The 68,613-nt window shown below is 43.0% G+C and overlaps 3 protein-coding genes across 3 annotated transcripts; 2 read left to right on the top strand and 1 right to left on the bottom strand.

Annotated features, from left to right (window-relative positions):
- The first annotated feature begins 7,881 nt into the window (after nt 1-7,881).
- On the top strand, nt 7,882-30,755 carry LOC148144515 (scavenger receptor cysteine-rich domain-containing protein DMBT1-like). Its single transcript, XM_087975371.1, has 14 exons — nt 7,882-8,007; nt 15,969-16,001; nt 17,338-17,652; nt 18,223-18,537; nt 21,510-21,542; nt 22,985-23,299; nt 23,848-24,156; nt 25,213-25,536; nt 26,428-26,745; nt 26,936-27,253; nt 29,724-30,041; nt 30,123-30,179; nt 30,263-30,580; nt 30,700-30,755. Exons 1-14 carry the CDS (start codon nt 7,926-7,928, stop codon nt 30,753-30,755), a joined length of 3,111 nt encoding a protein of 1,036 aa, XP_087831497.1. The 5' UTR covers nt 7,882-7,925.
- Nucleotides 30,756-30,956: 201 nt separating this feature from the next.
- LOC122547472 (uncharacterized) lies at nt 30,957-42,021 on the top strand. Its single transcript, XM_087974803.1, has 5 exons — nt 30,957-31,040; nt 32,595-32,696; nt 34,307-34,420; nt 35,520-35,642; nt 41,485-42,021. The coding sequence occupies exons 1-5, from the start codon at nt 31,016-31,018 to the stop codon at nt 41,493-41,495; spliced, it is 375 nt and encodes a 124-aa protein (XP_087830929.1). The 5' UTR covers nt 30,957-31,015; the 3' UTR covers nt 41,496-42,021.
- Nucleotides 42,022-54,304: 12,283 nt separating this feature from the next.
- On the bottom strand, nt 54,305-62,711 carry LOC148144514 (putative G protein-coupled receptor 139). The gene is made up of 2 exons (XM_087975370.1): nt 62,552-62,711; nt 54,305-55,293 (listed from the first exon to the last, which is right to left on the bottom strand). Exons 1-2 carry the CDS (start codon nt 62,709-62,711, stop codon nt 54,305-54,307), a joined length of 1,149 nt encoding a protein of 382 aa, XP_087831496.1.
- Nucleotides 62,712-68,613: the final 5,902 nt, after the last annotated feature.

The following is a 68,613-nucleotide window of genomic DNA, read 5'->3' as shown; positions in this document are numbered from 1 at the left end:
TTAGAACAATATTAATCACAGATTTTGATAGCACACTTCCAAACTTGCTTCTGTCTTCTGCGACCAAGCTAATTTTGTATCACAAACTATGGGACCCACATTTCAACAGGAAGTGGTCACTTGGGGAAGGGTAATTGGACACACTGGCCTTTGTTTCAGATTGTCTGATTTTTTTTCTGTCTACTGTCCATGTTGAAAATTGACCATGCGTGGTCTCACATAAACAGCAGGACAAATCTAACCAGGCCAATTGTTTTCAAATCAGTATACACTCCTTCAGCAAAAGATGTATTTGAACGGGTAATCAGCAGTGCTATCAAGCAATATTTACTTAGTAGTAAAGTGCAAACTGATGCCTAGTTTGAGTTCTCAAAAACAATCCCTCAATTAATCTTAGACAATGCTGGACAAAGCTCTCTTCCCATTCAAGAAGAGAGAGACTGGTGCATGTAATATTCTCCAAATTCCGTGGTTGCCGTGCAGCTCCAACAAAAACAAGAAGCTTGACACGATGGAGGACAAAGCAGCCCGCTAGATTGGCACCATATCCACAGGCATTCACTGAAAACACTCAGGTATAGCAGCGTGCGCTAATTTCAAAATACAGTACAGAAATTCACCAAAGCTTCTCAGAGTACTCCTTCCAAACTCATGACCATTTCCATCCAGAAGGACATATGGAAACACTGCCTATCACCACCACCCATCATCCTGAGTTGGACATATGTTGCTATTCATTCACTATTTCTGTGTCAAACACCTAATTTCCTCCCCTCGCGGTATTGTGGGTGCACGTATACCATACAAATTGCGGAGATTCAAGAAGGCGCAGCTCACCACCGCGCTTTCAAGTGGCAAATACTTGATGGGAAATAAATGCTGGCCGAATGAGTGATACCCATATCCCATGAATAACATTGAAGTAGTTATGTGAAGTCAGCTGCAGAGACATTCTTTGGAGTACACAACATAATCTGTATTTCCTTTCTCGATTGAATGCACCACAAACTCTGATCTGTCCCTCTTCCTGCTTCACATGCTCTAAAGTGCAAAGAAAGAATTGCTCAAACTTTGAATTGGTCTAAATTTATTGATCATCACCTCCTGCATTTCTCTCCTAATTTTTTGGAAACTGTTGCCAGACTAAAGTGAACTTAGATATGGCATGATTCTGATGGGCCAACAGGTTTCCTAAGTTGAAATTCAATATTTTGTATTCACGAGGTCGTGCATCGAATGGATGAGGTGAGACAGTGAAGGAGATGAAATTATACTCGACCAGTCATCTTGAGGCCCTGGAACTTGATCACAAAGCACGACATGGCAGCTGGTGGAATTTCAAACCAATATTTAAAAATACAAGAGCTGGTGTCTGGATATGAATCAATTGTGGTAACAATTCACCTGATCTACTTATGTAACTGAGGGAAGGAAATGTGCTATCCTTAATATGTCTTTCCTATTTTTAACACTAGAACAGGAATAAGGTGTTATCTGGTCTCTGAATGTGCTTAGCAAGCCTCTGAGTGCAAGTCTAGTTAGGAGTGGGAAAAAATGCTGCAAGGTAAAGAATTCTAAATCTCATCAAACAGAATATAAACGTATGAATAAGCCTCTGTGGTTGCCTGCCCAACTGTTTAGCATTGGACAGTTTGCAAGGAAAAAGCATCCACTGGCTAGTTGACTGAGCATGTAAAATTGTTAATGTACGTTGGATTCACGTAGACAAACACAACATAGGCGGCAGGGTTAGGCTATTCGGACGGAAAATACTGCTTCATCTTTGTATAAGTGAGATCAATGGAATAATGCATGCAAGGTATTTCAGCTTCGCTTATATTACCTGGCATCACGTCAGTTTGAAACGATTAGCTTCCCTACAGTGTGGAAGCAGGCCCTTCAAGGAACCCAGCCAGACACATTTGCCCTCTGACTAACGCACCTAACACAAGGGCAATTTAGCATGGCCAATTCACCTAACCTGCACATCTTTAGACTGTGGGGGTGGGGGAACCGGAGGAAACGCACACAGCCAAGGAGAGAATATGCAGACTCCACACAGACAGTTGCCCGAGGCTGGAATCAAACCTGGGACCCTGGTGCTGTGAGGCAGCAGTGCGAACCACTGAGCCACCGTGGACAGGATTGAAACTTTATAGTGTCTCTAGGACATCATTTTGAGCATCATTATGCTGCGTCTCTAGGACATCATTATGAAGATTGTTCTTTTAGAGATAGGGCAGTGTGAGACCTAATAAGAAAGAAATGAATCTTCTCAAATTATCGCAGCATCTTTCAGCGAACATTTTTGGGAATAATGATCGTCAATCTACAGGTTTCAAAGTCATTCTGGAAAGAGATAGGGAGAGTGGAGAAATATAGATGTCTGAATTGAGGTAGGAATAATTTGAACATGATTAGAAAGGAGCTGGCAAACGTGGAATTGGAACCGTTAATTGTAGCTAAGTCTACTTTTGGAAAGAGGGAGTGTTTAAACGTAACATGGCCGGTATACTTCGGTAAGAGTGGAAAGCAAGCACATGAAAGTCCAGGAAGCACTACAAATCAAGAGATCTCGAGATTTTGATAATGAAAAAGGTGGAACGATATGTCAGGGACAGCGCATGAAAAACAAAGCTGGAAAAGACATCAATGATATTAAAGTGTGTGTGTGTTTGTGTATCTGAGTGCCTGCATGTGTGTGCATGAGTATCTGAGTGCGTGTGTGATTTATGTGTGTGTCTAAACGTGTTTGAGTATGAGCGTGCGGGTATGAATGTGTGCGTGCTTTTGTCCGTGCGTGGACCTAAGTGTGTATGTGTGTTTACGTGTCTGAGTGTTTATGTCTGTGTGTCTGAGTGCGTGTGTATGTGTGTCTGAGTGTGTATGTATGTGTGTCTGACTGTGTGTGTATGTGTGTTTGTTTTTGTGTATGTGCGTGTGTTTCTCTGTGTGTGTGTGGATGTCGGTTGTTTTTAAAAAATCAGTTAGGAGTAACAGAGGAACCACTGCATATCTTTCTCAATAGGTTTAAGGAGACACACACACCCATCATCCCCAGGCACTTTGTAAGCATATTACAGGAAGAGGTAAAGACTGCAGTCTTTGAGGTCAAAGTAGCAACCTGAGCGTGGATCCTGACGACTTAGGTGCGGAGTTAACAGAATATTTCTCAACTATATTCAGAAAAGGGAAATAAGTTGCAGCTGGGGAACAGTGAAGCTGTAGAATATGTAATAATTAATAAGGAAGAGGGATTTGATCCTGTTGTGTTGTAAAGTTGCATAAACTCCTAAGGCCTATTAGTTTCTACCAAGCTTCTATGTGATGGATGATAGGAGATTACTGGGATCCTAGCGGACATAATGAACACTTCGCTTGGCAGCGGTATAATGCCAGATGACGAGAGACAGATATTATTGTTCATTGAGAAAGGCAGCAGGAATAAGCGAGGTAATCACAGGCAAGGTTGAGGAAGCAAGGATCTGGCTCAGCTTAGGACAATTACAGGGTAGCTAGGAATAAACTCAAAAATGGACTGAGGAGAGCTCGGAGGGGCACAAACAAAGCCAAGGCGGGAAGGATTAGGGAAAACCCAAAGGCTTTATACACTTAGACTAGAAATAAGAGAATGATCAGACAGTGCGGAGAACCAATCAGAGATAGTGGGGGTACCTGCAGTCCGAAGGGGTAAGGAGAGGCCGTAAATGAGTTTTTTGCTTCAGGATTCACTGGGGAGAGGGACCTTTTTGATAGTGAGAACACCGTGGGCCAGTTTAATAGGCTTGAACACGTTGATATTAAGAAATTCGATGTGCTGGAAATTCTGGGAAGCATCAAGATAGGAAATTCCCAGGGCCGGACCAGATGTATCCAAGTGTACTCCGGGAAGCGAGGAATGAGTTTGCTGCGCCTGTAGTGATGAACCTTGCATCCTCACTTTCCACGGGAGCATTACTGGATGATTGGAGGGAGGCGAATGCTGTTCCTCTGTTTAACAAAATGAATAGGGAAATCCCTGGGTCAGTCTTACGTCTGTGGTAAGCAAAGTACTGGAAACGATTCTGAGAGATAGGGTTTACGAATATTTGAAGAAAAAAAAATAGTTTGGTCCAAGAGAGTCAGGAAGGGTTTGTGAGGGGCAGGTCATGCCTCACAAGCCGTCTTGAGTTTTTTTGAAGATATGACAAGCCAAATTGACAAAGGTCGAACAGTGGATGTGGTACATATGGATTTCAGTAAGGCATTGGGAAGGTTCCCCACCGTAGACTTAATCCGAATGTTATCGGGTATAGAATATCGGGAAATTTCGCTCTCTTAATGGAGAATTCTCTGGTCGAAAGAAGGCAGCAAGTGCTAGTGAATGGAAAGCATTCTACATGGAGGTTTGTGGCCAGTCCTGTCCGCCAGGGATCTGTTCTTGGGCCTTTGCTCTTTGTAGTTTTTCAAAATGACGTGAATGAAGAAGTGGAAAAATATGTCAGTAAGTTTGCTGATGACGCAAATGTTGGTGGTGATATAGATAGTGTGGAGGACTGTTGCAGGCTGCAACAAGACATTGACAAGATGCAGAGCTGGGCAGAGAAGTGGCCGATGGAGTTCAACCTGGACAAGTGCAAAGTGATTAATTTCGGAAGGTCGAATTTGAATGTTGAATACAGGGTTAATGACAGGATTCTTGGCTGCATGGAGGAACAGTGAGATCTTGGGGTCCACGTACATCAATCCGTCAAAGTTGCCACCCAAGTGATAAGGTTGTTCAGAAGGCATATGGTGCTTTGGCTTTCATTAACAGGGGGATTGAGTTTAAGAGCCGCGAGGTTATACTGCAGCTATATAACATCTTGGTTAAACCACACGAGGAATATTGTGTCCAGTTCTGTTCACTGCATTGTCAAAATAATGTAGATATTTTAGACAGGGTGCAGAGCAGATTTACCAGCATGCTGCCGGGATTAAGGACTTGTTTTATGAAGAGAGGTTGAGTGCGCGAGTGCTTTCCACACTGGAGAGAAGAAGGAAGAGAGCTGACTTGCTGTTGGTGTACAAGGTAACGAGAGGCATTGATAGAGGTGATAGCCAGAGACGTTTCCCCAGGGCAGAAATGGCAACCACGAGGGGTTATAATTTTAAGGTGATTGGAGGAAGGTTTAGCGGAGATATGAGAGGTAGATTCTTTAAGTAGAGAGTGGTGGGTGCGGGGAATGCACTCTCAATGGTTGTAGTACAGTCAGAGACATTAGGGACATTAACGCGACTGCTGGACAAGCACATGGACGGCAGTAAACTGAGGGCTGTGTAGGTTACGTTGATCTTAGATTAAGAGAAATTTTCGGCGCAGCATCGTGGGCCTAAGGGACTATACTGTACTGTAGTGTTCTACGTTCTTTGTTCTACTTCAATAACCGAATACATGAGAAGTCCGATTGGTACCCCTTTCTGTCCCACGTGTTCTAAAGTGCAAAGAAATAATTGTCTAAACTCCAAACTGGCCTGAATGTATCGCTAAATTTCTCATTCACTACTCCATCCATTTCTCTGAAACTGTTGTCAAATTGAGATGACCTTAGCTAACCTTTCACATGCATCAGTGGTTTTCGGGTGTCTATTTCGATATTTTACTTCCATGAGGTCGTAGACCTATTGGGAACGTAGGTTCCGAGGCAAGACAGCGACAGGAATGAATTGACACTGCATCTGTAATCCTGAGGTCGAAGGGCCTTGATTACAAATCATGCCTTGCAGGTGATGAAATTTCAAATCAATTACTGAGAACAATTACTGTAGTAATCCACCTGATCTGCTCATAATACAGAGGGAAGGAAATCCTCATACTGTTGCCAATTTCTATATTTGGAGCCACAATAACTTTCAGCGTTGTATCTGAACTGAATTCTGAGTTCGCTTCGCAAGCCATTCATTTCCAAGTCACTTAGGTGTGAGTAAAAACGCCGACCAAGCTGGAGAATTCTAAATCGCATCGAAAGATCTATAAATATATGAAAACAAAATAATGGTAATTGCCTGTCCAATTGTTGGTTATGGGAAAGTTGAGTTACCGTGTCAATTTGTATCAAGAGTTCACGTAGATAAACACACAATAGGAGTAGTCTTAGGGTATTCGACCCAAAAATTCTGTTCCATCACATATAACGTGACAGGATACTTGTCAAGTGTTTCACCTTTGCTTATTTAAATGAGCTTATGTCAGTGTGGAAGGATGAGACAGCGTGGAATTTTGAAAGAGTATCGAGAAGAACATTCTGCAAGGCCGTACAAGAGATGGAGCAGTGGCAGAGTTTTTAGATTGAAGTGAGGATAAATTCAGTATCATTAGACAGGAAGTGGCAAGCATCGACTTGGAGTCGCTACTTTGTGTAAGTCTACAATTGGGAAGTGGGAGACTTTCAACTCTGGCGCAATGAGAATTCGTGTGAAGTTATGAAGGGCCAGGGACTAAGCTTCCAGGCAACTTTGGATGTAAAAGGACTGTTGAGTTTTTGATAAAGCAAAAGATAGAGCAATATGTCAGATAGAATTGTATGCAAAAGGAAGGAGAGGCCTTTCAAAGGGATAAAAATGCAGAGAGGTTCTTAAAGTAGAAGTTAACAGGCACACGAGGAGCAACGAGGTTTCTTTGGCAGATAGGATTAAGGAAACTATGTTCACCTACCACCCCAGTCACTTTATAAGTATACAATGAGGAACAGGGAAGAGTGCAGCCTAACGGAAAGCAAAGGAGTGACCTGTGCGTGGAGCCAGAAGACGTGAGTGGGGTTTCAAATGAATATTTCTCATCTCGATTCAGAATGGGGAATTCGGTTAGAATGGTGAAGTTCCAGTAAAAGTTAAGATCAATAAGGAAGACGTGTTTCATGCTGTGGCGGGCAGCAAGTTGCTTTCATCACAGAGTATGGTGACATCTATCCCAAGCCGTTATGTGAAGCAAAAGAGGAGAGTATTGGAGCCCTGGAGGACAAATTGAACACTTTGCTGGCCCGAGGGAAGTGCCAGGTGATTGGGCGATAGCTGACGGTGTTGTTTGGTAACGGCAGGAGGGACTGGTGAGCTAGTATATCTCACATGTTAGCCTGATGTCAGCGCAGGGAAGTTATTGGAAAATAAGTCCTTATGATCTCATAGGATTAATTTAAAACTTGGAAAGGCATGGGTTTGACCAGGAATAGACAGCATTGATTTGTTAGAGAGAGAGGGAGAGAGAGAGAGATCCTGTCTGCTTAATTTAGCTGAGTTTTTTGGAAAGGTGATTAAATATCTGTCTGAGATTATTGCAGTTAATGTAGTTTACACAGACATCAGCAAGGCCTTTGTCTGGGTCAAACATGGATGCCAGTGATTGGAGTGATAATGTGAAAATGGGTTTGGCCTGCTAAGAGCAAAGCCGAAAAGAGACAAATATGTAAAAGAGAAAGAGGGTGAATAGTATTCGAAGGGAAGGAGAGAGATTCTGTTCTGAAACTGTTAGATTCATTTTGCGTCATGAAGAGTGTGGAGTGCAGAAGCAGAAACTGAGTTGTTGCTCCACCTGCCCGAGGAGATGTTGAGTTGTAAAATGTTTTCAAACAAGCCAGAACAATAACCTCCTGGGGTTGTGTGATTCTATGACATGAATTCCGGAGTCTGGACGCGCTTCCAAGTCGAAATCTTAAACGTCGTTGATTCTCTCAAAATGAGCTGATGTTTGGAACCCGGTTTCATTGTACCCATTAATGGTCACATCACCTCTGATTGGTGGAGAAGACCCGAGTTAATTTCACAGTGCGCGCACATCAAAAGCTATTGGTTGTTGGAAAGAAGCACGTGCCTCTCCACAAACAGTGGCTGACGAACTAACTCTTACAGGAATCGATGAGTCAATAGATGCGTTAAATGAAGCTCTGTATGTCTAAAGTATCATTTCGCTAATGTTCAGATTTCACCTGTTACCAGCAGCTGGGACGATGCTTGCAAGCCTCCTGAACCTGCTTCTTCTGCAGCTATTGAACTGTGAGTTATGGTCTATTTTACCATATTTCCTTAACCATCGACACGCCAATCATTAGCTAGATGCAGGTAGGAATAATTTAATGACCAGTTTTTGCGAGAGAAAATATTGATACAACGTGTCATGGCAATTATGTTCTCTTCATTATTTTTCTGATTGTTTATGCAACTGTTCCTGAGGGATCACCACCCCCAGGAGAAAGTGAGGTCTGCAGATGTAGGAGATCAGAGCTGAAAATGTGTTGCTGGAAAAGCGCAGCAGGTTAGGCAGCATCCAGGGAACAGGAGAATCGACGTTTCGGGCATAAGCCCTTCTTCTTGGGGGATCACCACCCCCAACCCTACTCCCCAATCCTGGCATTTTATTCACGGTTTCTATACAGGTATTGGAGTTGAAAACCTCCTAAGCCAATTTGGGTCTGTTATTAATCGTGTCTCTCGTTTGTTTAACATTGTGTGTAACAGAGAACCCTGTTGACAAACAGAAAATTTCCTTCATTTATTTGTCAATACCTGGGACAATGCAAAATATAAACTGACTTTTTTGAATTTTTAGAAGCATGTGCTGGCAGTAATTTTGCACAGTATTTCGGCTGTTTAATTCCACCACCATTTTGGAGAAAGCATTGCGTTTATTTTGCGCCCTCCATGGAATGAAGGAGTTGCGCCCTCCATGGAATGAAGGAGTTGCCCGCCAGTTTGATACACTTTCTTGTTGATACAGTTGTGTAATTTTGGAAAGGTGACAGGCAATGTGTTCAGAGGCAAGTGTTACAACATTACTGTGATAAGGGGCGCAGTTAGCTGATTATCTTGGAAAGACAGAAGGGGCTCTGAAACCGGTAACGCTCACTCTGCTTTTCTACCACAGATGCTGACAGACCTGCTGATTATTTCCAGCAAGTTTCTGATTTTGTTGCCGATTCCCAGCACGTGCAGTTCTTCTTTATCCTGAAGTGTCTTTCTCATTTTTTTGAATTTGTTCGAAAGTTTGTGACTGACCACTTCAACGTGTATAAGGTCCACTGCTTGTTTCGGCACAGTTGCCTTTAAGAGTTCAGGCAGATTATCCCGTTTAGCGTCTTTTCCAAAAAAAAAAGTTATTTTCTTTTCTTATACAACAAAAAAGGTTGCTGTCTTGATAAAATATCTTTATACGTAAAAGTAGTTATTCAAACACTTCGGTTCTGTGCTGTCGCATGTTGAAGTTAAAAACAACCCCACTAGAGTTTGATTCTATTCAGCAGAGAAACCAAAGGCATCTCTTTCTTGGACAATATCATATTTACATATATTTGAGGCATCATAAGAGTCCGATACCTGAACGGATCCCCATTTGACTGAAGCAGGAAGACCTCAGGCAGTGGTCTTTCCTCACTGCACCGCATGCTTGGTGCATCCCTAAGTGCTTAATCCTGGACTTGGAATCACCAGTCGGCAACACTCAGTTGAAGTGGTCTCTTTGCTTTGGAAGATGAAGACGTTTCAGACAGAGCAAATAATGCCTTTCAACAGTTAATGGCCCTCCAGACGCAGTTGTTATTTGTCTCGGTGTGTGTCCCAGCAACAGATTGATGACTACACCGTCCTGCGTCACGGAGCTGCTCAGGATTACCTCGACAAACGTCCCAAATCGTCCTCCAGACTGAATTTGCAAAGGCGCATTTCAGAAGGAGATGTCTGATAGTCTCATGTCCTCCAGTCAACCCAGGCACCGTGTGGTGGCACAGACCTATTGACTGTGCATGAGAAATTGCCCTTCTCACCACTAGCCAAGTGATGTCTTGTTACATATTGGAATGTTCTCGTGATGAGACGTTCTGCAAAATGACTTGTAAATGCTGCTCAGGGAATAACCCAACACTATCCAACCTCTTCTTTTCCAGCGGAATCTCCAGGACATTAAAACGTATGCAAAACACACCCACTACTGCGCTGTTAATTCAGCGTTGTAAATTTACCTCACGCTGCTGGAAATGTGTTTGAACAAATGCCTTTCCGAACCAACAGCGAGACTGCTGCAAATTGAAGCAAGGCTGATAATCGTACCAGGTTTTGGCGGTGTTAGCGCTTCGAAAATTTAAATAAATTTTAAAGATATTTCCTTTTCTCTAGTTCGAGTTGTGCAAAACTTAGTTTTAGAGATGATCTAAACTAAAATATCAAGGCAGTTTTCGTGTCCTGTCTTGTTTGTTTTGTTTTTGCCAGGAATCTTGTTAAGATAACCTAATCATGTTGCAGTTGTATAAGACTCTGGTGCGGCGGCATCTGGAGTATTGTGTGCAGTTTTGTTCGCCATACTATAGGAAGGGTGTGGAGGCAGTGGAACCGGTGCAGAGGAGGCTTACCAGGATGTTGCCTGGCATGGTAGAAAGATCGTATGAGGAAAGGCTGAGGCACTTGGGGTTGTTTTCATTGGAGAAAAGAAGGTTTAGGGGTGACTTGATAGAGGTGTACAAGCGGGTTCAGCAGATTCTGGGCTAACAGTGAACTTGGTGTCTGTAAAACACTAGCCAATACTGTGTTTAATATGGTTTGAACTGACACAGGCATAGACTTTCTCTCAGTCGTGCTTATAGCAAGGGCTGCTTGACCAGGTTGTGACATAAGTAATGGAACTGTCATTTTAAGTCACCGATTCTGCATTCATGATTTATATAAGCATATTGTTGCAGCACAGATATTTTACTATAGATAATCGTTAATACCGTAACTGATCCAAAAGCCATATCACTGAAACATCCTGACTGAAACATTTGCTTTGATTATTTTTAATGATGAATGGATTAAATGACAATAAATATTAGTCATGAATCGGAGTTTCCGGTGTTGGACTGGGGTGTACAAAGTTAAAAATCACACAACACCAGGTTATAGTCCAACAGGTTTAATTGGAAGCACACTAGCTTTCGGAGCGAGGGATTCCGATCACCTGATGAAGGAGCGTCGCTCCGAAAGCTAGTGTGCTTCCAATTAAACCTGTTGGATTATAACCTGGTGTTGTGTGATTTTTAAATAAATATTAAGATAGCAATCCTGCGATTTTTTTTAAATGTTTGTTCAAAAATATGACAATATCTGATTTGGTCAGCAATACTGAAATTCCAAATTAGTGTTGGCGATCTTAATTCAGGAAACACTGCATTCTATTGAATCTGAACATATCCACAACACCCGAGGAAGAGGATTACAAAGCCTTGTTCACGCATCAGTCAATTGATACCACTGTCATTCCAGTCAGGATTGGCACTTCCATTTGGCAGAGTTCCATTTTCTGTGCCCCTTTGTGGGTGGCGTGCCTGCTGTTTGGTTAGGTTGTCTGAAGGCGCTGAGTTGGGTTGTGTTAGTCAACTTTTAAGGTGCTAATTCCAGAGCTGAGCATTGATCATGGATTCATGATGTTTTCGAGGCCACGGGATAATTTTCATGAAGCAACTGTTTAATACATAGAGAATGAAGTTTTATGCCTTTCTGCTAACAACAATTTTTGTAGTGTTTGGATAACAGGTTCGTACCTTGAAGACATGTAGATAATTCTGGAAAAACTCAGAAAGTCGAGCAGCATCTATAAAGACAGAAGCACGGTTAACATTTCAAGTCTGGTATGAATATTCTGCAGACGTGAAGCACAGAGAATAAAACTGTCCTACCAGACTCGTAAAGTTAACATTGTCTCTCTTTGAACAGATCCTGCTAAACCTACGGGGTTTCTCCAGCGTTTTCTGTATCTGTTTGAGACTTCCAGACGCTAAAGTTCTTTTCCATTCACCCAGCAGATTTGTTAGACTAGTGAAATTACTCTGGGTCTGGGTCTCTTGTATATTTTTATTTTCCATTCGAGTTCAATCTTTCAAAGTTGTGAACGGTTAGACACGTTGGTTTGTTTCATGTGTATGTTGGAGAAAATTCAGAGGCATGAGATTGAGGGTGATTAAGCAGTTTGGATTGCAAACTGGCTTTCTGAAAGAAGACAACGAGTGGTGGTTGATGGAAAATATTCAGCTTGGATTTCGGTTACTTGTGGTGTGCCACAAGGATCTGTTTTGGGACTACTGCGGTTTGCCATTTTTATAAATGACTTAGACGCAGGCGTACGTGGATGGGTTAGTGCAGGGGGACTTGGATAAACTGCAGAGTTGGGCTAAGAGATGACGGAGTTCAGGGCAGCTAAATGTGAGATGATTCACTTTGGGAAGAATAACAGGATGGCAGAGTACTGGGTCAATGGAGAGATTCTTGGTAGTGTGGATGTGCAGAAGGACCTTGGAGTCCATGTATGTAGAGCCATGAAAGTTGCCACCCAGGTTGATAGTGCTGTTAAGAAGGCGCACGGTGATTAGATTTCGTTGGTAGATGGATTGAGTTCCGGAGCCGCAATGTCATGTTGCAACTGTACAAAATGCAAGTGCGGCCGCACTTGGAATATTGCGTACAGTTCTGTTTGCCCCATTACAGGAAGGATGTGGAAGCATTGGAAAAAGCACAGAGGCGATTTACTAGGATTTTGCCTGGTCTGGAGGGAAGCTCTTATGAGGAAAGACTGAGAGACTTGGGTCTGTTCTCTTTGGAAAAGAAGGGCGAAGAGTGGATTTGATAGAGATATACAAAATGATCAGAGGATTGCATAGGGTAGACAGTGAAAGTTAACTCGTACGAAAGGGCATAACTATAAATTGAAAGTTGACAGATTTAAGACAGATGTCAGAGGCAGATTCTTTACTCAGAGAGTACGTAGTTAGCTCAGCCATATTAGGAGACTTAAACAATCTTTGGATAAGTACATGGGGGATGAGCTTAGATTAGTTCACAGGTCGGTGCAACATCGAGGGCTGAAGGTCTGCTCTACACGGTATTGTTCTATGTTCTAGCTCTTTTTCTTTCTTTTATTTGAATTGAATTCCTTATTTCCAAAATTACTCACTATGCGGGGATAATTTAAAATCCAGTCAGGACGTTATTTTCTTTTTAATCGATGACGAAAATCAGACAAAAGGAGCCGTGAATAAATTGATGCCGACATTTTGAGTGTAATTTATGTTCAACGTTAATCCACGGTGACTCAGTGGTTCGCGCTGCTGCCTCAGAGCACCAGGGACCCGGGTTCTATTCCTGCCTTCCGTGACTGTTGTGTGGAGTTTGCACATTCTCCCCTTATCTGCGTGGGTTTCCTCCCACACTCCAAAGATGAGCAGGTCATGTGAATTGGCTATGCTAAATTGTCCATAGCGTTAGCTACATTAGACAAGCGTACATATAGGGTCGTGAAATCGGGCTGGGGGGTGGGTCGCTCTTCGGAGGGTCGGTATGGACTTGTAAGGCCGTAGGGTCTGTTTCCATACTGTAAGGAATCTAATATTATCCACATGCAAAAGTGACGACGGACCTGTGTTTCTGGCAGTAGTTTCTTTTGATATATTGCCCATTACGACTGACTATTAATTGAATTACAGAGATTTCAGACAAATGGCAATTACACTTGAAATTTAACTATACTGTCCAAGTTTCTTGATAAAAATATCTGTCCTGGTTGAAACTTTATTGCTGGAACAGCACAGCAGGTCAGGCAGCATCCAAGGAACAGGAGATTCGACGTTTCGGGCACAGGCCCTTCTTCAGAAAAAATATCTGTCCCCCGTGTCTCGCTCAAGTAGTCACGGAAAGAATGTGTCATCATGCTAGTTACGCGGATTCAGCTGGAAAAAGACAGCAATAGTCGTAAGGATAGAGTATGTTGGAGTGAAATGAGTAGAACTCAGTGATTGCACCCATTCTCAGCGTATTCCACATTGTAAATTGTGTCCTCCACAATATTGCCAAAGAAGTATCATGTCAAGTAGTAAATTTTGAAAGGTGTTCAAACGCACATGCATGTTCTGGAATAATCGGAAGTATTCTGTAATAGCATCCAGTCTCGTGTTGCAAGCAAAATTGCTTCTGTGGCCTTAGTTTGTAACAGTGCTCCAATTAGTTAGTGTGTTCGAAATGATGCCACTGATCTGATGTGGATTTATTGTTTACAAAATGGCCCAGTTAGTGAGGCATGGTAAAAGTCTCATATATCACATTGGGGTCAGCAACCAATCTGCTGCAATATTGTGCAGAGAGTTTCGAAAGATATTTAATATTGCAAGCTGTTTGGAATATATGGAACAGTGTATGAAACAATTGTTACAAATTCTCACAACCAAAGGTATTAATCAGTTGTATTTGGGAGAACCGGTGACCCAGTTTGTGGTTTAATGAAGTGAATAAGTTCAGTCTGAGAAAGCAGAAGAAGTGAAATTTTACAGGATGAAAAAACGGAATAACTTGGTGTATGCGTCAGGCATTAAAATACTGGATTAGAATTTTGTTGTTCGTTTACCATGGCTAACTGCATTCTAAAAAAAACCAATATATATTTAACACATCATTGTAAGTACATTGTCAAATCACAATAAACGGGCAAGAAGATGGTTCAGGTCGATGAATGATTTTAAAAGTGAATCTACACATTCGGGTCTGAATGAATCACAGCCAGTGCTGAGTGACCATTTGTGAACACATCTGACAAACATACTGTGTTGGCTTAACGCTTAAAAGCTTAAATAAAACGATTTCGAGATGGAAATCAATGAATTAGAGTCTTAGAGATTATTTAGAAGTTGCATGGGAGAGACTTCGCAAGAAACGGAAAATCCTCAACGTTTATGACACATGCGGGAAAATTGGGAAAGGAGTACAAAATATTATCAATGGTCATAAATAACAAGGCAAGCTCAGTAAACATTTGAACTTTTATAAAATGCAAATGGCTTCGTAACCATCCTGTCCCCAGTGCAAATGAACGTGAATAGTATATACTCAGAGCAACGATTTAAGTGTGATGAGGAAAGTCACTGCAACTAACTAGGCAGTCTGTTGAAAGAGGGAGTACAGGCTTCTTTCACAAAACGACCATCTTTTTTTGCTTTGAACACTAAAACTCTTGTTTTAGACAAAAACTTATCAAACTCTCTCCATTTATCAATAGTAGAATTGCATGTCTTGGAGTTTGAATGATAGAATCATAGAATCTCAATAGTGAAGAGGAATGCCCTTCGGCCCCACAAGTCCAAGCCGACCCTCCAAAGAGTATCCCACCTGGACCCATTCCCCGACATTTCCTCTGACTAATGCACCTAAACAATACATCCCAGAACACTATGGGCAATTTAGCACGGCCAATTCATCTAACTTGCATTTCTTTGGATTGTGGGAGGGAACCGAAGCACCCGGAGGAAACCCACACAGACACAGGACTAATGTACAAACTCCACATAGGCTTTCACCTGAGGCTGGAGTTGAGCACGGATTCCTGAAGCAGTGAGCCAGCAATACTTACCGCCTGTTAGGCATTATTCATGACTGACCCTTGCTGCTGCTGTGCAGTCGGGGAACACGATAAAACCTAATGTCCAAGATGCCACATGCAACATTTAGAAAGAATCACTCATTCGGAATTTATTTGCTGACTAGTTATTGTGTATCATTGTCTCTTCCAGTATTGTTCGAGTGAAAACCTTACACTGCAGCAAATGTTTGATGGGAGCGCCTTGCTTTGGCCACGAGGAAATATTAATGCTCTGCATGGCGTTCCTAATTATGTTAACTATGTAGTCAGTGCAGTATCGAGCAGAACAATAAGTAATTTTGTGAAAACTCCAAGCTGCCAACTCATGGATCATAAAGAGGCTCACCAGCGTCTGCCTGTGTGAAAACCACTCGGTTAAATTCTTGCAAAGAAATGAGCATCGATGTTTGCTGCATATGTCACAATTCTTGTTTTCTATGTATTGCTTGACATCATGATTTCACACTTCAATTTTTCATTTATTTCGAAAATTAATGACTATTATTACCTACAGTTCAGTTGCATATATCGAATATATTTCCAAGTGTTGCACTGATTCCTGATACTTTATTTTCTGATTCCTCTATTTCAGGCAGACTTGTCGACACTCAAGCCGCTAGCACAGGTAAATACAAATCATTATCACATGGAGTAGAACCGCTATATTCTGGTGTAACCGTCCAAATACCATGCTGTGGTGTTCATCCTCATGCATTAAACTTCATGTGTTAAAATATCATGTCTATATAACTGAAGGGGATGCATTACACCTGAAGATCTGTATTTCTAAGGTTCCTGGTGATTCAGTGTGAGCTGTGAACTCCCACTCACACTGCTGTTCTCAGGTACAAAGCGAATGAATGAGGGCTCCTGGAGAAGAGAGTGTGAAGGATCAGCTTCCACTTATATTGCTGTTCTCAGATCGAGAGAGCATGAATGGGGAGAGTGTGAAAAATCACCTACAAACACACAGTGCTGCTGTTGGAAACTCATTTTTATTATTTCAGTCACTGCTGAGCGGTGAGATTGGTCTCACATAACAACACAACCCAGAATATTTCTTGCTGCAATAGGCGAAAATGCCGATGCATTTTCTGATGTTCCCAGGGCGCGTCCATGGTATTTACTCGGCAGTGAGTGCTGATCACGATGGAAAACAGACCATTCCTGGCCCGCCCCTTTCGGCTTCACTGAAGTTGAAATATTTTCTGAACACTTGCCTGGATGGGTGCAGCTTCAACATTACACAAGAGGTTCGACACCATTTAGGACAATGCAGCCCTCGCTTGATTGGCACAATATCAATTAACATCGACGCCCTCCATCATTGACGCTCAGTTGCAGCAGTGTGACCCATCGACACGAGGCACTGCAGAAATGCACTAAAGCTCCTAGGTGAGCATTTGTCAAGCACTCGACCACTTCCATCGACAGGGACAAGAGGCAGCAGATACATGGGATAATCACTGCTCGTGTACTCCCCATTCTGAACAACTCACTGTCCTGTCTTGGAGATATATTGCTGATTGAGAATCCTAGAATTCCCTCCCTAAGGACATTATGACTCTACCGACAGCACATGGACTGCAGTGGTTCACGTAGACAGCTCACAATGACCTACTGAAGGAGGCGGGGAGGGATATTTGATAAATGTTGACTCAGGAAGCAACGTCTATGTCCCATGAATGAATAATACAAATATTTTCAAGTTGGCCCGTTTAGAATAGCTGATTCTTTGGAAACATTTCTCTGACCCTCGCTCTCTGTGAGTGAGCCCCATTCAATTAAACGTCCCTTCCACATTCAACATATGTGGTTCATTTTCTGAGTTACATTATTGCTCAGTGTAGGGTGTGCCATCCCCTCACAGCTATTGCACGGTGAAGTGGGGATTTGGGCTGTGATAAGAGTTTTCATGTTTATAATTTGTTAACCTCCGTTGCTATTCCTGTGTTTTACAGAGACGGTGAGGCTGAGACTTGAGAATGGGGGCAGTCCTTGCGCTGGTCGAGTGGGGATTCACTACTTTTCGCTGTGGGGGACTGTGGATGATGATGAATGGGACCTTCTGGATGCTTCTGTTGTTTGTCGGGAGCTGGACTGTGGGAGTGCAGTCTCTGCCCCAAGGCAGGCTTACTTTGGAGAAGGATCCGGACCCATTATGACCTGGAACGTTGAGTGCAATGGGACCGAGCGCGCTCTGCGGTACTGTCAATCAGTGACATGGGCTCATTACACCGGGTCATACACCAATAATGCTGGTGTCATCTGCTCAGGTAAAAATCGGCCACCGTTTCCCTGCAGTTGTATCACAACCCGGCACTGTGTGAATCCAGAAAGTAATACTGTGACTGAACAGCAGTTGTTCAACAACGAGCAACATCATTACAACAGTACCACTGATTTATTCGTTACCATTACATAAAGTGTTGAACATTTGAAGATAATGTGAGAAATGAGTACCTGCTGTTTACTCTCCGGTGAAGCAGCAGGAACAGGTGTCCATTGTGATGTCATTTGAAGCCACATTGAGAGTGCTGCACCGCTGCAACTATCATATATACATCCCAATGGAAAATGCGATTCGATATTGTGCCTGCCCGCAGAATCACTTTGTGTCATTTATCTGCAGGCTGAAAGTGTTTTCATCCCTCTCTATCAGACTAGCTAAGGCTCCGGTATCTGATGGTGACTATAAACGAGGTCGACAGGACACCAGACCCACACAGAATGATGGAATATTTCATAAACAAATGCACCAATCAATCATTAAATGTTCATCAGTCAATTATGTCAATTATTGTTCCAGTTACTTTTTTTTTCTGATTCAGTGGGTGTTTTTTCAGACCACGTCCTTCCAAGATTGGTGCCTGGAAGTGCCGAATGCTTTGGCAGACTGGAGATACAGTTCGTTGACACCTGGAAAACAGTGTGTGGTCTTGACTGGGATTTAAAAAACGCCAACGTGGTCTGTGCACAGCTTAATTGTGGCGTCGCCGTGTCTGTGTCAAGCTCTGCTCATTCGGGAGGCGGTAATGTGCTAATGGCTGCTGAGGTCATTCAATGTACGGGCAACGAGACTCATCTGGGGAAGTGCCCTCGGTCTCTAGTTAATCACCAGGATTGCAGTGCACACAACAATGTCACCCTGATATGTTCTGGTGAGTCCAGAGGTAATGAAAAAAAATGAGATACATTTTGCTTTAACGTTTGTGAAAGTGATTGCGCAGGGATTCCTGAATTGGTCTAACAGTGTCAAATCTAAACCAATCCTTGTGATTTCCAATGTGATCATGCGCTAAGTACAACGTCACTTAAAAAAAAACTCTGCAATTATTGGAAATTTAAGATGTTTTAAAATGTCTGTATTTGCATTGGAAAAGAATTATTTTCAAGTTCGTTAACTGTCTGCAGTCAACATACGTTATTGTCGAGATTGTCGAAAGGTAGATCATCGCGGTAATACTTAGCATGAGTGAATATATAGACATTGAAGTGAATATCGAGCAATTAAATTTATGCCAAGATGGTATTTTTTGCCCCGATAATAATTTTGAACAACTTTTTTTAAACTGTTTGAAATTATTGAACATCACGCTTTCCATAAATTCTTCAGCAAGAATTTCCATCTCACAATACGTCATCATCAGACGTGTATCATCATGGTCATTTGTTCCACCATTGTATTCTGAACGGAACGTGCGTCCAAAGGCGAATATTTTCGATCCCTCACTCTCTATGTTGATTTTCAGCGCCCTTGCCGTAATATCACTATGCATTTTACAATAATGCCCATATCATCCGTTATCCCACTGAGTATCATTCCAATTCACACCACAACTCTTCCCGTAACTTTAACGTTTATGTCCCTTACTCTTCCAATGATCATCTCATGAGATCAATTATTTTTCTTCACCTGCCTTGACGGAGCAAGTCACAATCTTGGGTGACTCTATCTGCACCAGCACTATCGCTTAAAAGCCAACCACCTCAGGCCCAAGACAACCTTGTCGCAAATAGAAAGCTTTCATATTTTTATTCGAGTATCGCTCTTTTGCGCTTCCAGAAGGACGATAACAACTTTTGTGAATCACGCATTTGCATATAATTGTGCACAATGGTTTTCTATCGGCCTGAGGAGAACTAGATAAAAAATCATCTTAACTTCTCTGTTTATTCACGAATTAATTCTATTGACAATTTTAACTTTAAGTTGCATTGCTGATTATTCTGCCAGGTATTCTATCAAATTCAACTATCTCAGCCTTTGAAGGTCTTGGTCCTTCTGTCTAAGCACACTTAATCAATAAGTAAACGTTGAAGAAATGAAAAAAAAACTTTAAATATACCTTACAAGTAATTTTCTAGGTTGCCAAAATTTTCCCCACCACCTTTATTTGCCTTACGTTCCACCATTTGTCTATCCTTCTGCTGTCCTTTCCATGCCCAACTAAAATTGGTGCTGAAAATTAGATTTTTTAGATTAGATTAGATTACAGTGTGGAAACAGGCCCTTCGGCCCAACAAGTCCACACCGACCCGCCGAAGCGAAACCCACCCCATACCCCTACATTTACCCCTTACCTAACACTACGGGCAATTTTAGCATGGCCAATTCACCTGACCCTGCACATCTTTGGACTGTGGGAGGTAACCGGAGCACCCGGAGGAAACCCACGCAGACACGGGGAGAACCTGCAAACTCCACACAGTCAGTCGCCTGAGGCGGGAACTGAACCCGGGTCTCTGGCGCTGTGAAGCAGCAGTGCTAACCACTGTGCCACCGTGCCGCCCACTGTGTTGCTGGAAAAGCGCAGCAGGTCAGGCAGCATCCAGGGAACAGGAGAATCGACGTTTCGGGCATGAGCCCTTCTTCAGGTGTTTCCAGCAACACATTTTCAGCTCTGATCTCCAGCATCTGCAGTCCTCACTTTCTCCCCAACTAAAATTGGTAGCTGTCATGGTTTGAACACATCAATGTCTGGTATCATGAGCTAATTTTGAACTTTTATCCGCATGTGAATGCAAATTTTGGGAAAGTCTGTGCCCCATTCTCAAAAACATCACAATTGCACGGCTTGTTGTTCTTTGGCAAATAACTTGTAGGAAGCTAGAAATCACCAATGTTTGCAACACAATCAGAGAAATTTTAACTTAATTTAAATCTCAAAGCTGTTTCAACTCCTGCGTTGACTTTTGGTAGGAGTCAATGTTATTAATAATGTACATCATTAACAGGGCAAGCTCGGCAAACCCTTGAATTTTTACAAAAGTGCATTACGGGTTCGTCACCATTCTGCCCCCAGTGCAAACCAACGTGAGTAATGCATACATGGGCAATGAGGAAAGATGATGGAATTAATTAAGCAGTGTGTTAAAAGAGGTAGCATCATATCCTTGGACCGAATACATTTCGTGGTTTGTTTTGACCACTGGAATTGTTTGCAGACATTTATATATTGAACTGTTTGTATTGATCCACGGTAAAACCGCATGTCTTGGAGTTGCGTAAACTGAGAATTCCTATTAGACATTATTCATGACTGACCCTTTGCAGCTATGTAGATCGAGGAACAGAATGTAACCTAATCTTTCAGGTGCCAAATGCAACACTTTGAAAAGAGAATCGCACTTTCTGGATTGATTTGCTGACTCGTTACTTTGAGTCTTGTTGCTCGAATAAACATCCTAAGCTTATGCAAACTTTCGATGGGGGCGCCTTGCTTTGGTCATTGAGAAAAGTTAATGCTCTGTATGGGGATCATAACGATGTTGAGTAAGTCGGCAGCGCAGCACCGAGCAGAACGTCCAGTAATTTTGCGAGAGCTTCACACTGACAACTCATGGATGCAAAGAGGCTCACCAGTGCCCCATCGCATTTGTTTGGCAGTGTGTCTGCCTGTGTGTAAACAAATAAGTTGCATTTAGGAAGATAAATGACCATATGTGTTTGCTACAGAAATTTCATTTCCTGTTTTCTATATATTGCTTGAAATTATGATTTCACATTGCTGGTTATCATTTATTTCGCAAAATGATGACAATTGCTACTCTCACTTTATTGGTATTTGTTGAATTCATTCCTAAGAGTTGCATTGCTTCCTGACACTTTATTCTTATTCTTCTATTTCAGGCAGACCTGTCGACACCCAGGCCAATAGCAAAGGTAATTCCATGTCATTATCAAATGCATTGGCATCACTAAGTTCTGGTACATCCGTTCAACACGGAAGGGGGATACATTACTCTCGAAGTTCTCCATTGTCAGGATCCCTGGTGACGAGATTATGAGTAGCAATCTCCCACTGGACGTTCTCAGATAAAGAGACGATGAATCAGGAGAGTGCGAAAGGTCAGCTAGAAATGCAGTGCCGCTTTTTGAAACACATTTAAATTATTTCATTGTGCATCAGTCTAACATAACCATACATGGGACAATAGTTCTGGCCTTGATAGATGGAAGTACCATTACATTTTCTGACGTTTCAGCGTGGGTCCATGTTTTTTCTTGCCAGTCAGTGCTGAGCACAATGGAATGGAAACCATTACTGACCTGTGCCTCTTGGGTTTACTGAAGTTGAATTATATTCTGAATACTTGCCTGGATGTGTGCAACTTCAACAATACACTGGAAGCTTGACACCATTCACCCAAAATCAGCTTGCTTGATTGGCACCACATCCATTCCCTTCATCATTGATGTACGCTCGCAGCAGTGTAAACTAGCAGTGGGTGGCATGTGGCATGTGGCACAGTAGTTAGCACTGCTGCCTCACAGCGCTAGAGACCCGGGTTCAATTCCCGCCTCAGGCGACTCTCTGTGTGGAGTTTGCACATTATCTGCGTGGGTTTCCTTCGTCTGCTCCGGTTTCCTCCCACAGTCCAAAAATGTGCACGTTAGGAGAATTGGCCAAGTTAGATGGAGGGGAATGGGTCTGGGTGGGTTGTGTTTCGGCGGGTCGGTGTGGACTTGTTGGGCCGAAGGGCCTGTTTCCACACTTTTAGATTAATCTAAATTCAACAAGAGGCTCTGCAGAAATTCACCAAAGCTGCTGAGTCAGCACGAGCCAAACACCCGACCTCTTCCATTTAGAAGGACAAGAGTCAGCCGGTACATGGAGTAACCATCACCTGTAAGTCCTCCCTCTAAACCACTCACCATCCTGTGCTGGAGATGTAATGCTAGAATTCCCCTCCCCCCTCCCCCGAGGACAGTGTGACTCCGCCTACAGCACCTGGACTGCAGCAGTTCGACAAGGCAACTCAACTCCACCGACTCAAGGAGGTGCCTCGGGATGGATGATAAATGCTGACCCAGGCAGCGACGCCCATATCCTCTGAATGAATAATAACTATCTTCTCAACTTGGCTAGTTTAGAGTAAGTGTTTCTGTGGAAACATTTCTCTGACCCCCGTGTGCGATTATCCCTTATTAAAACGTCCCTTCCTCTTCCACCCAATGCAGTTCGGTTTCTGAGTTATTTGCGGCAAAGTGCATTTGTCCCACCCCCTCAGAGCCATTGCATGCTGAACGGTGAATCTGGACTGTGTTGAGAGTTTTCATGTTTAAACATTGTCAATCTTAGTTGCTATTTCTGTACTTTGCAGAGACGGTGAGTCTGAGACTGAAGAATGGGGACAGTCCTTGCGCTGGTCGAGTGGAGATTCACTACCAGGGACAGTGGGGGACTGTGCATGATGATTATTGGGACATGCATGCTGCGACTGTTGTGTGTCGGGAGCTGGACTGTGGGATCGCGCTTTCTGCCCCACGTGGGGCTCACTTTGGAGAAGGATCTGGACCCATTGTGACTGGAATGTTTTGGTGCAGGGGGACAGAGCGCACTCTGCGGGACTGTCCATCATATGAATGGGGTCACTACACTAATCCACATTCCAATGATGCTGGTGTCATCTGTTCAGGTAAAAATCTTCTGTTGTTTCTGTGTCGTTGCATCAGAACCTGTTACTGTCTAAAACAAGAAAGGGATATGTTAACAGAATGGCAAATGCCAGTCATAATTAATGTCGGAATAATAGAATCACTAATTTATTCGGTATCATTATATAAAGTGTTGAATATCAAAAGGTAATCACAGAGTTGAGTACCTGTTACTGTTTTCACTCCAGTGAAGGTGCAGGGCAGGCGTACTTTGTGATTTCACTTGAAGCTACATTGAGAGAGTTGCACCGCTGGAACTATCACACATGGAACTCAATGCGTAATAAGATTCTACGTTGTGTTAGCTGACAGAATCAGTTTATATAATTTATCTGCAGTCTGAAAATCGCTTTCAGTTGGACCCCCTGATGGGAAGGAATCTGGGAGGTGAATATAAATTTTAGTGTAGGGGGACTACACCAGCATAGAGTGATGGAATGATTCACGTTGGAATCGAATGAATATTAATCGGTCAATAATATTAATTATTGTTTTTGCAATTCATTATGATTCAGTGATCTTTCTACAGAGCAAGTCATGTTAGTATCTGAAAATTCTCAATGCCACGGAAGACTGGAAGTCTTGTTTGAAGACACCTGGCAAACAGTGTGTGGTCTTGACTGGGATTTGAAAAACGCCAATGTGGTCTGTGCACAGCTTCATTGTGGAGTGGCCGTATCTATTTCAAGCTCTGCTCGTTCTGGAGACAGTACTGTACTCATGGGTTCGAAAGTATTTGAATGTACGGGCAACGAGACTCAACTGGGGAATTGTCATCGGTCTTCAACAACTCACTTCGATTGCAATAGACACAACAATGTCACCCTGATCTGTTCCGGTGAGTACAGACTTAAAGGGAAAAAAAAGACACATTTCACTTTAATGTTGGTGAAAGTGATGGCGCTGGGATTTCTGGCATTGCTCGATCAGTGCCAAATTTAAACTACTCCCAGTGTTTTCCAATGTAGTAACGCATTAATTTTAATGTGGTAAAATATACATGCAATTATCAGAAATTAAGATGTTTTGAAATGTACCACACTTGTATTGGAAAAGAGATTTCTTCATGATTGCAAATTGTCTGCACCCAACATATTGTATTGTCCAAATTGTCTAAAAATCTATAATGAGAATACTATGATTTGGAGATGCCGGTGTTGGACTGGGATGTGCAAAGTTAAAAATCACACAACACCTGATTACAGTCCAAAAGGTTAAGTTGGAAGCACTAGCTTTTGGAGCGCTGCTCCTTCATCCGGTGGCTCCTTCATCACAACCACCTGATGAAGGAGCAGCGCTCCGAAAGCTAGTGTACTTCCAATTACACCTGTTGGACTATAACCTGTCGTTGTGTGATTCTTGAATGAGAATAAGCACAAGTTAACATAGGTATATTGGAGTGAATATCGGACAATTAAATTCGCATTAACACTAGTTTTTGTTTGCCTTCCTGGCCCCAGTAATATTTTGAAGGACGGTTCCAAACTCTCCAAAGCAATTGGATACCTTTCTTTCCAACAAATTCTTTAGCAAGAATTTCTAGTTCACAATACCTCGTCACCTGACATATGTCGTCATGGTCATTTGTTCCACCATCGTATTCTAAACCTAATATTGATTCTAAAGGCTATCATTTTAGTTCAATCACCTTTCACGTTGATTTTAATTTACATTGTTTAATATCAATGTGTATTTGACAATAGTGTTCAGTTGTCCGAATCAATATGATTCAAATGCAGACCACCTCTCTTGCCCTCGACCGTGACATGTGTGTCCACCATACTTCTGGTGATCAACGGTTGTGATTAACTTCTTTATTCTTCAACTGCCTCGTTCAAACAATTCATATTCCCACATAAGTCTATCTGTGCACTTATACTTGCTCCCAAAACAGGAAACCATGGGCCCCGGTTGGTTGGTGGGGAGAACAGGTGCTCTGGGCGAGTGGAGGTCCTGCACGGGGAGCAGTGGGGAACGTTGTGTGGTGATTTCTTTGACTCAAAAACCGCCAGTGTTGTCTGTGAGCACCTTCAATGTGGGACTGTCAAGTCGATCCACAGAGATGATCGATTTGGGAGGGGAACCGGACCAGTGTGGACGGATAAGTACAATTGCCATGGAAATGCGAGACGATTGTGGGACTGCCCAATTTCACAGGGAGACATGCTCAACTGCTCCCATGGAAATATCGCCAATGTCATCTGCTCGGGTGTGTCTGGTAAGTCTGGTAGATGTCCTTCCTGAGGGAAAATAGTTAATCCGGTGAAATTTTGCGATAATTAATGTTGGTTTCCATGTCACTTGGACAAAATTTCTTGCTGGGATTATTCACTGAGTTTGAACACCATCAGCTGCCATTCTGAAATGTAAAAAAGTGACATCCTTCCTAAACTTCACATTCCATCGCTTTATTAATCAAAGTTCCATGCTTGATTTGGTACAACGATGTTCTGAGATATCACAGCATTTTTTTCGGACTTAATGCGTCTTAAATCCACACTTGTGTCGAATTTCTAAATATTTTACAAATACCACGTGAGATGACAATGAATTATCTTCATCTCTGCATCTACAGAGAACATACTTCAAACGTCAAATCCCCCTTTCTCTCCGACGATGTTTCCAGACTCACTGCGTTCCTCTCGCACACTCCATGCGTGCTTCAGAGGTGGTGAGGAAATCCGAGTTAGAAATACTCTGACACATTGGCAGGATGTCGGTGGGGGGGAGTTTGCAACTTCAGAATGGACATGTCAAAAACAAAGACGTTGATTGCATTGTTTGGAATTTTTACTAATGTTTCCTGAGATAAAATGTAGCCAGACCGCAGTGATCTGTTGGGAAAAGGCAGGGATCATTTCAATTCCTTGCTTCTCAGTTCCTTCGTATCACCTCCCAACCAACGTTCTGTGCCCTTCACAGGCCATTTCATTTCCTCTTCTCAAATGTTTGGAACAGAAAGGTGATAGCAATACTAACACTTTCTATAAAGCTGTCGGAACAGCTATCTTTAATGATTTTTAAACATCGTACATTTACCTTTAAATGTTATTTCTCGATTTTATCTTGTTCAGTGCAATGGTTGTTCTAAATAAATCTCATGTTGCAGATGAAAGTTGGTCACCAAGACTGGTGAATGGGAGAAACCGCTGTGATGGCCAAGTTGAGGTTTACTACAATGGAAGCTGGGGCAGAGTGCAGAACTCCCTGTGGGATGAGAATGCTGCTCATGTTGTCTGCAGACAGCTGGGGTGCGGTTATGCCTTGGAAACGCATAACTCTTCAAACTACGTGGACAGTAATGAGCGTCCGTTGGTGCATGGTATCCAGTGTCACGGACAGGAATCACAGCTCCGGGATTGCAACATCTCCAATTCTTTGAAATCGTCTGTGACTGACAGTGGGGGCGTAGGCATCCTCTGTTCAGGTGAGAAGATTCCTCACAGATGAAGGTCTGATTTAGTCTGTTAATGTTGTCAGATATTCTGTTTCAGGGTTTTGTTCCATCTCACAGGAAACTGTGAAACCCGCTTTACCAGAATCAATATACCATGCTTCATTGAACGAAGAAGGGAGTGTGTATTGAAATTATAATCATCTGTGTTATTGTCCAACAGAACATATCCAGTTAAGGCTGTCAGATGGAGGAACCCGTTGTGCTGGTCGATTGGAAATTTACTACAAAGGGACATGGGGATCAGTTTGTGATGACTCCTGGGATGTGAGAGACGCTGAAGTGGTTTGTAAACAACTGGATTGTGGAGGTGCACTGGAAAGGGCACTTCCTTCCTCCTGTGGACCGGGCACAGGGCCAGTTTGGTTGAAAGATGTGAACTGTTCTGGAAACGAATCATTTCTCTGGGAATGCCCTTCAGCACCATTCGGTCAGCAAGACGACTGTTCTCATAAAGAGGACGTAAGAATAATGTGTTCAGGTGAGAACACGCTCAATGTTGTGAGTGGCATAGAATGTCATCAACCAAGCTTCATATGAACGATTGTATAGTGAATTATGAAGTATTTACAGCAGAGGCAGCAATTGAATGCCGTGTTCCAGATCAGGCCAATGCTACATTGAGTTCAGAGTTTACTATGGAGAACGACATGGAAGACATAGAATGTAGGGAAATTGATGGCGACATCTTGAAAAATGTTCATATTACAGAGGAGTTACTGGATGCCTTGAAATTGATAAAAGTGGTTACATCACCAGAACATGAGCAGGTGTACCCTAGAACCCTATGGGATGCTAGGGAAGTGATTGCTGGCCGCCTTGCTGAGACATTTACACCATCAATAGTCATAGGTGAGGTGTTGAAAGACTGTAGGTATGCTGACGTGGTGCCACTATTTAAGAAATGTCATAAGGAAATGCCAGGGAACGATAGACCGGTGAGCCTGATATTGGTGCTGGGCAAGTTGTTGGAGGGCGTCCTGAGAGACAGAATTTACATGAATTTGGAAAGGCAAGGACAGATTATGGATAGTCAGCATGACTTCGTGCACGGTAAATCATGTCTCACGAAATTGGTTGATGCTTTTGAAGAAGTAACAAAGATGATTGATGGGGCAAAGCAGTAGAGGTGCTGGGTTCACAACTCTTCGTCATTTACAAAAACTGATTCGGATGTGAAAATAGGAGGCCTAGTTAGTGAGGTTGCAGATGACACCAAAATTGAAAGTGTAGTGGGCAGTGAAAAAGGTAACCTCAGAATAAAATGGGATGTTGATCAAATCGGGCAATACGCTGAGGAGTGTCAGATGGATTTTAATTTGAATGAATACGAGGTGCTGCATTTTGGAAAAGCAAATCAGGGCAGGAATTATACACGTAATGATATGGTCCTCGGAAACGTTGCTGAGCAAAGAAACCTTAGAGTTCATGCTCATAGTTCCTTGAATGTGGAGTCGCAGGTAGATAGGATAGTGAAGAAGACGTTAGGTATGCTTTCCTTTCTTGCTCAGAGTATTGAGTACAAGAGTTGGGAGGTCATGTTGCAGCCGCAAAGGACATTGGTTCGGCCAGTTTTTGAATATTGCGTGCAATTCTGGTCTCTTTCCTATCGGAAGGATGTTATAAAACTTGAAAACAGAAAAAAATAATTTGCAAGGAGATATTGCGAGGCTGGAAAATTTGAGCTATAGTGAGCGACGATTCTGGGGCTATTTTCCCTGAAGTGTCGGAGACAGAGGGGTAACCTTATTGAGGTTTATGAAATCATAAGGGGCATGGATAGGATTTCCCTAGGTGAGTGTGTTCAGAAATAGAGGGCATAGGTTTAAGGTGAGATGGGAAAATATAAAAGGGAACTAAGGGGCATCTTTTTAACTCAGTGTGTGATACTTGGATAGAAAAAAACTTCCAGAAGAAGTAATGGACGTTGCGACATTTGCAGTATTTGGAAGGCACCTGGACGGCTTTACGAACAGGAAATGTTCAGACGAATGTGGGCAAAGTGCAGACACATGGGACTAGATTAGGTTAGGATAACTGGTCGGCATGGATGAGCTGGACCAAAGAGTTTGTTTCTGAGCTGGACATCTCTATGACTCTCTGGTTTTATTATCAGTAATAAACAGTCTTCCCATGCATATATTTATCCAAATAATACGTCATGCTAAGTGGGAAATGTGTAATTGATGGACCAGCGTCACTAGTCTGGGTGAAATGAATATTCTCTGCAATGTCCAAAAGGACTTACGTGTCACAGACTGTTATTTATGATTTCAAGTTTTATACACAGCCACTGACCAGCCCAGCCTTCTGTGTCTCCCTTGATCTCTCTGAAACCAAGTATCAGAAGGACTTCTTGCTTACAATTAGTGTCTGCCCTCTTCATCCTTTCTGTCAGATTTCACCACATTAGACTTAAGTGAATTAAAATTTTATCACGCACTGGACACCCATACTGCCCATTTATTACTATGCATTTGTCTTTGTGGTGATCGTCTTGAACTTCAACCATCCTCTGTAATTTGTTGTCAATCAGAATGTTCGGAGTTGGCTTGGGGTTACCAAACGTAATTTGCTTCCTGCAATATTAAATAGCCATGCGATCTGTCCCAATTCCAGCAGATCACTTCCAGTCTTCTGTAAAGCTGACAACCTATTGTGACGCCAGACTTTCGGTTTGCTGTCAGTTTCTTTACTCTACAACTTTGCATTATCAATCCTTTCAAGGTTCTCGTGGCACATTGTTCAATGTCTTTTCAAACTCCATGAACAATGCATCTTCTGTCTTGCTTCCCCTTTATATATCTTGAACTTCTTCCAATCGCATAATAAGATTGCTTATGTATCACCTTAGTTTATGACACCTGTGCTGCATATCAGAGGATGGTCACTGTTTCGTACTGAAGACATAAACAATCTGTCAATATGGCTGTCTGTTATTATATAAACAGAACACAAGGAAATGCGGCTGGTGAATGGAAAGCATCGGTGTGAGGGGAGAGTGGAAGTGTTCTACAATGAGGCCTGGGGAACGGTGTGCTCAGAAAGTCTGGACTTCCACGATGGGGAAGTGATTTGTAAACAGTTGCAGTGCGGTGCTCTCCAGTCCATTGATTATTACACTCAGTTATTCGGAGCAGGAACGGGACCTATTTGGCTCGATGACGTGGAGTGCCTGTCACACGAGCCAACCCTGTGGCAATGTAAGAGAAATCCGTGGGGTCAACACAACTGCGAACACAGGGAAGATGCAGGTGTTGTTTGTTCAGGTAACACAACAAATCTCAAATTTCGGTTGTCATTTCAAAAACTGATTTCCAATGGAGTCAACATGTTCCTCCTCTTCACAGAGACCAATGTAACAAAGGAGCAGTCCCTCAATTCAAATTCTTGCCATAAGCAAGCAGGTGCGTCCTCATGAATGTGTCAATTCTCGGAATGACGTTTCTGTTTTGTCATACTTGCAGTAATAACCAGTTCTTTATCACAGATTCGCAACACAGCGTGAGCCTGGTTGGAGGAAGCAGCAACTGTTCTGGGAGAGTGGAGATAATGTGCGATAAAAGTTGGGGCGCGTTGTGTGGTGATTCCTGGGATATAACTGAGGCCAACGTTGTCTGCAGAGAGCTGGTATGTGGCTTCGCTCTACCATCCCAAGGAGGGTCCGCTTATTCCCAGGGTAAAGGCATAATCTGGCAGAATGATGTGAAGTGTAAGGGAAGTGAATCCTCTCTGTCCGACTGTCTCTCCCTGGGACCAACGCAAAAGGAGTGTGATCACAAGGGAATTGCCCATGTGACCTGTTCTGGTAAGCATTCTGTTGACGTTGTGACGATCGCACGTCATTAAGTTTGCAAAATACTGCTGGCATTTGTCCTCCTGAATTAAATTTCACCTTCACGAATATTTGCATAATCTCTTCCACAGGACCTGATTTGTTGCTGTCATCCCGTTCATCTCCACCTGCTGGTAGTTATGATTGATACTATCATTAACATTTGTGTTGTTCCATTCCTGATTACTGACTTTGATACTTCTGGCATTTTCGCGGTTTTGAAACTAATTTCAACGTTTTCTGATGCATGGACTCTTTACAGATATACAATGCAGATGGTAACTCAGCGAAATCTCTCTTTAATCCTTTCTTTAAGGACAGGCAACGACATCTATTTCCATACCTGGCATCATCTGCTTAACGTTGGCAGTCCTGTTAATCTGTGATTTGATCGCACTGCTGGTCAAAATGCAGAGAAAATATCGAATGAAAGGTGAGCCTCTCGTCTCCCGACTGAACTGAGCTAACACTGACCCTCTGCTCGTTTTTCATCTTGTGTCGGTGTTGTAGATTGTTGTTGCACTTTTCCATCATTTGGCCTTGATGATGATGACGACGAGGTCGTTTCTGGCTGTCTTCTCTTGAAGCGCCTCATTTAAATTGGCACAAAGATAAAACTTTAAATTACTTCAAAGAAGAGTTATTTTAAAATCAGAATTACATTAAATATTCATCACGTCCTTCAATACCTGGAGAGTGAAACTGAATTAACCCTTAAGACAATATTTGTCCTGAATCACTTTTAATGAGCAAGAAACGTAAAGATTGGATGTCCCTTAATTTAATGAATCTGTCCATAGCACTCCAGAATAAGTTATTAACTGTTACAATGTGTCTTTAATTTTCATTGAGAGGTTGGCCCTCTGCCTCTAATTATTTATTCATCAGTTAGTTTTCCTTTACGGTTCTTCAGCTTCTTGGTACTGATGACAGAAGTCAAGATCAATGAAAGGATTAATTGTTCGGTCATTGTTCACTGGGTTCTCTTGAGTAACCAGATCATACCTGTTCACTATTTATACCGATTTCAAAGAAATTGTCTTCCACTGGGTGAGCGATGGCGATCAACACGAATATTGTCATATATTGAAAATGACAAATGCTGGAGATCACAGAGGGTTAGAAGACATCCACGCAACTCTGATGAAGAATCACCTCTATTCGAAACATTACTTTGCTCTCTCTCCATGGATGCTGTCTGACCCGCTGTGATCTCCAGACGTTTTTGGTCTCACAATAGATTCCAGCATATGCATGAATTTTCTCCTACGAATTATAAAATGCGTTAGCTTCTGTCCATGTTAAGTTCTCTTAAGAATAGTTTACAGCCATCCGTCAAAGATGCAAACTTCTTTTATGGTTAGCAATATCAAAAAGCTTCTCCATATTTCACGTGCTCACATTTTTGCACTCAACTAGTATCGGCAGCCATACAATTGTCTAGTTACAATATTCAGATTCTAAAAACATCATTGTACTCGAAGCTTCCTTTTTTGCAACACTGTCATCTTGAACATTGATGTGTAACCGCCCCATAGTCATCAAGGATTTTTCTATTGTCCATCAAATAATAATAATAATAAACGTTTTCTTTGCGTCAAGCAGTTTCAGTTTTGAAGTCATCATTTTCCCTCGCATGCTCCATTATGAGCTGAGTTTTTTTTTTAGTAAACGTTTGCATCTGGAGTTAATCATTCCTGATTCGAACAGAATTGAGATATACATCCCAACAAGCAACACTTCACTCTCCATGCTCAACTAAATAAGCGCTGCATACTGATGAGAAATGAAAATTAATCATGGCCTGTTCACTTGCTTGTCCAAATTGTTGCTGCCATCAGTGATCAGTCAATATTGCGCCAAGACTCTATTTTCCTGGATTTCATGAACTACATGTGTTTTGCATTAATGTTGCTTCAGAAATAAACTCAGTGTTGTTGCGCGTGTTCTGCTACTGGTGCTGACCTGCTTATCCCTCTTTTAACAGGCTGTTACACTGGTGACTCAAGCCTTGGTTTGTATCAAGGAATTTATGAAGAAATTGCGGACATTCCCCCTGTCAAGAAGACTTCTGAGAAACATGGACCAGGTACTGTATGTATTTCCGGTCTCATAGTTAATCTTAACTGGATAAGTTTGGCTTCCCTTGAATTTCCCGTTTTCAATGGTCTGTGAACTAAATAAAAATGACTAGTTATGAAATCCTTGTCCTCGTGTGAAAGAAGCTATCACAGGGAATGTGTATTTGTCTGTGTTTAGTGACAACATATTTGATATATTATAATCACCATTTCCTATAATTGATGAAAGAAGAATATTTCTGACATTTGTCATTAAATACAAACAGAATGACATTTTCTAGCTCGACCCTGATTCCAAACTGACGATATCAGATATCCGATACTGTGAATAATATAATCATAGGCATTACTGTCAGTTGCAAATACCTTCATTCTGGCAGGCTATTTAACGATTTTATATTGATAATCACCGAAGTGTCATCAGTACAAAGAGAAGTCGTTTGCCCCAATGCATCAGCACAAATTCGAATGCATGTTGCTGATTCGCCTGCCTTTCCCCATGTCTCTGAACACAATTTATGTTCAAATAATCATCCATTGCCCACTTGAACGGCAGAAAAATAATTATCAAACGAGAATTTGTGCTCTAACATTTTTACTTGACTTATACTGTGAGAACAGTGGATGCTTAAAACATCCGAGGGTGGCATGCATGGAAACGACTGCCTTCTAAGCCTGCTGACGAGGAACGAGTCAAATCAAGTAGACCATAGAATTTAGGTTAGAACTAGAGACTTTGATCTTCATCCTAGGATCAATACGATAGTGTTGAGAAGGAATATTACACGACATCGCTTGAAATGATTGACTAAGTTATCGAACTGAGAAAACACTGAAAAATAATGTAGCAAAGCATTCTCAAAAAATGGCATGTAACGCTAAACAAAAGCGCAGAAATGGCATTTAATAGATTCAACAAATTCACATTGTGTTACCGAATTAAGAACACTTAAAGGCGAATCAGACACAAAGGAGTTGTCTTGAGACTGAAGGCAATACTTTCACTTTCTCACGTACGATGATATTGAGAATTAAATCATTAAAAGTAATGTTTGGGAAAATATTTGTCCAATATGAGGGTGAAAGTTTGTTTCAAATCTCTCATTGCAGTTAAATTGGACCATTGCAGTTAAATTGGACTTGCGTAAATTTCCATTGACTCTCTGCAATCTGTGCATTGAATGCTTTTTCTATCATAGGTTGCATTGAAAATATTCCCGTTATTGTTAAAGAGGAGCCGAAAGAATTATGTTTTCGTCTTTGTTGTTTCGAATTAGACTACAAATCATAAATCCATAGTCTATTCGACTAAGAGAGATAGCAATAGAATGAGACCTTTCGGCCCCTCCAGTCTGCTGTTTTTCAATCACAGCTGATATGTTTCACAACCGCTTTCTCCTGAGTTCTCCCAGAAACCTTTTACCCTCTTACCCATCAAGAGCCCATTTACCATTGTTTTGTTACAGTCAAAGACTTGACAACCACAGCTCTTCGTGTTAATGAATTCTAAGGATCCACCACCATGTGGTTGAAAAAATTTCGTGTAATTAAATTTCTAATTGGTCGTGCCTTCACTGCGGCAGTGAGTCTGACAATAACTCCCCATTTCCGTTTTTAGTCATTTCTGCTTCCGTTGGTTCAGTTAATCGCATCGAATACTACACCAGCTATGGCTTCAGTGACAATAATCCGGGATCAGACGATCTTGAGGTGAACGCCAACAGAGGTTTGGGTGCGTATGTGTTCACTTTCTGTCAGTTCATTTTTGTCCTTGACTCTCCCTCTGCCGTCCGAACATCAAACTGTAAATGTTCACAAAACTGAGAATGACACTGGCACTGATAGTGCTTACATGAGCAATGTTAATGAATAAGAAATGTGCTGTTTTGGACTCATAGAGAGATGGTCCACTGAGACCGTGCCTGTAAAAACAGGTATCTAAATATTCCAAACCCATTTACCAGCACGTGGTTCTTTGCCTTGTATGGGCTGACATCGCAGGTGCAACACTGAATACTCTTATATATTCTCAGCATATTTTGCCTCTAACATCATGATGGTCAGTGAGTCGCAGTTTCTCACCAGCTTCCGGCGAAAACAATTGTCCTCAAATCCTCTTTAATTCTTCCTTCCCTTCCCTGAAATCGATGCCCACGATCTTTTATCTCGCCCTCAAAAGAGAAGCATTCCTTCCTGTCTACCCGATATATGTCCTTCGTAATTTCTTATCAACGCCTAAGTGTCCTCAGTTCGATGGTAACAAATAAGAATGGTTGGACAGGAACAAGCCATTCAGCCTCCAAAACGTGTTCTGGCGTGCAGTGAGATCATGGCCAGTTGTGTGTGGTCTAAGTACAGATGCCTCCTTTGACACTTATCCCTTATTGACTTTGTTGAAGAAAAAGCATAATCTGTCTGATATTTAAAAATTGACAACTGATCTGAATCAGCTACTTTGAGAGGAAGAAAATTCCAAATACCTCCCAGCCTTTCTTTTCTGTGATGCCTCTAGAACTGCTGTTACCTAAATCATGGATTATGAATATGAGATCCAGAATCTACAACAATTCGAAATAGTTCATCCTTATCTACTCATTTTTAAAAGTTTTAATACCTTCAAGATTGTGCTTAGCTTTCAAATTTAGAGAGAAAATAGACCTAATTTGCTTTAAATGTCTATATATTCCCCAAACGCTGAACTCCTTTGAACCATCTAACTCTTCGAATTCTACGTTCCAGCACTAATGCTCTATTCCAGCACGAATCTCCTTTTCTCTATGTTATGTATTGTAATTTGCATCAATGACAATCAATCATGCGTTTTCTTCAAGCTCCAGTTCAGGGCCATTACGATGACGTTGAGACTGAATCTCACGATTGCCAGTCTCAATTGGAAAGTAATCCCGATGAATCCCTCGCACTGACAAATGCTGACAATGGTCTTTGTTCACTCGGTGAGTTGAATTACAGTTGCTCACATCATAATCGCCGCTCTGTGTGTCCGCGCTTTCTTCATTCCTTTCCATTCTAAGATCGATATTGCATGTACAGAAAATCTAAGAAAAAGATTCAAATTGATCGAAGCTTTATCTCCGCAAATTGTCTCTGAGAAAGTGTAGTGTTCATGGAGAGCATCTTAATTACAATATCATGAAAAATTACATTATTTTGAAAAATAAAATACTTTGATATTGAGCAGGCAATGCGTTTAGTCAGCTCTTTGAATAGCAGGCACTGGCTTCACCCACTGGTGAGATAGAAAGTCTATAAAACTAGTGTTTACAATGAATCAGCGACTGCCTGGATTGAAAATATAGGAGGTAGGATTTTTATTGCTCCAGGTTTTAAATGATGAAGCTCTTACTGCTCACTTAGAAGACAAAACCTATGGATGCTTACTTTTAAAATCAAATAGAGCTTGTTTTGTTGTGTGTTATGAGATACCTTAAAATATTTCTAGAAGTTAATGCAGACCCTGACGTTGTTCTTATTTTCAGAAGGACTATTGGGAATATTCCAGGAGATATGCTGCCGGTCAAACCTCTTAGTTATAAACAAAACAGAATTTAGTTACAATATTACCTTTGTTTTTCCTTTGTTCATTAACGGGATTAGGACGTTGCTGGTCATCCCTAATTGCCCAGAGGGCAGTTAAGAGTTAAAATAATTGATGTGCGTCTGTTATCATACATTTGTAGGCCAGACCAGGTAAGAAGGGCAGTTTCCTTCCTAAAGGTCATTAGTGAACCAGATGGGCTTCTACCAACAATCAACAATGGATTCATGGTCATCTTTAGACTCTCAATTCCAGAATTTTTTTGAAGCAGGATTCCAACCCAGGTCCCAAAATTTTCTGGGTCTCAATATTAACATTCCCGCGTTAATACCACTTTTCCATCCCCAAACAAAAGAGAATAGAGCAAAGAATAATTAGCCTATTCGAAACCCCAACACAATATTCCAACTTAATGATGGGGTTCCAATATTTTCAACAATCCCATCAAACACCACTTGGAACAAAAAGAAAGCTCAAACACAGGGTCTTATGGGAGAAAAGTCAGAGAGTGGAACCAGCCTGGAAATGCATCTTTGGATCCAGCAGCTTTTACAACAGTACTGTACTAAAACCAAATCAAACCAGAGGAAAGGAAAGCTGGGAGAATTGGCCACACCCCTTTCATTTTGAAGTACTTTTTTTTTCAATACTTGAAAGGCTGTTACCAAACACACTATCTCAGAAGGTATTTTCAAAATGGCCCTAAAACCCTTCAACATAGATTGTGTGTCTTTTATGACCTCTCCGAAAATAAAACAAGGACAACATGACCTTGTGAAAGAAGCAGCACCGTCACACGTGGAACTGCATTCATATCAATTCCCAAGGAAGAATGATTGTTTCAGAACTGGAACATTGTACCTGCCTGTAATTCATGGGGATCGTTGTACAAAAATCCAGTTAATCTCATCACTAGATCAGCCATTTTCAAAATTTCCAACAGGCAATTGAAAGCAACTTACTCCAATCGTCCGAGCCATTCCTGTGACCAACTTGGGTTATTCTGTACTTTATCCTCGAGCCCTCACGGAGATCGTTTCTTATTTAATTACCTGTCAACAGATCTGTCCTCCAAAATATCGGATTTACCACAGTGCCAATCAAGCTGCTACATCTCGTCATATTTATTTCTCACTGTAACATTACTTCATGCTAATATTTGTCAAAAATGAACTGTAACAGTACATATCCGATTTCTCCAATGATAGTTCCAATTACCACAGTATTTAAATATATCTTATGAATGTAATGGATACAGGAATGGGGCAGGAGGGAGGGTTTCGGGTTTTTGGATAATTGGAGCTCTTTCTGGGGTAGGTGGGACCTCTACAAGCAGGATGGTCTTCATCTAAACCAGAGGGGTACCAATATCCCGTGTGGGAAATTCGCTAAAGCTATTAAGGTGGATTTAAACTAATACAGCAGGGGGATGGGAACCAAAGTTGTAGGACAGGTCTAGAAGAGGATGAGTAGGGAGTTCCCAAATCAAGTATCTGACTCTGGCAAGCGAGAACCTGGTTTGAAGTGTGTGTACCTCAACGCAAGGAGCGTCCGAAATAAAGTGGGTGAATTGGCAGCTTGGGTTGGTACCTGGGGTTTCGATGTTGTGGCCGTTCCAGAGACATGGATAGAGCAGGGACAGGAATGGCTGTTGCAGGTTCCGGGATTCAGATGTTTAAGTAAGAATAGAGAAAATGGTAAAAGAGGGGGAGGTGTGGCATTGTTGATCAGGGACAATATTACAGTTGTAGAAAGGATGTTTGGGGACTCGTTAAGTGAGGTAGTATGGACTGAGGTTAGAAACAGGAAAGGAGAAGTCACCATGCTGGGAGTTTTCTATAGGCCTCCGAATAGTCCCAGAGATGTAGAGGAAAGGATAGCAAAGATGATTCGCGATAGGAGTGAGAGAGGCAGGGTAGTTGTCATAGGTGACTTCAACTATCTAAATATTGACTGGGATCACTACAGTGCGAGTACTATAGATGGGTCGGCTTTTGTCCAGTGTGTGCAGGAGGGCTTCCTGACACAGTATGTAGACAGGCCTACAAGGGGCGAAGCCACTTTAGATTTAGTACTCGGTAACGAGCCTGGCCAGGTGTTAGATTTGGAATTAGGTGAGCACTTTGGAGACAATGATCACAATTCTGTCAGGTTTACTTTAGTGATGGAAAGGGATATGTGTACTCCACCGAGCAAGAGTTACAGCTGGGGGAAGGGAAATTGCGATGCAATTAGGAAAGATTTAGGTAGCGTAGAATGGGGAAGGAAACTGCAGGGGATGAGCACATTAAAAATTTGAAGCTTATTCAACGAAAAGCTCCTGTGTGTCCTAGATAAGTATGTACCTGTCAGACAGGGAGGACGATATAGAACGCGTGAGCTGTGGTTTACTAAGGAAGTGGAATCCCTGGTCAAGAAGAAGAAGACGGCTTATGTTAGGGCAAAGTGTGTAAAGTCAGGGCGCTCGAGGATTACAAAGAAGTCAGGAAAGACCTAAAACTAGTGCCCAGAAGAGCCAGGAGGGGACATGAGAAGTTGTTGGCGGATAGGATCAGGGTTAACCCTAAGGCTTTCCATAGGTATGTCAGGAATAAAAGAATGATGAGAGTTAAATTAGGGCCAATCAAGGATAGTAGTGGAAAGTTGTGTGTGGAGTCAGAGGAGATGGGGAAGCACTAAATAAATATTTTTCGACAATGTTCACTATAGAAAAAGAAAATGTTGGCGAGGAAGATACGGAGATACTTGTATCTAGACTAGAAGAGATTGAGGTTCACAAGGAAGAGGTATTAGAAAATAGACAAGCCCCCTGGGCCGGATGGGATCTATCCTAGGATCCTCTGGGAAGCAAGGAAAGAGATTGCCGAGCCTTTGGCATTGAACTTCACATCATCATTGTCTACAGGAATAGTGTCTGAGGACTGGAGGACAGCAAATATGGTTCGCTTGTTCAAAATGGATAGGAGAGACAACCCTGGTAGTTATAGACTAGTGAGTCTCACTTCAGCTGTTGGTAAAGTGTTGGAAAAGGTTATAAGAGATTGGATTTGTAACCATCTAGAAAAGAATAATCTGGTCAGGGACAATCAGCACGGTTTTGTGAAGGGTAGGTCGTGCCTAACGAGTCTTATTGACTTTTTTGACAAAGTGACCAAACAGGTAGATGAGAGTGAACCGGTTGATGTGGTGTATAAGGATTTAAGAAAGGCGTTCGATAAGATTCCCCACTGTAGGCTATATACAAAATGCGGAGGAATGGGAATGTGGGAGACAGAGCAGTTTGGATCAGTAATTGGCTTGCTGAAAGAAAACAGACATTTGAAGTCGATGGAACATGTTCATCTTGGTGTCCAGTTACTAGTGGTGTACCTCAAGGGTCGGTGTTCGGTCTACTACTGTTCGTCATTTTTATAAATGACCTGGATGAGGGCTTAGAAGGGTGGGTTAGTAAATTTGCGGACGATACTAAGGTCGGTGGAGTTGTGGATAGTGATGAAGGATGTAGTAGGTTGCAGAGAGACATAGATAGGATGCAGAGCTGTGCTGAGAGGTGGAAAATGGAATTTAATGTGAACAAGTGTGAGGTGATACACTTTGGCCAGAGTAATCGGAATGCAAAGTACTGGGCTAATGGTAAGATTCTTGGGAGTGCAGATGAGCAGTGAGATCTTGGTGTCCATGTACACAGATTCCTGAAAGTCGCCACCCAGATTGACAGGGTTTTTAAGAAGGCATACAGTGTTTCGGCCTTTATTAATAGAGGGATTGAGTTCTGGAACCAGGAGGTTATGCTGCAGCTGGACAAAGCTCTGGTACGGCCACACTTGGAGTACAGTGTACAGTTCTGTTCACTGCATTATAAAAAGGATGTGGAAGCTTTGGAAAGGGTGCAGAGGAGATTTACTAGAATGTCGCCTGGTCTAGAGGGAAGGTCTTATGAGGAAAGGCTGACGGCCTTGAGGCTGTTCTCGTTAGAGAGAAGAAGGTTGAGAGGTGACTTAATAGAGACATACAAGATAATCAGAGGGTTAGATAGGGTGGACAGGGAGAGCCTTTTTCTAAGTATAGTGACGGCAAACACAAGGGGACACAACTTTAAAGTGAGGGGGATAGGTATAAGACAGATTCAGAGATAGTTTCTTTACTGAGAGAGTAGTAAGGGCATGGAATGCTTTGCCTGCATCAGTAGTAGATTCGTCAAGTTTAAGTGCAGTTAAGTCGGCATTGGACTGGCATATGGACGTACATGGAATAGTGTGGGTGGGATGGGCTTCAGATTAATATGACAGGGCGGCGCAACATTGAGGGCCGAAGGGCCTGTACTGCGCTGTAATGTTCTATGTTCTATGTAAAATGCTACGTGATTGTGAAAATTATTAACAACCGATGCTCATAATTATTGACTATAGTGTCAATTGTAAGGGTGACATAATGTAAAAGAGAGTGGCAAGGGGTTGAGAAGGGTCTTGAGGCAACATCACTCCCCAGAGCGCGGTGAGTGATTGGCATATATTGTTTGTGAGGTAGAGGAGATGGAATTCTTAAACCTTTGAAAATATACTTCCCTCAGGACTGGAAATATTATTACATTAAAGGTTCTGCTCTAGTGCAGGAATGTGACACTAACATAGGGAGTAGCATCTGTTTGGAAGTATAGACCTGATTGGCCGAAGGCCCTCTTCTCCACTATATGATTCGATGTTTCTATGACAAAACCTTTGACATGAACACATCATCGTCTTCAACATCATCAGCACTTTCCAGCTTCATGGACAACTCTCAAACGAGCCAATTGTTACTTGTAATCATCTCAGTCAAGGGCATCACATGCTACGCCTGGTATTGTGGCGTTTTCCCAGATGCCCTGCCAGAAAATTTATCCATTGTCTTCTGGTCACTCAGGTGTCCATCGTGCCTTTAGTGTTGAGATGCATTGAAAATGTGAATCTGGGTTTTTCACCAGACACAACAAACAGATAAGGCCAACCTTTACTATTTAATCTTTGAAATACACTGCTAACAGTCTTCAGAATAGATTCCAGGCAGTCTTTTACAGCGCGCAGATAGAGTCACACGTCAATGTCTTGTTTGAAACCCGTCATTGTCTGACATTTCAAGTGTGGATTTAATATTTTCCCCAATCCAGATTCAGCTGTGGATTGGCAGTTTGATGTGCTGTAAATAGAATCATAAGTGATATAACATCAAGTAGACTGAAATTACTTTCTTTATCATTTCAGGTAAATGTTAGAGTCTATTTCAGCATGGGCTGTGCCGAGGCAGATAATATTGCAAGAAACCGTCCACTAACATTTTTAACGTGCTGAGCATCCTTTTTCTCAATACAAGCTTCACTTGATTGTATTTCATCAGCATTTACTTTGTATTGGACAAACTATATTTGCATTCATTCGTTTATTTTTGTTTAATCGTGTGTTTTGCCATGACTTAAAATGGGAAGTGAGCAGGTTGGATCGATTATTATTGTGTTTGTATTAATCATCTAATTCATTTCTCTGTATGGATTAATTGCCTCTTTATTGGGGGCGAAGTTCCTGTCGTTTGTGAATGAAGCATTATAAGGAATTCCATGTGTAAATTTTTTGCTTTTTCATACCTCACGAGGGAGAGTTTAAAACGTCTTGAATCAAACAATTGCCCTAACCATTATTTCGCTATTAATTGACTGAAAATTCCCTTCCATTGCTATATTTGCCATGACTCCGTAATCTTTCTGTAAGTGATCATGTAAGTTGCTGTTTATGAATAAAAATGCAGTGAATTCATTCTTGTGTTGTAATTCTGTGTCTGTTTGCTGACGTCAGTGCCATAGAGAATATGTGTGTGTCAGTGAGTGTTGTCTGTGTTTGAATGAATGTGTATGAAAGACAGTGGGCGAGAATGTGAGTTCAGTTATCTGTGTTTTCCTGAATGTGTGCGAATGCGAAAGAATGGCTGAGAGTGGTGTAATTTTCTGTGATGATGCAACGATGTCTGCGATTGTAATGCGAGTGTAATGGACTTTGTGTGAATACTTGGAAGTTTTAATTCAGGAGGGAAGTTCATGGATAAACAGAATGATGATAGAAACTTTCGGAGCATTAACATCTAGAGGATCCTGGTGAACGTAATCACAATTCCCTGAAAGTGGCAACATTCATAGGTCAACATGGCCTATGCTATTTTTCTTCCATCATCAGTAAGGGCTCAGAGCATAGTTTTTTCAAGTGTCAGATAGCTTTCTTTCAAAGTTTAGGATAAAGTGTGGACTGCAGATGCTGGAGATCAGAGTCAAAGGTGTGGTGCTTGAAAAGCACAGCAAGTCAGGGAGCATCCGAGGAGCAGGAGAATTGATCATTTCGGGCGTAAGGCCTTCAGGAGAACGTTTTCAAGGTCGGCATCCTTGGCAGACGCTTCACAGTAAGGTTACAATTAACTAGGAGCACGTGAGGACTGGAGATCAGAGTCTACAGTGTGGCGCTGGAAAAGCACAGCAGGTCAGACAGCTTCCGAGGAGCACGTGAATCAACGTTTATGGCATAAGCCCTTCTTATGCCTGCAGGGATTATGCCCCAAGCATCGATTCTCCTGCTCCTCGGATACTGCCTGACCCGCTGTGCCTTTCCAGCACTACACTCTCGACTGCTTTGAAAGTTCAGTTCGGCCGCTTTAAAATACTGTGTACAGTTCTGGTCGTCACGCTGCTGGAGGCAGGTTGAGGCTTTGGAGAGGCTAACGACACGGTTCACCACGAAGGCTTGGTTTGGTGGATTTTGGCTACGAGGCGAGATTGGGCAAAACTGGCGTTTTGTCAGTTGAACATCAGAATCTGAGGGGCGAGCTGATAATGTTTACACATTGATGGGAGTCACGGAGAGAATGGATATTTGATGTATCCCCGCCCCCCCCGACCCCTCCCCGCATGTCAGCAATGCCAACGACGTGGGGGTCATGGATTTTAGAAGCCTATCGCCAGATACAATGCATATCAATAGGCGGTGAATAAAAGGAAATGGTCACCTAGAAATGAAAGGTTTGTAGTTCAGCAAGTCGCCAGACTTCATTACAATATTCGAGGGCCAACGGTTCTGTTTATGAATTCTTTGATCTATCAATAGCGGGATCACTTAGCTCCATCTATCTCCTGTTTGTCAGCTTCACCAAGTTGTCCCTTTCACTTTTAGTTCTGCTGTCCTGATCTCTAAACATACAGGAAAAAAAGGACACTTGGATTCTGACAGTGAGAAAAATTGATCACTGACGATGGAGCAGGATCCATCCCTGGCATCCAACACAAGCTTTGGTGTAAAATCTGAAGGGACTTCCAAACTGGGCGGAGAGGTACGATTAAATATATGGAAGGAGACAAATCTGGGGGTGGTTGCCAAAATTGGAAGTGGGATCGTTTTGAAAGTAGTCTTCTTTGCTAACTTCGCCAGATCTGCCTCTCAGTTTTAGGTGTGCTGTGACAATCCAAAACAAGCAAGGACACCGAGACTCTGAAAGCTGGGAAAATTCATTACCACCGACAGAGCAGGGCGCAGCTGTGGGATCCTGCACAGTTGTGGTGTAAAATTGGCAAGGTCTTGCAAACTGGGGCGATTTTGGTGTATCGGTGGGGACTAAATATTTGAGAGAACACAAATTTGTGGGTGTGAAGGGGAAAACTGGGAGGGCACAAAATTTCAGAGGTGCTAATTTGACGGGGGAGGTCTTGCAAAGTTTTGGAGGGGTCCAAATGCGAAGGTGGGGAAATTGTGGAAGTATGTGAATTGAGGTGTCAATATCTGAGGGCCAAAAAATTGAGGGAAACATTTTGTGGGCGGAAATTGAGTGTCAAAGTGAGCCAGAGACAAAAAAGACATAAAAGAGACTGGCTGAAAGAAAGAAAACGAGATACAGACGGCATGTCTGTGCCTCCGTCTGTATTCAATGAGGCCTCTGTTGCATTTGGGGGTGAATCCACTGAAATGGGGTTAACACCCATCCACGTTTCTCTCTGTCTGTCCTTCTTGTGTTTAAAGCCGATGGTCATGTTGGTGTGTGCTTCGCTTTGTGTGTCTCTGTGCTTTTGTGTCTGTGCGTTTATTTCATACTGCACTATGACACACTCTGTACTGGAGGGACATTTGAATGATGGAATTAATTACCAAACCAATGAAAGGTTCAGTTTCTCCTTCTTTCGTTCAAAATGGTACAATGCTGACCTCTGGTGGCATCCCCGCGCTACTACATAAGCGGAAGCATATTTTTAAGGGGGAATTATCAAAGTCTGTGAATCTGTCAGGTTGCACAATGGTTTCATTCTTCAAACGATGTCTTTGGGGAGAGGGAGCAGTTGTTTTGTTCTGATCCACGTTGCCCCTGAGATATCAGTGGGAGGATAGGAACAAACCCAGCGCTTGTCTGCTCCCCTAACTTTTGAATTCTTTCCTCACTGAACAATTCAACGTGTGGAGTACAAAACATAACAAATTGCAGAGCCTCATTCCTGATGAAGGGTTTATGCCCGAAATGTCGACTCTCCTCCTCCTCGAATGCTGACTGACCGGTTGTGCTTTTTCAGCACCACACTCTTTGACTTTCCAGCATCTGCGGCCCTCACTTACGACAAATTGTAGAATTCACGACAGGGTTTATCATGTCTTCTTACAAAACGGTTCACTCAGAACTGCCTGGATGCAGTTGCAATGAAGATGCACCATTAAATATATAAATTGTCAGGAATACAGCTCAAAGATAAATCATTTCCACATTGCATGGGGAACACGCACTTTTCTGAACATGTGGATGTTTCATTCTAAGGGAAAACGTAGTACAATGTCAATCTATTCCTCACCAGATTTTTTTTTGTGTGTGTCTATGTCTGAGTTTGAGCATGTCTGTGGCTGTGTAGTATATAGTAGCCTCTCCGTAACCGCAGGGGATACGTTCCAGGACCTACCACTGAATCCCAAAACCACCATTTCCAGGTAGGGATAGGAGCAAATTCATTTATTTTAATGGGAGAAGTACCTTCCCAATAATCTCCTGGCCCCAATTTCCCTATAGTATGTTCGGTTCAGGGTAACTGAAACCACGGAAAATGGTTCCACGGATACAGGGGACAACTTTTATGTGTCTATGTGGTATTAATGTGTTTGATATGGTGTTTTTGTTGGTGTGCTCGTGTGGTGTTTCTTTGCCTTTAATGCAACTATACGTTATTCCCTCTCTTTCTACCTTGTTCTCTGTTGCTGCTTCATTCTCCCACCCGTCTCTCTCCATCCGCTCTTCCTCTCTCTCTCCTCTCTCTATATCTCTCACTGTCTCGTCCTTGGTCTGTCTCCCTTCTTCCTTCCCTTTCTCTCCTGCTCTCACCCTCTCTCTACCTCTGTCCCTCTTCCAATGTCTCCCTTTTTCTTTCTCATTCTCTCTGTCGATCTATCCTTTTCTCACTCTGTCTCACACTCTCTGTCCCTCAATCTACCCCTCTCCAATCCTTCTCCCTCTCTGTGTTTCACTCTCTCTCTCTCCCACATTATCACTGTCTCTCTAAATGTCTCTCCTCCGAGCATCTTCCCGTTTCTTCTATGCACTGTCTCTGTCTGTCTGTCACTCTCTTCCCTCCTTCTCTCTCACACGCTCGCTCTCCTTTCCTCCCTCCCCTTCTCTCTTTATCTATGCCTGTATTCCTGTATCTCTCTCTCACACACATATTCTCTTCCCTGCCTCCGACCCTGTCTGTCTTTATCTCGCTCTCAAACCCTCTCCATCACCTCCATCTTTTCTCTAACTCCCACATTCTCGCCCACACAGCCGTCCTTCTATGTCTCTTTCTGTAGTTCCCTCTCTCTTGCTCAGTCTCTCAGTCGCCCTTTCTCCGCCCACTTCCTTTCTCTCTCTCCCCAGGGATGAATTCACGGCGATGTCAGTGCAGACAGTGTCAAAAAGTTTGCCCACACAATCGGGATGCAGGGAATCCCGCAATAACAGGACCATAGGTGATCAGATCGAACTCCCAAAATCCCATTAGGGCATTAGGTGTCACCCTACAGCTCATGGTCTGCAGTGGTTGAAGAAAGTTGTCAAACAATTGTGTGGAATTTAGATGAGTTGCGGTTTGTGGGCAGAGAAATAGCACTTGGAGCTTAACGCGGGCAAGTGTGAGGTGCTGCTTCCGTTTATTGGTGGGTGAATTGAGCACAAGTGCCAGGGAGTCAAGTTGCAGCTTTGCTTAGTTCGCACTTCGACTGTTGCATTCAATTCTCGTCACCACATTACAGGAAAGATGTCCAGTCTTTCAAGAGGTTGCTGAGAGGTTTACGGTTATGCTGCCTCCATTGGAGGTCATGGGTTACTAGGAGAGGCTGGACAATCTGTGTTTCCTTGCTCTGGAGCGTCGGAGATTGAGGTCTTTAAATTACTGAACTGCATATATAAGGTTGACGGGTGGAATCTCTTTCCCACATTTGAAATTTCTAATAAGACGTAGCATGAGTTCAAGATGAGAAGGGGAATGTTGAATGGAGATGTGAGGCGGATATTTTCTTTGCACGGAGAATGTTAGGTGCCTGAAACGAACCTGTGCAGTTCTGGAAGGAGGTACTAACGAGAGGTTTAAGGCTGTTTTCGATCCACACAAGGATATGCAAGGAATGCAGGGAAATGAATGTTGGGCAGGAGAATGAATTAGTTTAATTTGGCGTCATAATATAAGCACACCTTAGTTGCCCGAATGTCGTTTTTCAGTGCTGCGCTGATATACGTTCTATGTCCTTGGGCAGGTCATCATGAGTCATAACCTTCCCATTGTGCTCTTGCAAGGGGGTGGCCGGACGAAATTTCTTTTTATTCATTCACTGGATGAGTGCATTACTTCCTTGTGTTGTTATTACTTAGCCATCTCTAATTGCCGAGACGTGAATTAAGAGATTTTGCTGTGGGATGGGAGTTTCTCTCCCATCCCAAGTAGAGATGGCAGTTTCTCTCCCTGAAGTCCATTATTGAACCAGATGAGCATTTCCATCCACCAAGAATGGTTTCGTTCGATTCTTATATCCAGAATTTTCTAAAAAATAAGTTGAAATTCCAACATACGACCTTAGAAGAAATGGAATGCCTTTCAGAACGGAGTGGAAGAGAAAGTTCTTCAGCTGCAGAGTGGTGAATTTGGAATTTGTTGCCATAGAAGGCAGTGGACGCCACGATATTGTGTATACTTAACGCAGAGATAGACAGGTTCTTGATTTTAAAGTGTACCAAAGGTGCCACAACGAAGGTGGTAAAATGGGGTTCAGAAACTTGCCAGGTAAGACTGAAAGGCAGAGCAGACTCGATGGAACGTATGATCTAATTTCCGATCCTTTGTCTTATGAACTTAACTGGAACCTAGTTCCGAAGAACGTTACCTTGGTCTGGATTAACAGTTCAGTGAGAATTGTCACTGGGCCATCACCCTCTCCTATGAGAAGCTCTTGCTAAAAATAAAATATGGATGTTCCCTCTGATGACGTGGACATTGGGAGAGGGTTGAGCAGTGAGTATGGGAAAAGGTGAAAATATTAAGCAGAATATTTCATCAAATGAACAGGCGCTGACTGCACCCTACAGTCCCACCTCTGTTTGCTGAGGAATGCATGCTGCCCACCCTAACACTATACACCACTCAAGACGGGTTTCCCTTCTGTTAACCCTGAAATAAGCTCAGAACAGTCACTCTTAAGACAGGTTTTGCACCCGTCTCTTTCGATCGTTATCTCGTTCCTTATGCTGTTACCATAGAAACAGCTTAAACTCAGCTCCGGATCCTTAGTGACGGTCACAGTCTTATAGGGATCGAAGTCTCCCAACACAGTGAATAGGAAATGATTTGGAACATTTGCTGGCATCTCTTGGCGTTACCTGGTTTTGAGTACATTGAAAAATTTGAGTGAACGGATATTTGAACACACTCTTCAGCTGCTCTCTGACTTTCGTCTGGATATTGGCATCACCCACAGTGTTCGTGTGATGCTATAGCATGAAGCCTAATTCCTAGACAAATACGTTTATCCAGACAGACAGACACCCTAAATGCAACATTTGGTTCCAAATCGAATACAGCGTTACTGGTGACCACAACGGGCGAAACTTGTTGTGATAACACACAGCAAAATGATAGATTTCCATTGACTCTCTATTTCTGGATCTCTTGAACTCTGGCCAAAAAGTCTCCTGCCGGCTCTGCTTGTGAAAAAAAAATGTACCAGACGGTGAAAACATTGGGCAGCTGAATCAGGACAATGGCTGTCCGTGGTGAAAATGTACTGGAGAAACTCGATTGAAACCCAGATCCGAGATTCTCGAACATCTATCGTTACAAGGCAAAACCAGGGCCTATTCATGTGAAAATAGGAAAAGAAAGATAGCGAGAAAACACAAGCGACAGTGAAGGAGGGAAAAGAGAGCAAAGAAAAGAGATGGAGAAAGAGAAGAAAGACAGCAAGAGAGGGGACAAAAAGAGGGAGAGACACAATGAGAGGGTATGAAAAACAGAGGCCAGAGTTAAGAGTGGGAGAGAAAGAGACCGAGACACAAAGGAATTAACAGAGAGAGAAAAAGACAAACAGAGAGAAAAATATAGAGATCGAGAGTGAGAAAAAAGAATTGATAGTGTGATTGGAAGGAAAACAGGCACGAGAGAGTTAGAGAGAAAGAGAAAGCAAGAAACAAAGACAGAGAGAATGATAGAGATAGATAGCTAGTGTGTGTGAGAGAGAAATATAGAACGATGGAGAGGCAGAGAGACTTTGGGAGAAAGAGACAGAATTACAAAGAGAGTTAGAAAGAATGAAAGAAAAGGAGAGCGATGGACAAAGAGACAGAAACAGAGAGAGGAAGAAGTTAGTCAGAGAAAAACAGGAGTTCAGGAAAGGAGCAGAGAGACTTATGAAATGATAGCATGGGTCTCAGCTTTTCTCTCTCTCAATTGTTCCACGTCATTCAATGTTTTTAAGGCAAAGGTAAATTTTTGAACAGTAGGACTTAGGGTGAACGGCCGCATGGGTTACTGGATCTGAGTCCACAAAAAGATCAGTCTTGCGCTGAGCTTCGCTGGGGTACTATAGCAAGTCTGTGAGAGAGGTGCTTTCCAGAGAACACGGTGGTGTGGTTAAAGCTTTCCCAGGCTGAAATTTAGCCATTTCTTTTTCTGCCCAACTGTTTATATGTCTCACTGTGTTACATCTCCACCTATCGTTTACACTTTCACCTACCTTCTGATGGATATACAATATGCAAACATCTTACCAGCTACACTGAGTTCTGAAGAAATGTCACTGAATCTGAAACGTGAACTATGCCCATATCCACAAAATGCTGCCGAATCTACAGGGTGTTTCCTGCAATTCCTATCTCTGCTTGCGATGGAAGTTTCAGTGTGAGGCATTTTGGGAACAGTGATCATAATTCCGTAAGTTGAGTTATGAATGCGGATAATACTAGTCCTATAGTAAAAGTTTTAAAATAGGGGAATGCAAATGATACCCGCATATCAGTAACTGGAGAAATTAAATTTGACGGCTTATTTGTGCTACATCCATTTTGGACAGGCGGGATTCTTGTGAATGTCAGTTGATCAGAATTCATGAACCCTACACAGTTAGACAGCATGAAAACAGGCTCTACTCTCCAACTGGCCGTTGGCGTCAAAGATTACCAGACATTAACCTGCCCCATGTTTAGGCGTTTGTCCGATAATCCTTCAAATCTTTCCTTTTCGTGTCTTTTTAATGTTGTAACTGTACCTGCTTCAATATATTGCTGTGAGAAAGGTAGGTAAGACTGGCAAAATTCATAACCACGGATGACACGAGATTCTGAAAGTTTAGTCAAAGTGGAATAAAAACAAGTACGTCTTTTGGAAATTGAAATAAATCAAGAGCCTTCAGGAATGTAAAGGGTGCTGTATAAATTTAAATGAGGAACTAGGTGCGCTAAAAGAGGCCAAGAAATGTTCTTAAAAAGTGAGGATCTCAAAGGATTGCCTAAGTATTTTCATAAAAAGAGAGTAACTGGCGATATACTCAAGGATAAAGGAGGGAATTTATACTTGCAGCTGGAGGAATTGGACGAGGCCCTGAATGAATACTTCACATCAGTATTCGCGAATGAGATAGAAATGATGGTGGCATAGGGAAAGGCTCCTGGTCTCTCACAATATCTCTCTCTCACTCTCTTTCTCTTTCTATCCCTCTTGTATTTAAAGTGGCACCGTGCCACATACTGCTGGCTTCCCCACTCGACTGCATAGGGGATGGTGAAGAGTGAAAACCCTCAGAGGTTCAGTCAGAAAGAGAGAGATTACCTCGCAGCAGTATCAATCACACATATACACACACACACACCCACACACACACGTGCACACACACGCAGGTGCACACATGCGCACACACAAGCACACATGCATTCCATTCGTGCGGAGGGGATTGCAGTTGTACTAAGAGTTACCTCGAGTGAAACATACTCATGTTCAGAAATGTGTTTGTTCCTTTTGCAACATACTGTATTTGCGCAGTATTCCTCACTTTATGCACACTGAATAGCATCTTTCCATTTCAATTGTATTCAGGCACCTCGGATTGAGCCGCTTTTTTGTAAGGAGACATGGAGAACTGTAATGGAATTTCAGAGACATGGAGAATTGTAATGGTTTGTAAAGTACTCTTTCAGACTTAAGTGAGAAAAGAGTTCAAAGGTGCTGGGGGTGAGGCCAGCGCAGTTCATCTCCTTGTGCTTATATATCAGGGGCAAAATAGATCACAAAAAAAGTTTGTGTGTCTCCAAAGACATTACTTGAAGAACTAAAAAAAAGTTGCAGTCTGAGAGATTCACAGGTTTTGATGGTTTCCCACAACAAAAACCATCTGTTTGTGCAGTGGCATGGAGGGTGGAACTTTATCCATTAAAACATGGGAGGGGCATTGGGGGTGAAAACGTGCGGGCCGGAGAGAGAGAGAGAGGGACAGGGCCGTGGTTTCGTTACTTTTAGATTCATTCATTCATTCAAACTTCCCTCCAGGCCAAAGTCTCTGCCTCTCTTTGATCCCATCAATGTCTGCCGCTCAAAATATTGTTCCCCAAATCTCTTCCCCCTCCCCAGGAATTGCCATCTCAAGTTCCTCCCTTCCAAGATTTCCTGCCCAACTTAATTAGTGCTCCCCAAAATATTGTTTAGCCCCCATATTCTCACCTACGTGCACCACACCCCAATCCCCCTTTTGCAAGACCGACCAAACCCTGTGCTTGGTCCCACCGATATACCCTGCTTTATCAGCAGTGATGAATTCTCCGAATGGTCAGATCCCAGGTGCTTTTTCCCAGAACATTTAGAGAGTGGTGTCCAAAAGTGCGGTGCTGGAAAAGAACAGCAAGTCATCCAGCGTCGGACGAGCAGGAGAGTCAATGTTTCAGTCGGAAGTCCAAGCATACCTCAAAATGAAGGGTCAACTTGGTGAAGCTAACAAACCAGACTACTTCCATGACAACTGTATAGACACCAAGTGAGAGACAGAGCTCGACAATCCCACAGGCAACTGACTAAACAGCAAAAAGAAATTCCAAAACACTAACAGGCACTGCGACCCGCCAAGACAATGCTAACACATGACGCTATTTTCCAAACATGAAGCTATTTTGCACCACCTGGTCCAGATCGCTCCATTTCCTGTCTATTCAGACATCAAGGTGTCTCTGACAGATTTCTATCCTTTCTGCCTCCATTACCTCCTCTGGCTGCCATTCAAGGCACTGACCATCCTCTGTGTTAATTTTACAAAACCTTTAAACTTATCCACTTTTACCTGAAAAACATGTCTCGGTGTAATTGACATTTCTACCTTGAGAAAAAAAATACTCCAATGATCCATTGTACCCATGCCTCTCACCATCTTGTAAATTTCTATCAGGTCTCCCCTCGGACTCCGACGTCCAAGTGACAACGAATCAAGTTCATGCAAACTCTCTTCGTAGTTAATACCCTCCACACCCGTCAACATACTGGTCAGACGTCTCTGTGCCCTCTCCAAAGCCCCGACATAATTCCAACAGGGTGACAAACAGAAAGTGATGCAATATTCCAAACGTGACCGAAGTAAATGTTGGTCGCCTGCAACTTGACTTAGAAACATATGCTCAATGCGCTGGTAGATGAAGACAAGAATTCCATACGCCTTCTTCATCACCTTACCCACCTTTCTTGCCACTTTTAGAGAACTGGCATCCCTCTGTAGGCTAAGGTTTCTGAAATTTCTGACAATGATTTTCTCCTCCCATGCTGCACTCAGCCTTCCAAAATACTCACAAAAACAATAACACTCACACTCATAGGCACAGTTAAACAATCACAGACAATTACACCCATTCTTACTCACTCACTGACACTCGCAGGAATTAACACAAACACAACAAATGCACTAATACCCTCATTCATTGACCCTCATACACATTCACTGTGGCATTGCGGTCGACAAAGAGACACAGACTCGCAAAACAAGCATGAAACCGCCGCACTTTTTACCGAGGAAATTCAATTTATATTGTACATTGTCACGAACAGCAAGATTCACAGTTCACAGAGATTATGGCGATGCATGGAAGATTTTCATTCATTTAAAAGCTGGCTCTTGCCCTCCGTTCTCTCTCTGGCTATCTTTCCTTGTCTTTCTCTCGCCCTTCCTTGGAGAGAGAGAGAGATAGAAAGAAACAGAGAGAGAGAGAGAGTCAGAGAGAGAGAGAGAGAGCGAGACAAAGAGAGAGAGACAGAGAGAGACACATGCGCGCACACACACACATACGCACAGTGTGTGCGTGTGTGAGAGAGAGAGGAAGAGAGAGAATCCCATTGCCTTGCTCCTCTCTGCATATTGTCTTTCTGTAACTCTCCTTCTGAGACTGTATCTTTTCTGTCCCTCGTTCTTAATTTCCGGATCTTTTCCTCAACCCACCTCTCACTCTGTCCCATTCTCCACCCAGTTCCTTTACTTTGTATCTGCCACATACTCCTTCAGTCTCTCTTTCACGCTCCCTTTCTTTCTCTGTTTGTTGTTCTGCCTTACTATTTCCCTCTCCGTGTATTTCTGCCTCACTCCCTCTCTGTCTCGCTCTCCTTCTCTCCATATTTTTCACTGTCCTTCTCCTTGTCTCCCTCATTCTCTCTTTGTCTCCCTCATTCTCTCTTTCACTCCTGTGTTCTCTGTCACCTTCATATTTTCATTCCAAATGATGATCTTTCTATTTTTCTCTCACGCCAGGCTTGTTTGTCTGACTTTTTTCATTCTTTGAAAGGATAAGAATGTCACTGGCTAGGCCAGCATTTATTACCAATCCATTATTGTTGAGAGGGCAGTTAAGGGTCAACTTCATTGCTGTATGTCTGGAGACAGGTCTAGGCCAGACCAGTTGAGGATAGAAGATTTCCTTCCATAATGAGATTAATGAAAAAGACAACAGACAATGGTTTCATGGTCTTCACGAGACCCTTCATTCCAGATTGTTTATGGAATTCCAATTCCTCCATCAGCCGTGGCAGGATTTGATGCCGGATGCCCAGAACTTCGCTGAGTTTATGAATTAACAGTCTCGCAATAAAACTGTTAAGTAACCGTCTCCTCCTTCTCTGTCTGATTTTCCCGTTTTTTTTAAAATGCAGTAGCTTTGTCCCTCGATTATTAACTCCCAGTTACGGCCTCTCTCTCTGTTTGTTTCTTGCTCCATCTCAGTCTTTCTCCCGCTCTCTCCCTCCCCTGCTCTGTTTGTCTGTCTCTCCATCTCTCTCTCTGTCTTACACTCTGTTTATCACTCTCTCTCTCACTGACTGTCTCTCCCCTATATCTATCTCTGTCTCTCTCTGTGCCTGCATCTCGCTCTCACTATCTCTCTCTCTCTCTCTTCACATATCTCTGTCTGTCTCGCCGTCACTGTCTGTCTGTCGTTCTCTCTCTCTCTCTCTCTCTCTCTCTCTCTACCTCTTTGTTTCTCTCTCTGTACACTTCTCTCTCTTGAATTGTCATTTAGGATTTGGAGGCATATGGGATATGATCTCTATTCCTCTCCCTGACCCCACTTCACCTCTCTGACCACACTTCTTGCCTGCCCCACATTCTCACAATGGGAGCGTGTTGGAATTGACTGATTAAAGAATGAACTGAAGAATTGGTTAAAAGGATATTTTAGCACATTCTGGAACTGCTCTCTGAACTTAGTCTGGGTAACAGCATATATCCCAGTGTTTGTGCAGCAGCTCAAGAGCTGCAGCATGAAGCCTAAGTCAAGCAAATATCTATCTATCAAGACAGACCGATATCCCAAGTGCCACATCCGTCTCCACATGGAATAAACCATTAACATTGACCACAACAGGATGAAATTGGTCGACATTGCAAACAGTAAAATGATCGATTTTTTTCGACTCTCCATCTCTGCGTCTCTCGATCTCTTCCCACTGCTTCGAGCCCACAGTCTGCGGCGCGCTCTGCTGGCCATTGCAATGTGCCTGACAGTGAAAACATTGAGCAGCAAAATTAACGCAAACGGGATACAGGGATTCAGAATGTTGTGGACTAACTCAAATGCTGCCCAAACTGGAGAATTGGTAACGTTCGCCCTGATGAAACAGAACCAAGGGTAGTTCTGCATCCAATACTGGCCACTGAACATAAAGTACCAGAAAAAGTTCTTTGAAGAGCTCAGCATAGACACTGTCCCCAGAACCACAGCCGCCGTTTTCTCATTGCAATATTTACTTTTCAGCTTCTGGCAACAAATGGCCACAAATCGATCAAAGGTGAAGGTGACGGTGAACCAGACAGAACAGTCAGTGGCTGCATAAAGCAGGACAGCGTGGATATTACACACGGGGATTCTGCGAAGGAAAGTAAACTGGTCACGATAAACAATCGGAATGTGTCTCAATATCAGGTCGAGGATAACCACCAGTTGATCCGCCACTACCATAGCTGACAGGTAATGTGTAATACATTTGGAGAGACCACATTTGTTGCAGGATAGAATCATAATCGTCAGAAAGTTAACTGTGTGGAATGGGAAACAAACAAACAAAAATGAAATTACCCATCTGTCCAGGGTACATTTAACAGTTTTAGCGAGGTGTTATCCATTTTTTTTGTACAGTTCTAATGCTTCCAGTGAAACGCTTAATTTACAGCATGATGAATAACAAGTAAACAGAACAGCTGTAAGTCGGGAGAGATCAAACCACAACAGCTGTAAGTAAGTTGTCAATAAATCAGGAATGCTGATGGGACGTGAGGTGGGGCCATGGGACAATGGGCTAATTGTTGAAAATGAGGACAATGGGAGAATGGGAGTGATGCATATAGCGTCAACAAAAATGCAATAGCTATGGTGAAGACGGGAAGGAAGAAAAGATTTTCACGGAGCAAGACACCAGCGGCACAAAAGAACTTCAAGGGAGTTCGAGGGCAGACGTGAGTGCAGTGACCATCATTGGGTGCTAGGGCAGCTGATATGTCTGAAGGTGAATAAATTGTCTTGACCCGATAGAATTCACTGAGAGTTCAGAAGGAGAGAGGTGAGAAGAGTGTAGCGGCATCTTTCAGGAATCACTGGAGTCAGAGAGGGTCACAGAGGACTGGGAAAGGGCTAGCATAACACCACTGTTTAAGAAAGGAGTGAGGCAGAAGAGAGGAAACTGTAGACTAGTTACTCTGTCCTCAGGCATTGGTACGATTTTAGAGTCGATTATGAGATACAAAACTGTGGAGTACTTGGAAACACACTCTTAAATAAGGCTGAATCAGCACGTCTTCATCAAGGGGAGGTCATATATGACAGGTCCGTTAGGAGACTTTGAGTAACTAATGACCACGTTAGACAGTGGAGAGCCAGTGGATGCAATCAGTTTGAATTTGGAGATGGCGCTTGATAAGAAACCCGTCGGGAAGTTGCTGAAGATCATCAGGGCCCATGGTGTTCCACGTGCAATCTGATGGATTACCTATGTTTCCTCAGACTGCATGCTAAATGTATTCTGCAAAAGACGGAGAGGTGAATATCACTCAAATAGCATCAGGTAGATATGGTCACCATGCTTCAGTAGTTAGGACTGTGTGTAGTATCACTACCTGAGGTGCCAGGTAAAGGAGCTGGGCAGGGACTTCAGGAAGTAGAGTGGAGGACACACCCTTGTCTGTATCAGTGGTGCTGAGGTGGACGAGGTCAAGAGCTCCCTGTTGCTCGGAATAAATACCACCAACAATCTATCCTGCACCAACTACATCGACGGTACGGTTAAGAAATCAGGCCAGTGCTTGTACTTACTCTGAAGGCTAATGATTTTCATCTTGTTCAAATAACTTGGACCTTTTATTTGTTAAAATGTACGATAGGAAGCAGCACAGCGAGGGATGGTAACTGCCCGGCCCAAGACAGCAGGAATTACAGAGAACTGTGTACACAGCCCAGTCCATCATGAAAAACAGCCTTCCACTCACTGACTCCATCTATCCTTCCCGCTGCCTCGGGAAAGCATCCCAAATCATCAAAGACCCCTCCCATCTCGGTGCAACTCTCTTCCACCCTCTTCCACAGGGCAGATAACAGAAGAATTTGAAAACAGGGAGTAACAGATTCAAGAGCCAGTTCTTTGCTTCTGTCATCAGACGTTTGGATGGTCCTCGCACGGGCGGCACGGTGGCTCAGTGGTTATCATTGCTGCCACATCACGCCATGATTCCAGCATTGGGCGACTGTCCGTCTTGAGTTTGCACATTCTCCACCTGTCTGTGTGGGGTTCCTTCACGTGCTTTGCTTTGCTTCCACTGTCCATAAAAATGCAGGTTAGGGTGGATTGGCTATCCTAAATTGCCCCCATAGACCAGAGGAATGTGTAGATATATTAGTTGGGGTAAATATAGGCTAGGAGGAATGGGTCTGGGTGAGTTACTCTCGAGAGGGTCGGTGTGGGCTGAATGGCTCTGTCTCGATTCCATACTTATTAGTGTTGCCCTTTCTCTGTCGCTGTTACACTATACTCTGCATTTTGATGTATGCATGTCATGTATAATTTGGATGGGACACAAAACAACGCTTCTCATTGTATCGAGGTGCACGCGACAATAATCACATCAAATCAAATGGGAGTTAGAGGATTGCATAGTTGTCAGTGTGTGAGAGGGGAAAGGTGAACACTGGAAACATTGATTAAGATTTGTGGCTCATAGAGATTGTAAATGAAGGTTATTTATCTCCCTCAGTGTGCTCTGTCATTCAAGGTCATGGCTGGGGCTGAATGTCCACATTTCCTGACGACCTCTTAAACTTGGTAACTTTTCGCCGCAGTGGAATTTGAAGAACCCATCCACTTCTCCCTTAAAACATTCTACGTACTCAGCTACCACCAACCTTTTAAATTAAGGACTATCATCGAGTCAGAGATTCGTACTGCACAGGAAGAGATGCTTCAGTTCCAACTCGTCTGCACTGACCAGGCATCCCAATCTGATCGAGTTCCATTTCCCTGCACTTGGCTCCCATCCCTGTAAACCGTTCCTATTGATGTACCCATCCAGATGCCTTTTCAATGTTGTAATTATACCAGCCTCCTCTGATAGCTCATTCCATCCGCACAACACCCTCTGCATGAAACAAACATACACACTCCAGGTCCATTTTAAATCTTTCGCCTTTGACCTGTGCCCTCTGGTTTTTGACCCCCCTCCCCACTCTCCGATTAAGACCTTGAATATTTACCCTACCTATGCCCATCATGATTTTACAAACCCGTGAAACGTGAGCCCTGAGCCTCCAAAACTCCAGAGAAAATAGTCCCAGCCTATTCAGACCCTCCCAATAGCTCAAACCTTCAATGCTTAGTGCTCCAACTTTTACATTTTTGATAATTATTAACCCCAGTTACATTACAATTGGTCTGTCTTCAAAATATGTGAACTGGCATTTAATTCTGAAGACCAAGTCTTATTTTGGAAGGGAGTGGCCATTTACTCCTATTTAATGCAGGTATTTTACATCCAGGCCACTTAATCAACGGAGTAAAAAGAATTGGGAAACTGATATGACAGTTCCTTAAATTGTGAAATATAACTCTTGGAACTGCTTGTTAAAATAGTTAATGTGTTGATGTCGTTCAGGCCCAAAGACAGATTATTGATCTGAAGCATGCTGTAAATTTTAATTCAAGGTTATATAAATAAAATCAGCTCCAGAACTGAATAAGTAACGACTAATCTGCAATTCTATTAACCGTCAGGTTTACTGAAGGTTGCTGTTAGGACTTCTAGCTTGGGAACTAGTTGCCGTGGTGGTGGGGATGTTCGCTGAGTTGGGAAGTTGATATACAGGCGTTTTGTGCCTTCAGTAGTTTTCTCCAATCTCTTTGCTCAAATGTCTTTCCATGATTACACGGAACATCATAGATATACAACAGTGAGCATTCTAGACAGATCATGATGGAAGGAAGGTACCCTGTTACCACTCCGTGCTTTTAAGTATTGTCTATCTATCAGTGCACCGAATATACAACATAAAAAACAACTATCTACCGGTCGATGGCTTTGCAAAACTAAACCTCACGTTGTGTTTATGGGTCTGCTTGCCGAGGTGGGAAGTCGAGGTGGGAAGCGAACATAGTTTCCTGCAGATCAACACTTTCAAAGCATTCTGCCTCACTCTTTCAAATGAGACATTCATGGGCGGCACGGTGGCACAGTGGTTAGCACTGCTGCCTCACAGCGCCAGAGACCCGGGTTCAATTCCCTCCTCAGGCGACTGACTGTGTGGAGTTTGCACGTTCTCCCCGTGTCTGCGTGGGTTTCCTCCGGGTGCTCCGGTTTCCTCCAACAATCCAAAGATGTGCAGGGTCAGGTGAATTGGCCATACTAAATTGTCCGTAGTGTTAGGTAAGGGGTAAATGTAGGGGTATGGGTGGGTTTCGCTTCGGCGGGTCGGTGTGGACTTGTTGGGCCGAAGGGCCTGTTTCCACACTGTAATCTAATCTAATCTAATTGTAAGTCAGGTGCCAATCCCATCCCTCTCATTTTCCTTGTTCCCCTTCATGCAACTTTCATGAAGGGGAACAAGGAACATGAGGAGGGAATCCTGCAGTCAATTGTCTTGGGGCAGCTCATCTCATGGAAAAGCGCAAAGTGTGTCAAGAATTGACTAACTTTTATACCCTGCATGCCTTCTACTTCTGCACTACCAATTTGCACTGATAACACCTCTGACCTCCAACTCACACGTGACACTCTTAAACAACACACATAAAAGGCACAAACACGCACACACAGACAGATACACACACTCATACACAAAGACACACACTCTCACACACAGAAACACACACACACACACACACGCTCTCGTACACATACAGACTCATACACACACACAAACGCGCACACACAGACAAATACACACACGCAGACGCACTCTCTCTCTCACACAGAAGCACACACACACACGCACTCGTGAACATACACACTCATGCACACAGACTCATACACACACAAACGCGCACACACAGACAGATACACACTCTCACACACAGACACATCTCTCTCACCCACAGGAGCACACAGGCACATGCACACGCACGCATCCACACAGACTCATACACACGCAAACACACAATCGCACACATACCAGAATGATATACAGACTGATACACACAGACACACACTTTCCCACGCAGAAGCACACATACACTCGCACTCATACACATACACACTCATGCACACACACACACGTGCTAAACGTATTCCAGAACATGTCGTGGCTCAGCAAATGTTCGAGTACTTTTTCCCAGTGCCCAACTACTCAAACAGTAATATCAGAAGTTCTCCCCCGTATGAAAACTCCTATCTTATCATCGATGCAAATCTGGAATTAAGCTGATACAGCAATCGCACCCTTGCCCCACAAGGCCTTGAAACTGATAGTCTGCCTTTCCATGGAGCACTGACCAGTCATGACAAATCCAATGCACAAATCTACTGGCAAACTATGAAATGAAGACCCATTATTTCAATCAAACTGAGACTTAATATATCAATGCCCTTTTGGTCCACTGTGTTGCATTATGGTAAGAGAAATCAGTGCAGGACTTTTACACAGTTAATGGTGGGGCACTGGGGTTTGTTATCGATCATAGGGACCGGGGGTGGCGGGAGGGGTGAGCAGGTACACAGGTAGTCAAGAAGATGAAGAAGGCATCTGGTCCGCTTGCTTTCTTCGGTTATAGCGTTGAGTCTGGGAGTTGGGGTCTCACGTCACGGTTGTACAGGACATTAATGCGGCTACATAAGGAATACTGAGTTCAGTTTTGTTCGCCCTGCTGCGGCAAGGATGTCATTTAACTGGAAAGTGTCCAGAAAACTAATACGAGAATGTGACTTGAACTGGATAGTTTGAAATATGTGGAGAGTCTTGGGATTTTGTTCTGGGCAGCGACATGCGCCCTAACAGAGATTTACAAAGCCATGAGAGGCATAGATACGGTGAATAAGCCAAGGTCTTGTCACTCAGGTACTGGAGTCCAGCAATGCATGACATCGGTTTAAGATGAGAGGGGAATGATTTACAAAGGAACTGAGGGGCACCTTTTCCACACGGAAGTTCGTTAGTGCATGGACCGAGCTGTCAGAGGAGGTGGTACAGGCAGATGCAGGGGAAAGTGGGGAACTGCAGATGCTGGAGATCAGAGTCGAGAGTGTGGCGTTGTGGAAAGATCCTGATGAAGGGCTTTTGCCCGAAACGTCAATTCCCCTGTTCCTCAGATGCTGCCTGACCGGCTGTGCTTTTCCAGCATCACACTCTTCGACTACACGCAGATACATTTACAACAGAGGAGACGTTTGGACAGCTGCGGGAATAGGAATGGTTGACAGGGATGTGTGTCAATCGCAGGCAAATGGGACTAGTTCAGTTCAGTTTTAGAAACCGGGTCTACCTGGATGGGGTAGACTGTAGAGTCTGTTTCCACGCTGCCTTACCGTATGACTGTGCTGAAAAAAAGTTACATATTCAATTTTCTGCTTCATTGAACTACAGATGGGCTATCTGAAAGCAGCATGTTTATTCTGGGTTCGTCTATGTCAGATTGTATGTGAGGAATTCAGGACAGAACACTTGTTTTTTTTTAACGTGAACTGAGGGTTACTACAATGCAGTATCAAATGATTAAAGGGGACTCACATCAAACTAAAGTTTGAATTGTTGAACAAAGGGGGGCATTGAAATGAAAGATTGAACATGTCGATATGTCTGATCAACTGATAGTTACACATGGCTGACATACGCCCATGCTGCAGTTTCTTTGTTTTAGTTGCACCTCTGTCCTTGCCAGATCGCTGACAAACCGTTTTCGTGCACGTTAAGACACAGAGAATAAATGTTGAAAAAAATTATAAGTTAAGATCGGCTTTCAAAACTATCTCGTCTCGAGAAAATTGCATACATCAGTCGACACTGAAATTACATATCTGTCTCTATGGACACCTTTGGATTAATTATCCCAGATGGAACCTTATTCGTAAGCAGAAACAGTCAAGCTTCTTGAGTGTTGTTAGAGCTGCTGACTTGTACACAAGTGTGGAATATTCTATCACAGGTCTGACTTGTGAACTCTTGGTTTGGAAGAGGCGTTGGGAGCCTGGAGGGGAGTTACACGCTGCAGGACTCCCAGCATCTGATCTGCTGTTGTAGTCACTGTGTTTATCTGGGGCTGGGTCTAGTTCAGTTTCTGGTCAATGGTAACCCCCCCAAGATGTTGATGGGGGCTGTGGGGGAATTCGGTGATGGGAACACTATTGAATATCAAGAGAGCAATGGTTAGATGTTGATAATAGGTGGGTCGGGTTGTGTTTGGTGATGATAACAGCACTAAACGTAAGGGGGCGACAGTTAGAAACTTTCTTCTTGGAGGTGGTCATCAACTGGTCCTTTTCTGGTGACGAATGTTACTTGCCCCTTGTCATCCCAAGCCTGAATATTGTCCTGGCCTTATTGCATCTGAACACAGACTATTTTATTATTCCAGGACGGTGAAGCAACAGAGTCGGGTTGGGACAGATTTCGGGTCAGAGATTAATTGAGAGAGTGCGGTATCCCAGAGGTAGTGAACCGACTGGACAGCATCAGTTATTGGCTGTGTGGGAGATGTGATGTTTGACAATTGAGCAGAGGTGGTGACTGGCGCAGTGTCTTGCATATTCTCAAAATTATACTGACAGCAACAGAAAGACAGCGCAATGTCGTGCTGAAATAAAATCTCCAGGTAGAGAGACTCACCAGGGACTCCAACGAGAGCCAGGAGTGGATAATAACCGGCTTGAATAATATGAAGTGCAGACATAATCCGCTGTGTTAATGTTATCCACTTATAGTCTGAGGAAAGCAAGTAAATTGCCATGGATAGACTCCTCTCCGTTCTTGTGCCATTCACCTCCATTGCTCCAAGATTCTGATCTGTTCTCTCCCTCTCCCTCTGGAGCTGCTGATCTCGGGCAGTGCGGGAGCTGTTTCTCCGGCTTGCAATGTTGTGCTAACATAATGCGAGCAATCCCTCATTAATAGAAACAGTAAGATCCCCAGGGACACCTGCAGTGAGGATCCACTGGGAGATTTAATGATAGTCACTGAGAACACAGTCTGAGTAAACCCCTTCCAATAAGACATTGTTTTTACTAGCACCATGATATGGAATAGGTCTTGGCTCTGTGTGGGATTTCGGAACAAACTGGTCATGTTCAAAGTGCCAGTCAGTGCAGAGAGGGGACCGTTAGGTTCAGTGCTCGGACCCCAGCTATTTACAATAATGAATTGGAGGTGGAAAGTGAATTCAATATCTACATTTGACAGATGGCACTGCTCAGACCATTGTCCACAGGAGATGGGACGTCATGTTGAGTTTGGCAAGGCCACTTGTGGAATATTGTGTACAGTTTTGTCCTGGCTGTCATAGGAAGGACATTATCTACGTGCAGCAAGTCCAGATCAGATTTGCCAGGATGCTTCTGGGAATGGGGGCGTTCAGGTTATTGGGAGAGATTGGACACGCTGGGACTATTTTGTGCACAGCATTATGAAGGTATATATAAGACTGAGGGGTGAAAGAAAAATGGCAGATGTATTTTCCCAAGACCGGGGCACATTCTCAATGTAAGAGGAGAAATATCTATAAAAGACATAAGAGGATTTTTTTCTTTTACAAGGAATCTATTGTGTGTGAGATGAACGTCCAGAGGAAGTGAAAGATTCAGAGACAGTTACTGGAAGACTTTTACATATATAAAGGAATAAGAAATATTTAGAGTAACATTGGCCAAGTGCAGGCAGTTGGGAGTAGGTCAGTTTGGGATAATGTTCGGCATGGACTGGTTGTGCATCTAAATACTTCGAAAGTATGATGAGCGTTTCTACTTATACTACCCTTACAGATAGTGGGTTTCAGATTCCCAGAACCCTCTATGTGAAAAAATTCCGTGCAATTTCTTCATAATTCCTCTCCTTAACTTAAATTCATTCCTCCACGCCAGTGACCCTGCCACAAAGTATAAATATTTCTTCTTGTCTACCCTATCTATGTTCATCATAATTGTATACACCTCCATTGCACAGTGCCAGTGATCGCATGGTGTTCCAGTCCTAATTCTGAATTAAATTGTTTGCTCCATCTCTAATTTTTAATTTTAAATGTAAAACGGGCGATAAAACCTGAGCACAGAATTTACTACGTTGCCAGGTTTTTCCTGTTGGTTCCAGAGAAAGGCAATACGTGCAGTGACAGTTCTGTGGTTCTGTGGTTCTGCAGACTGAGAATAGTTTATTCATATATGGAGCCCTCCAAGATCTTGCCTCACTCCTGATGAAGAGCTTTTGCCCGAAAAGTCGGTTTTCCTGCGCCGCGGATGCTGCCTGACCGGCTGTGCTTTTCCAGCATCACTCTCATCTTGAATCTGACCTCCAGCATCTGCAGTCCTCAATTTCGCCTTGCAAAATCTTGCTTATTTCGAAATTATCATCTGCTATAAAATGTGCTTCTACATGTTTCCAGGCCACAGCCTGTGTCTCACCTGGTAGTTCAATGAGTGGGGACGTGCAGCATTTCAGTTCAGTGAACGTTTGTTCATGTACTTAGCTTCTCTATGAAAGATTACATTTCCTCAGATCGTGGGCAAGTTACCGTCTATCGTAACACATTCCATATATGGTGAGAAATTCTGCAGACCAACGTTGAAAGATTGCTCAGGTGCTGTCTTGTAGACATATAGAGCAAAGCAGCGCAAGTTAAACAGGATATTTCCGGAAATGTAGATAAACGTAACCAAATTTGCTAAACTGGATTCAGTTTTGTAACCATGGTAACCCAATCAAAGTTCTGAGGGGGTTAGAAGTCTGAATTAAGAACACAATTCAGAAAAGATTTACCAGGATGTTGCCAGGGTTGGAGGATCTGAGCTATAGGGAGAGGCTGAACAGGCTGGGGCTGTTTTCCCTGGAGCGTCGGAGGCTGAGGGGTGACCTTGTAGACGTTTATAAAATTATCAGGAGCATGGATAGGAGAAAGAGGCAAAGTCTTTACCGCCTGGGGTGGTGGAGTCCAGAACTAGAGGGCATAGGTTTCGGGTGAGAGGGGAAAGATATAAAAGAGACCTAAGGGGCAAGTTTGCACATCGAGGATAGTATGGGTATGAAAGCGGCTGCCAGAGGAAGCGGTGGAGGCTGGTACAATTGCAACATTTAAGAGGCATTTGGATGGGTACATGAAGAGAAAGGGTTTGGAGGGATATGGGCCAGGTGCTGGCAGGTGGGACTAGATTGGGTTAGGATATCTGGTCAGCATGGACGAGTTGGACCGAAGGGTCTGTTTCCGTGCTGTACATCTCTGTGACTCTGTGACGAAAACGCTGCACTTCCTCGGGAGAAATATAGCGTTAATATTTACAGCCTATTGACTGGTTTTCCGAAATGGCGAAAGTGGGTACTGCAGATGCCGGAGATTAGGGTCAATTCCTGATGTAGGGCTTTTGCCCAAAACGTCGATTTCCCTGCTCCTCGGATGCTGCCTGACCTACTGTGCTTTTCCAGCATGACTCTAATCTGGTATTCAAAACTGAAGAGGGCTGGCTTCTGCTATTTATGTGCTGTTCACCTCAGATGCTGCAGGGGGGTCGGGGTGGGGGTGGGGGTGGTGGTGGGGTCGGTGTAGACTTTGACGGGTGCCCAGAGCAAACAATGAAGACAGGTGTTATGGTCCGAACTGACTGCTTCAGATTCTAAATGGATGTTAATGATAATTGTGGTGATCAGGAGGTTCCTGATCAGCTCCCCTATATGTTCATACAAATCACTTGTGCAAAATGCAAACAACTGAGCTGTCAGCACTGAAACCTGTACAACAACAATGTCACAGATCTTCAGGGATGAAAAGAATAACAACTGCCACAACTTCCGTGATCAAGCACATTTTATATCATGTACAATGTGCCCTACACTCCAACTAGAATCGGTCACCAGGGGAAGGGTTATTGTATCCATTGACGGTTGTTCGATCTCTCTCTACTTATGCTGTCTACAGTCAGTGCGTGACATTGAGAGGCTTTGTGCTTGCATGAACTGCAGGACAAATCCAAAGACAGAAAATATTGTCTAAAAAGAGTGATCTCAATCAGCAGTTATGGTCCAGGCCAGACTCCCTCAAACCATTTTGAGAAGGTAGTCCAGTCCCTAGCTTTGTCTTATTTCAAAGGCAGATGTGAAGTGGGTATTCCAGTTATTCTGGTCAAACCAGTCCGCTTTCACCAAAAACGCCATTGATTTAAACACCACAATTGAAATACCATCAGAAGAAAACATAATTTGGATTAACTTAATTATTTAAAAACCAAACGAGCCCATACTGCACCTTAACTAACAACCTGTTCTATTCCAGCCAGGCCTTGCAAACAGACGCTTCGGCAAAAGGTAAATCCAATCTCAGTTTCTTCCAGACAGGACATATTTCAGAGAGAAAGCTAATCAGTAATCATCTGCCAAGGCTTGGATTCTTTCTGCACTGCAACAGCTTCTCACTGTTACAACTAAACGAAAGTAGAAAGAAAAACTGAACTAGAAGTAATGACCATTCACCTAAAATTGTAAACAGCTCGAGCCCAGACATTTCTGCTCCTCTGCCATTACTAACCATCTTTTAAAAATAGCAAGTCCAAAATGGCATTCTTAAAGGGGCAACATCGTTACAAATGTGATTGACAGTTTCAACACTGCTGTCACGTAGCACTCCCATGGCAGTATATTACACACTGATTCCCAAGTCTAACTTCCTCCGAGTCCGCATAGCTCTGACAAAAACCTGGAGAATGCTGGAAAACTCAACATGTTTCGCTGCAGCTGTGGGAACAAAACCTGAGTGAAGGAAAACTCCCCAGTTCCCTGGATGAGTGAACAAAGCTCAAGACAAAGCCATCCAAGACAAAGCAGGCTCCGTTTGATTGGCCCCACATCCTCAAACACCCAATCCCTCCACCACTGATGCTGCATTCTGTAATATTTGCAAAAAGCACTGCTGTAATTCACTAAAGATCCTCATACAGCCCTTTCAAAAACCACAAACTTTTCCATCTGCAATGGTAATGACAACCGACACATGGGAACACCACCCGCTGCAAGTTACCCTCCAAGTCACTCACCAGCCTGACTTGGAATAAAATGGCCGTTTTGTTCTCACTGTCACTTGGACAGAATCTTGGATTTCCCTCCCTACCCGCATTGTAGGGTTATCGACAGCATAGGCATTGTAGAGATCACGGAACGCAGATCACCAGCAACCTCTCAATGGGCAAAAAGTGAGGGACAAAGAAATGCAGGCCGAGTCAAGGATTCCCAAATCCCATGACTTGATTTAAAGCAATCATCTGAAGTTGGCTGCAGATAAATCGTTCATAGAATAGAATAGAATTCCTACGGTGTGAAAACAAGCCCTTCGCCCTGACAAGATAACATCGACCCTCCAAAGAGTAACCCACCCAGACCCATTCCTCTACTATTTTATAGGTACCCCTGTCTAATGCACCCAACCTACACACCCCTGAACATGAAATTTAGCACGGCGAATCCACCTAACCTGCACATCTGTAGAGTGTGGGAGCAAACCTGTGCACCTGGAAGGTTAAAAGTGCAAACCCCACACGGAAAGTCGACCGAGGCAAGAAATGAGCTGGTTTTCCTCGCACTGTGAGGCAACAGTTCTAACCACTCAGCCACCTTCCAAGCCCATTTTGGAGTGAAGAGCATGATCTGCATTTCCTTTCACCTTTGAATACACCAGAGGATCCAAAAATGAAAGGAAACAGCTGACCGAACTCCAAATCGACCTGCATTTGTCATTACCCTCCTTGTACATTGTCTCAGCCATTTCTATGCATTATGGTGTCAGATTGATATGGTCTCAGATTTGGATTCACTTAGGTGAAATGTTACGGAGGTTCAAATACCATGTTTTATTTTGACGAGGTCGTAGATGTATTGGAGCATGGGGTCCGAGGAGAGACACCGACGGAGATGAAATGACACTCGGTCAGTCATCCAGAGGCCCGAGGAACTTCACTACAAAACGCACCATGGCGGACGGCGGAATCGAACCCAATTGTTTAAGTCAAGACCTGAGATCTGACCATGAATCAATTCTCAGGAGAATCCAACGCCTGGTACTGAGGGAAGGGAATCTGTGATGCCCATTTCCGCAAATCGAGTCACAACAACGGACAGCAGATGCACCTTGACTGATCTCTGAACTCAGTGAACCAGCCATTCTCTTCAAGGTCAAATAGGAGTGGGTGAAAATGTTGACAAAGCTGGGGAATTCTGTATCACATCAAATAATAATAATAATAAAAGATGTATGAACAAATCACTGCGATGGTGTGTTCAATTGTTTTGGTGTGGATAGCTTCCAAGGAAATGGTATCCGGAGGAAAGTTGACTGTGCAGAAAAAAAGTATGTCTCGAATTCACGTGCACAGTCGTAAAGCAGGAGTAGGGCCAGGGAATTCGACTCGACATTACTGCTCCATCGTTTAATAAATGAGACCAATGGATTTATAATTGCGAGGTGTGTCATCGTTACTTATATCAACTGTGACTTCCTCAGCATTAGAGGATTTGACAGGGTGGAATTTTCAAAGTGCGTGCAGGAGATCATTTTGTGTTCGGTATGCTCATGATCCTACTAGTGATGGGGCGGTGCGAGACCTAACATGAGTTAATTAAGCTGGTCAAGTGGTCGAAGTGTTTGTGGGCGTACATTTTCGACGAGTGACCATTAATCTAAGAGTTTCAAAGTCTTTGTAGAT

This window comes from Chiloscyllium plagiosum, unplaced genomic scaffold, assembly GCF_037043375.1.
Source record: "Chiloscyllium plagiosum isolate Xiang-an unplaced genomic scaffold, Cpla_swu_hap1 HiC_scaffold_27, whole genome shotgun sequence".
In the NCBI taxonomy this organism is placed as follows: domain Eukaryota; kingdom Metazoa; phylum Chordata; class Chondrichthyes; order Orectolobiformes; family Hemiscylliidae; genus Chiloscyllium; species Chiloscyllium plagiosum.
The sequence above is the reverse complement of the archived record's forward strand: the minus strand, read 5'-3'. Positions and strand labels throughout refer to the sequence as shown.

What these genes read in the sequence shown, in the direction of transcription:
- LOC148144515 (XM_087975371.1), top strand. Translation starts at nt 7,926, where the DNA reads ATGTTCAGATTTCACCTGTTACCAGCAGCTGGGACGATGCTTGCAAGC. An exon ending in CACCCAGGCCAATAGCAAAG is followed by an intron (nt 21,543 to 22,984) that starts GTAATTCCATGT and finishes TGTACTTTGCAG; the next exon opens with AGACGGTGAGTCTGAGACTG. An exon ending in TTCTTGCCATAAGCAAGCAG is followed by an intron (nt 30,180 to 30,262) that starts GTGCGTCCTCAT and finishes TCTTTATCACAG; the next exon opens with ATTCGCAACACAGCGTGAGC.
- LOC122547472 (XM_087974803.1), top strand. Translation starts at nt 31,016, where the DNA reads ATGCAGAGAAAATATCGAATGAAAG. An exon ending in TTCTGAGAAACATGGACCAG is followed by an intron (nt 32,697 to 34,306) that starts GTACTGTATGTA and finishes TTCCGTTTTTAG; the next exon opens with TCATTTCTGCTTCCGTTGGT. An exon ending in GAACGCCAACAGAGGTTTGG is followed by an intron (nt 34,421 to 35,519) that starts GTGCGTATGTGT and finishes GTTTTCTTCAAG; the next exon opens with CTCCAGTTCAGGGCCATTAC.
- LOC148144514 (XM_087975370.1), bottom strand. Translation starts at nt 62,711, where the DNA reads ATGGAGGTGAATGGCACAAGAACGGAGAGGAGTCTATCCATGGCAATT. An exon ending in GGCTCTCGTTGGAGTCCCTG is followed by an intron (nt 55,294 to 62,551) that starts GTGAGTCTCTCT and finishes CATTCCACACAG; the next exon opens with TTAACTTTCTGACGATTATG.